This window comes from Chinchilla lanigera, unplaced genomic scaffold, assembly GCF_000276665.1.
Source record: "Chinchilla lanigera isolate Chin_1 unplaced genomic scaffold, ChiLan1.0 scaffold00015, whole genome shotgun sequence".
NCBI classification, from domain to species: Eukaryota; Metazoa; Chordata; class Mammalia; order Rodentia; family Chinchillidae; genus Chinchilla; species Chinchilla lanigera.
The window spans coordinates 12,214,418-12,286,506 of NW_004955416.1; the positions used below are offsets into that span (position 1 = coordinate 12,214,418).

The 72,089-nt window shown below is 39.6% G+C and overlaps 1 pseudogene; it reads right to left on the minus strand.

The window, feature by feature from the left end:
- Window positions 1-15,574: 15,574 nt before the first annotated feature.
- Window positions 15,575-27,052, minus strand: LOC102011002 (annotated as a pseudogene).
- Window positions 27,053-72,089: the final 45,037 nt, after the last annotated feature.

Consider the following 72,089-nt stretch of genomic DNA (forward strand, 5'->3'; position numbering starts at 1 on the left):
ACAAGAACATCGCTAACAAATGAAGACTGCTGAGGAATCAACAATAGATGACCTCTTTGTGCTCCAGCTGTGGGGACTGTTAGGTGTATCCGGGCACATGACCATATTTACCACGATGCAGGAGACTGAAGCTAAACTCAAAATTTTCTGCGCGGGACAGAAAACTAATACTAATAAGAAGAATTATTCAAAGATTAATTGTGGAGAAATATTCAGAAACAAGAAGTAACATTAATCTGTAGGTTCAAAATGCCAAACCAATCTGAGGCAGGTGAAGGAAAAGAAAGACGAAGTTAGGCACCACATAGAAAAGAAAACACAAAGACAGTTTACTTTCAGAGTTTCCAAAGGGAGAGTCACAGCCTGCTTCTTGACTGTCATAGTGGAAGCCAGAGACAGAGGAGCCATACATTTAACGACCCAAAGAAAACATCACCTCCAAGTCTAGGTGTATCCAGGGAACACACCCCTCAAGGAGGAGGGTAAAATAAATACATTGTATTGAAGTAGGAATCGAGACACTTTTCCACCAGCAGAGCTGCTTTATGAGTGTAATTAGGGTAGAGGAGATGCTCTGAGGGGAGCATCTGTCTGCATCCAGAATAGAATGAGCTCAGTGAGCCGGATGCTTAAATCCAAATATAACTAATTATTATACCTACAGGCCAAGAATAGTATTGCTTTGCAAGAGTTAAATTATACAAAGAATGAAAATACATGCCAACATATCAATACAGGAAAAGTGAAGTTAAAAGTTGCTTGCATTCATTATTAGGGAGGAGAGTATAAAATAGCAGTTAATGTTAAATTATAACAGGTAAAAATTATATTGTAACTTCTAAAAAATCACAAAATAAATAGGAAAAGAGAATATGTCTTCCAAATTAGTTGAGGAATATAATAAAATAATAAAAAATATTTACTCTAAGAGAAGGCAACAAAAGAACTTAAAGGGGACATAGAATAGGAGTGGATCACATGTACATATTCAAATGGCAGTTTTAATCTAAATATATCAGCATCAGACTAAAAAACTGAGGAAAACATTCCCCCACTGGACATTTGAGTGAGATGTCTTAAGCACAAGTTTTCAGAAGTATATCTAACACATAATGAATTAAAGTAATGGAAATGCAGTGAATGTTGCCCCTATAGTATGGCTTCCAGGAATGCTGCAATACATCATCACTAATCACTCAGCACCCTAACAAGAAAGGATGAGGCCAGAGGATGTATTCTACTGTCCAAAAATCTTCTGATGCACAGAGCTAACAACAAACATAAACAAGGTTTTAAACAGAGAAAGCCAGAGTTACCCTTAGAGAAAGAAATTTTTAGTCATTAGATGTGAACATAGAGCATTGGGTTCTCACCGACACCTAGCCCAGACAGAATCGTGAGGAGATAAGTTAATAAACAATTGTAAAGACACCAGGTACATTATTTTATTTTTGATGAGTATCCCTTGAAGTACAATTTGCCAGCACTCTTGTTTGTAGGGTATAACCATAATGTACCACATGCAATTAAGTGATCTGTGTGAAGGCATCTCAGTTTTTCTTAGGAATTAGACACTTCTTATCCTGAAGAGATTACAGGTTCCATGAAACATCCCTCAAAATTATATGATCTGAAGACACATGTCACTGTGTCAAACCCCCATACATATGCACGCCTCAATCTACACATGTGGTATTAGAGTAACATGGTTACACAAGTGTGTATATAGGTACAATGTGGCAGTCATTTTACAATGCATTGGACACATTATTTTGTATCCTCAATTTTATATTATTTTGGTGAAGTTAATAATTGTACCAGAATTTGACTATACTAGGAAAGAAGTAGCCCTTGGAAGGCAACTTTTTAAAATCACTTACAGAAGTTTCAAAAGGTCAAGAAGTTGCCTCATTATATCACAATGAAAACTAAAATTCAAAGTCAATGGTCAAAACCATAACAATAAGAGGAAGAGTTGTGATATTTAAGAAAATGTTCAGAATTAAAGAAGCAACAAAAAAGATTATAAAGATTAGGAGAACATTCCACACCAAATGAAAACAGAAGGAAGATGAGATACTAAATAAGAACACAATCTGTATGGTTAGCAAATCACACACAGTGCCATCCGCTAGTCCGTTTTCGTGAATTATCTGACTTCAGTAACTGATCTTCCATTACAGTCTGACACAATAAGCAGTAATTCAATCTAATCCTATTTAATTAAGCTTTAGCCATCATTTTTCAAAATTATGGTCCAATAGAGACTTCTATAATACCCAATCACAGTATACAAATGACAAAACATATTTTCTAACAGTTTGAAAAAGAAAATTTATTGATCTCATTGTTTCCAAGCTAGTTAAAACTTGCCTACATTATTTTGTTTCAAATCAGCTTTTAACATGACAGATGTTGATGATGAGATGTACTTTCAGGTTATTAAAATATATTGAAACCCTTGACAGAAATAGAATTTAAAATGGTGATATTTACTTGGAATGTGTGTAGATGAAGCAAAAATGAAATAGAGCAATGTCTGTAAGAGTGTGCACGTATTTTCAATGGCTGAGAACAGTGCCTGATGGTTACCAGCTCTTTACATGAAAGGAGCTAACCTTTCCAATGTCATGATAGGGTGGTGTTTTGAAATAATCGCTATTTGATTGCATTGTCCAACCAATTTCAGTGTTAGGACTCTGAGACATGTAAAATTTTTTAAAAATTATCTTTTTAACTAAACAATAAATTGATTGAAATAATTATTAGTTGATTGATTTAAGTAGTAGTCAATGGAATTATAAGAAGAGACACTAGGTACTCCTCATTCAAAGATTTTATACCAGCAGTGGCAAATAACCAATGTGCTTTTAGTTTGCATTTCTGTGATTGAGTTAGTTGGGAAACAAAACAGTTACTATAATAAAATACCTGCGGTAATGAGTTTACGGAGGGAAAAGATTTATTTTGGTTCACAGTTTGGAGATTTCAGTCATGATCAGTTGTCACTGTTGCTTCGGGCTTGTTGTGAGTGAGGGGGGACTATGTGGCAAAGTGAAATCACTCAACCCCTGGCCGGGAAAAAAAGAGTCTGGGTGCCACAGCCCCTCAAGACCACCCCCCTAGTGACCTCAGGACCCGTCACTAGGTCTCACCCTTGAAAGATCCCAACTCTTCCCAACAGCCTTCTGGGGACATTTAAAGTATGAATGATAGCAGTTTCAATGGAAAACTCTACAGGCAATTTTTAGTTTTTTCACCAGCTACAGACATCTATTTGAGAATTGATTCAACAAAGCAAAAATAAGTTGTGAGTGATTCTAACCTGCTGTTAAATGAAATTATTTTACTGACACACATGAAAAGTGATGGGGGCAACCTACTCTTAAAGCACCGGTAAGTGTTCAGAATAGACACAGGAAACTGGTTTAATGGGAACTGGACTGCCTTTCATTTCACTATTTTACAATAGTTATGCATTTTCTTTTCATGTTCTCTTTATAGATGGTACACTTTGCCAACTAAGATTTTTCTCTACAAGAGACCCAGGATATTAAGAATCTCTACCCATTGAAAAGCTGCCTAAGCCTTGTGCAGGATACAGTAGCATGTTTAGGAATCTAGAATAGTTTTGAAGACTCCTAAGAAAAGTCAGTCACATGTGAAATGCAAAACTTTTCTTTAAAAAGTTGATAAATTTCAGATATTCCTCACCCAGCAGCACCCTTCTGATCACTACAGATATAAAATAAAATAAAGGGGGCTGGGTATTTAGTTCAGCGGCACAGCGCCTGCCTGGCAAGTGTGAGGTTGTGAGTTTGATTCCTGGTACTAGAAAAAGAAACACAAAAAAATAAAATAAAATAAAGTAAAACAAAATAAGGAAAGTTAAAAACAACAAGAAGATCTGGCCTGCTTTTCTTTCTGGGTCACGAAATTGCATACCTCTCTTCTCCCAGCATGCTTTACTTTCCCTGCTCCTCACCTTAGGTTAGTCTGACGCGGTCTCCCCTTCCCACCATGGTCTTTTCCTGGGAAAACCTCAGGTAACCACAACTGCAAATACCATTGCTATTTTATTGACACATTGTTTCCCTCTTGAATGTTATTTTAAAATTTCTAGCTGTCTGCTGACTCTCCCTACAGGGACGCGGGGCTCTTTCTACTTCAAACACAACACTGCAAGCTCAACTCACCACATCCAGTCACTGGATACCCTTTTAATCCAGCATCTGGTCTATGGCAGGCTCTTTCATTCTCTGAGTACAGAGTAGGATGGTTCAGCTCCAGTCCTGGAAGAAGCTCCTGGTCTAGCCGGAGAGGAGGACCTGTGAGTCACCCTGGGATGTGCCCCAGAGGCCACAAAGAAAATCTCTGCAGCCCTGGGTCCTGACACAGGGCATATGCTCCTCCTGGCTCCTCGGACAGCATTGCCTTCAGCTTCTTCTTTCCTGTCTCTTCGGGTACAGGCAAACAAAGTCTTATTATTGCAGTTTGTGATCTCTTTTCAATCCCTTGACCACCTCTACCCTTGCTTGTACCCTGAGTGTGGGTACTTGACGTGAGCTTATCAGCCCTTTGATTCCCACTCATTTTGTACACAAAGCCAGAGTTAGCCTGTGGAAAACACTGCTCCAAGACTGTCGGCCCAGGCCCAGGCACTCCATGGCTCCCGAGGTCAACAGAACCAAGAGAATTCCAAATTTCCCACCTGATGCTGAAGGATGGCACCTTCTGTCCCGGTTCCCACAGCCTCCTGCACACGCACACACACCCTCTCCCATGTATCCTTGGGCTCAGGCACCAGGGGGCTGAGCAGTCCACCTCCCCTGCCAGAGCCTGCGTCTGGGGCCACAGGAGCGCACTGTGTGCCACGCTCCGGCTCTCCCTGCTCCTCCAGCCCAGGGTACAGGAGTTGTGAGAGGCTCAGTGCACTCAGCACATGCTTTTTGAATCGACCCAAGTGCGTCTGCAGTTTCCTCAGCTCGAAGCAGCGGAGGGAAAGCACCAGACGCCCTAAAGAGAAGGAGCGCCTGGAAACGGTCAGTGCCCTGCCTCAGCACAGAACGAGGTGCCCCTAAAGTGCCAAGGCCCAGAAACCTGGGGCAGCCCCACTGAGAAGTGGGGAAACTTGGAGAAAGAAGGAAGGATCGAGCCCCAGTGACAGGCTCTGCAGAGGCCAGGACTCATTGTCCCCATCACAGCATCAGGCCTCCAAGCTTGTCTCTTCTTGTGGCAACTCTTCCCAGGTTCCATCTGTTTGACTGTTTTGATGCACCGTGTATTTCCAAGCGAACGAACACTCAGGGCTCACGTACACAATCTGTATAAAAACCTGAAACTGTTAGCCGAGGGACACTCAGACACTGTGGAAGGCTGGGTGAAGAATCTAGAACAGAGGTTGTGAAGCTGGGATGTTGGGAAGGCCCATCCTGGCGGCCCTGCTCATGTTCCCCAGCAGAAAAACCTCAGTAGGGATTCCCTTGCTGAGGTGCTGGGGATTGAACCCAGGGCCTTCACACCAAGCTAAATCTCCTGTCTTTTTATTTTTTATTTTGAGATAGGATCTCTCTAAGTTGTTCAGGCTGGGCACAAATTTGTAATCCTGCCTCAGCCTCCCAGAGTGCTGGGATGACAGGCCTAGACCACCACCCTGGCTTTTACTTGCTTCTGCAGGAAGGGTCTCCAGTGGGTGAGAGGGTGTGGACCTGAATTATTGCCCTGTGACCCCCAGCATTTTACTTCTCTGGGCCTCAGATTCCTGGGTCAGAGTGGGCCGAGACTGTTCCGTGGATTCCAAGGCCTTCCTTTGTCCATCTATGAAGTTCTCTCGTCCTGAGGCTCTGTGACCATGACATCCCGAGGTTACGGCCCTGCTCAGGAGCTCCCTTGTCGGCCCCCTCTGAGCACACCCGCTGGGACTGGAAGTGGCTTCCACATGGTGTGCCGGGACACTCTCTGTCCCTCCCTGGGTGGGTTTGTCCATTAATCCTGGGGACAACTGGGTCTGTTCACCCTTGGCTGCCCCCAGGAAATGAGCTTTTCCCTGCAGAGGCCAGGGAGCTGCTTAATGACACCCCTTCACAAGTGCTGACCACTGACCAGGTGAGGCAGAAGCAGCACACGGCCTGCGGAGACCTGGGAGGTAAGGAGGAGACCCCTGCAGAGTTCTCTCCTGCCCTGGGAAGACCCCCTCCACACCAACACCAGTGCATTCTCAGGCTGTTTGCCAGGAAGCAGGTGACATGGCTGTCATGACCTTCCCACAGAGAGGTCCCAGAGCATGACCTCTGAATTCTGACCTCTGAACTCTGACCTCTGCAGGCCAGATCACCAAAGTGCTCCTGGCTGATGGAGTTTCTAGATTTCCTTGTTAAGAAATCCACACAAAGGAGGAGCCCCGGCTAAACTGCTTCCACCTGGAAACCTCGAAGCAGCACAGAGACCCTTCCCCTTCATGAGAAATAGTGCTTAAGTGTGTGTTCTGAGCTTAACTCCAAGGTGAGAACCACCTTTCAGACCCCATTCCCCAAGGGAGCACTTCCCTGGGAGACTGTCCTGCGTGAGTGATGAATGGGAGCTCCCAGCGATTACCTACCTGCCCCAGCACCGCCAGGGCCTTTGTGGCCTGCATCGGAGCTGACATCTCCTGCCACTGATCAAACACTAATCACTCCACTAGGTGCTCTGCGTGCACTCCAGCATTTAATCCTCAGGACGACTTAGGGATCAGCTCCATGTGAAGGTCTGCTCATACAGTGAGGAAGCCTCCAGTCAGTATAGGGATATGAAACTGAGCCCCAGTGAGCAGGAGCGGCTCACAAAAAAAATGCAAATGTGTGCAAAAGCCTGTGCTGCAAGAGCACAGGAAGCTGAGGCTCCAAGCAACCCAGGATGTAAGATTGAGGACAACACTAAGTGTTTTGGGTTTGTTTGTTTGTTTTTGGTACTGGGAATTGACCCAGGACCTGCACATTGAGCTGCATCCATTTATTTGCTTACTTACTAACTTATTTACATATTTATTTATTTGAGTTAGAGTCTTGCTAAATTGAGAAATTAATCAGGTTGATCTCAAACTTTTGACTCCTGCCTCAGTCTCCCAGAGTGCTGGGATTACAGGTGTGTGCCACCACACATGGCTTAGATAATCAATCCTACTATGAGTTGGTTCACAGCCCTGGGTTCCACTTCTTCTCTGTACAGTGGGTAATGGCACCAGCTCCTGCCACAATTGTGAGTACTGTGCTTCATGAGGAGCTGAGGTTTCTCCAGAGCTACAGGAGCTAGCAGCAGAGCCGGATGGAGCGGTGCCCCGGAAGTACAGGAAAGGAGTGCATCAAGAGTAGGATGAGCTTACCTGTTGATTGAGCCTGAAGCCGAGGGCTGGGCAAGGCGCAGGTGCTGAGAAGAACAGGAAGAGCACACGCTGGGCTAGGAAGATGGAGGAGAAGGTGACCTTAACCCCAAAGGTTTCTCCTTTCCCTTTCTCCCTCCATCCTTCCCTTGCTCCCTCCTGTCTTTCCTCCTTCTCTACCTCCTTTCTTTCCCCCCTCCCTTCCTCCCTTCCTTTCTTCCTTGCTTAGAAAAGAGGTGGAAAATCCTCTGTGAGTGGAATGAGTGATGCCAGGCAGTGGACAACTTGTGAAAAGATACAGACAATTAAACCAGCAGATGAGAAGGAGATGAAATCCGGGGCGCCAGTGGACTGTTTGATGTTTGAAGAGGGAGAGACTCTATCATGTTCAGATGCTGATAGGAAGCCTGAAGTGTCCTGGTCAGGTGTGGAGGGCATGGTCAAGACAGGACGACACGAGGGCGTCTCTCACAGAGTGGACGTGTCCTCAGGACACAGCATCAGGAGAACGCTCATCTGTATCCTCACAGGCTTTTCACTGATGAGGGAGTTGAAACAGCCTTTCGAGGTGCCCTGGCTCTGTTCTGGGTGACAGGGAACTGCTTCTCAGAAAAGCAAGTCAGGCATGGGCTGCCCTCACAAATACACTCTTGACACAGACCACGTGTTGTCTCCGGACAGACTGGGGACAGGTGGGAAGAAAGCGGGTGCTGTGGAAACAGGGACTGCAGGCCATGCAAGTTTGGCCCCACCTCCTCCATTCATAGCCTTGAACTTTGTACCCATCTCCTCGAGCACTGTCACAGGGGAGCAGTAATAACTCCTCCTCCTTAGGAGGCCCTGAGAATTAGAACACATGCGATACACATCACATATCACGGGTACCCTGCAAACATTACGTGGCACCTTAGAACATAACGTCTGCCACAGGGTCAGCCCTTGACCCTAAGCATGGACAGTGGGGCTGGACACCCCAGTGAGGGCAGAAGCCAGGTCATCATGTAAGGACCCATCCAGGAGGTGAATGATTTCCATGAGCTGCGACATGATGTCCAGAACAATTGGAGGAGCCGAAAAGTACTTTGTTATTTTTGAAGAGTCTCTGATCCACAGTTACATTGTGGTCATTAATCGTCCTGCTACATGATTCAGGGCTGTTTTAATTTTTCTACCACTCATCAACATTACTGGAAACTGAGGAAGTCCAGGGCAGAGAGAGATGAACCCAGTCTGGGCCTCATAGTTGGTCAGGCCAGGGGCTTCCAGAAGGGGATCGTAAGCCCTGTGTGCAAAGCCAAAGGGGCAGAGACCTTGCTAGTCCTACACTAAGAAGCTTCCGAAGGTGACTGCCAGCAGACACCTCGGGCCTCGCGGTTCACCAAGCTCAGAACAGCCAGCACAGTGTTAGCTAGCAGGTGTCTGAGAAAGAATGGCCCGAGGAGCAGCTTCTGGAGAGAGACAGCTCAGGGGCGACAGGAGTTGCATGTTCCCAGCAAGGTGACCCTGCAGGGATTAAGCATGAAGGAGTGGCGTGCTGCTCAGAGCCAATTCATTACAGATTCCCAGCAAAGACCTCTCAAAGATCCTAAGGATAAAAGCTTCACATTTATCAGGAAATTTTCCGCATGCCATCGAGCATGCTCTTTGCTTTACATAGATCTTGCTATTTCATTGTTTTCAAGCCTTGTGAGTCAGGTGATAGGATTATTCGGTCCGACAAGTGAGGAAACTGAGGTCAGATACTCGTGACCATTCCTCACACACCTGGGGCAGCTCCCACCGCACGGCCTCATGTCTGCTGTTCTGTTTGTCAGCCATCCTCCCAGATCTCCTCCTCGCTGACCTTTTGTATGGCTGACCTTCGACACAGCGGACATTTCACATGGCTGACCTTTGACACAGTAGACCTTCTGCAGGACTGACCTTCCAGTGCTCCAGCCTTGGGCTCCTTCAAACCTCACCTCTGCAGAAAGGACTTCCTGACACCCAAACTAAAGACATCGAGTTTTCTCTCCAGCCCCAACTCCTATTTGGATTCCTCTGTGGTGTTCATTACCCCATGGAATTCCATCACCCATCCCCATCCCTCCAACTAGAACACAAACTCCATCAGGGCAAGAAACTGACCTCTTTTGCCACGGTGTCCCCTGCCAAAAGCTGAGTGGGCACGTTTGCCTGAGGCAATACTCTTAGCAAGCAGTGGGACCCAGGCATCGTGGGCTGGCCCACAGCACCAGCTCCCTAACCCTATCCGACACTGCCCTTGCAGACTGGCATGAGCTCCCTGCAGAAGGCCCCTCTGCCTTATAGTGCCAGTACCTACAGGTCAGGGAGCAGAACCAGGGATGTTTATGCATTGTGAAAATCCACCTTTCACTGTCCATCCGTGGGCTAATTAACTAAACGTTAGAGGACACTTATCTAGAAATTAGATTCTGCCTGTTTCTATTTCTTTGAATATTTTTTCCTTTATTTCTGTTTCTGCCTATTCTTTCTTTTTTGGAACTTGCCTCAAGAAGATATCAAAACAGAAACTCTCAAACATACTTTCCATATACAGTGATACCTCTGTTCATGAACACCTCTGTTTGCAACAATCCGGTTCGCAAACAAAAGCACTGGGAAAATTTTGCTTCTGTTCATAAACTATATACATCAGATGACAAACATGACCCATGTAAACACCAACACAATCATCTTCCCCAAAATCATGAAACAAATTAAGTTCATAAAACAGGCACCACTGTAACTTTTATAACAGCTTCTTCCCATCTTGTTGTCCCCTTGTGTTGCATTTTGGGGCCTTTGTTTGGCTTAAACATCCATTTTATTAATTTGGCCTTTGGCTACTTTCTGTTCTGTAGCTCTGGCACTGAGTTTTCTGGTCGCTTTTCATGGATGTAATGTGCTGTTAACTCCTGAAGACCATTCACACATCTATTGTGGAGTCTGCTATTCCTGACCCTGAGTGGCAGGTTGCCCTGGTCTGGTCTGTCTCCACTGACTCCTACCCCCATCCTCTCCCACATGCTCCATCACCCAGTACCATGTGCTCCTGGCACTAGGTGTGCGCCTGCCTCTGGAGTCCAGGCTGTGTGTGACAGGCATGCCATTAGCATCCTGCCTCAGTGGTACTAGGTGGCCAGATGCCAGCTGGAGTCCCCATGTACTCAGGCCCTGCCTGCCTTTCTGGCCCTGGCCCCCACTCACTGCTCCTGCCTCAAAATGCCCCCCACTGCTATCCACCATTGGGCTCAAGGGCGTCCTGTCTGCTCTCTGGACACCATCCTCTGATGGTGCCGAGGATGCTTCCTGTTACTGGCAGCTTCCTGTCCCCAGTGCGGAGATCCCCACGCACTGTCCCCTGGCCATCCCCTGGGGATGCTCGGTGTTGTCTGAGCCCTGTTCTCTGCCCTCTCTCACAAGTCCTTGCATTGGACTGCTTTCTGGATTTAGAGGGAAATCTCTAGTGCTGAACTAGGAACAAAGCCTGGACAAGCAAACATCTCTCAATAATTTGCAAAATAAGTAATACTAACTTAAATGTCTCTGAGATATTTGGGTACCAAATGTCTGATCCTGGGCTTGACTCTCCAGAAGGGAGGGAGCACTCGCTTGGGGTACTTATCAACAGCTCAAGTGCCAGTCCCTCCCACCCAGAGGATGGCAGTGATCCTCAGACAGTGTTGCCTCAGTGATAGGAAGCCTTGTAAACAGCCCACCTCCCATCTGAGCAAACCTGGGAGAGTCTGGAAAGAGGCCACCTCTGGACATCTGGGCTGGGGCAGCAGGTCCTGCTCAGGAACCCTGGTGATACACCTTCCCAGAACGCATAGGATGATGAGCAGTGCTGAACCTCACAGGACTTCTCTGCTATTCTCTGGACTGATGGGTTCCTGGAGGACAACAAGCATGTCACACTGGTGAATATCCCCAGGGCATCTTGATCAACAACCTGTGCCTCCTCTTCTTTTGATGGGACTTGATGTTACTTTCTGAAACTCAATAATTCATCAATTATTTTTCAAAAGTCCAAGTCACATATGATTTACCAGATGTTCTTTGACCAATAAGTTATCTGCACTTAACAGGTTGATTGTAAGCTGAGAGGAGAAGATAGTTCATTTGATTGTTTTGGTTACAATGTAAATATATTTGTTACATTCTTTTTATATTAAAAAACTGCTATGCCCCTTGGTAAAGCCAAAAATCAATTTATGAATAGGAAGCACAACAAGGGGCAATCTCTCTGAGCCCATCAGTTACCAAAATGAAAGGAAGTTAGAAGAAATGCTCTGTTTGGACTAAAACTCATGAAGAACCATAAAGATAATACTAACAAGGAGTAAATGTAAGATTAGTAGTTAAAAAGAAAACAAAACTGGAGCAGATATTAAAATTATAGGGCTGATAAAATTATAGGGGAGATAGCTCAGCAGTTCAGCTACTGCCTTGTACTCAGTACAAGGTCCTGAGTTCTATTTCTGGTACCAAAAAGAACGATAGTATTGGATAATAATGAACATTTTTTGCAAACTTAGCATACTCTTTACACGTATGAACTTATTCAATCTTTGCATTGACATTATTAAGTATACATTTATTATCTCCATTTTACAAATGAGGCCCAGGGAGGTTAAGTAACTTGTCTAGAATCACATAGCTGATGCCCCCTTTCTCCAAAAATAAGCCTAGCTGGAAAAGAATCAGCCTTGAAAACCAGAGACCAAAAATGCCAGCCCCAAATGCTCATCTTGGCCTTCCAAGCTTTATAGAGCAGCCACTGAGCAAGAGGATAGTGAGGACATGAGCGGCCAGCATGGGCCGGTAGGGACTGGCTTCTTGATCTCTAGTTTTCAAAGCTGATTACTTTCTGGTGAGGCCTTATTTTTGAGGAACTATTAGAGGATAAAACTGAGCTACGGATCCACACCACCTGGTCTCAAGCTGCTGCCCTAAGCTCTGGGTGCTCAAGTGTGCGACTCAGCCAGCTGGACACTGCCCGGCTGCTCTGTGCTATGCTCTGCCACACTGCACCCTGCCCTAGCCCAGCCGGCCTGTGCACCAAGGCACTCCTGAGAATGACACTTCCTTTTCTTTTTCTCCAGTCCTCGCTCCTGCTTATTCTTCCTTGTCTTTCTGCACTGATTCGTACCTCAAGTTCACCGTTAAGTAGTATGGATGAGAATGGACATCTTTGGCCCCAGCCCTTGACTCTGAAGGGAATGTGTCCATTACTTCCCCTTGAAGAATCTGTTCACTGCACATTGTAGGAAAAGTCCTTTCCTCAGCGAACGTAGCTTCCTTCCTGGTCACGTATTCAGCAAATGCTTTTGTTTTGTTCTGATTATTAATGTGTGCTGAATTCAGCCAAATGATTTCCTGCACCTATTGAAGGGAACACTTTTGTTCTTTCAATCTTTAATATCTAAAGTAAGATTAGTCCTTGAGGATTTTTCTTGAAATTTATGTTAAAATCTGCCTAGATTTAGTTTTCACTTTAATTTTTAAAATGCCTGTTGAAACAGAATAGAAATATAGAAAAGTTTACAGTGATGTCCACAATATCTATGAATATCCATAAATTAGATGGACTCCCATTCTCAACACTATTACAATGAAAGGGAACACTGCTTGCACCCCAGAAAAATCCCATAGACTTTCCAATTATTGTGTCCCTCCTCCAACAGAAGCCACTATCCTAATTTTAAAGAGCCTAAGTTGGTTTGCCTCCCTTTCCTACTCCATATGCACTGGATGAGGTCAGAGGTCCTCTTTCTTTTGATTATCTGCAAAGTGCACTGAAATTGCTGGCAGGAAAATCACTCATTAATGTTTCTGTATAGTCTTCTTTTGTGTGTACAAAACTTACTTTTCCATTCTATTTTTTACAAACTGTAGACATAGTTATAGGCTTGGAGTTCTTACAAATAATATTATTTTTAATAGTCAAGTATACAGCCTGATCTTTTTTTTGAAGGAAGTTTGTTGGAGGAATGATTTTTTTTTTTTAGTATAGATTAAAATTTTCTAATGATTTCCTGTTCATTAAATTTTTCTGTTTTTCTTGGGCCAATTTGTTATTTCATATTTTTCTTTAAAATGATCCATTGTACCTAAGCTTTCACATATTTCTGAGTAAAGTTGTTCATAATATTTACATATGATAATTTTTGAATACATCTGTAAATTCTTAGCTTTAGTCTAAAGGTTCTTTTATTTTTTTCTGTATGTTGTTTTGTTTTTCTGTTTAAATTTTATGGACATTCATGTTTATAATTTTCTCTACTTTCTTTAGGTTTATATTATGGCTTGTAGATGTCCCTCGAAAGCCTCACGCATTCATATGTGGGGCTTTTTGGAGCTGGCTGGATCAAGAGTATGTGATGCTGGGATTAAGGCTGTGATCACTAAAGTAGTCCATCGATCAGTTTAGCACAGCTGTAGGTGTGGGTATGCAAAGCCCCGCTCTGGGTGTGAGGGGCACCACCCAAAAAGCTTGTAGCCTGAGTGGAGAGAAAAGGGAAAGGGAGGGTTGCTGCTTGGGCTTCCTGTTTCTTGCCTACCTTGCAGTGAACTATTTCTTCTCTGCCATGTCCCTCCGCCAGGCCATCCTTCCTTAGACCCAGCCAACTATGGACTGAAACCTCTACACACTGTCAGACAAATAAACCTCTCCTCCTTTAACTTGTAGGTGTCAGGTATTTTGACTTAGCGATGAGAAGGTAACTAAAACAGCTTATAGTGCCTTTCATTAGTGCTTAATTCTTTAACTCACATATTTTTAGCCTTTCAGAAGTGGGTTTTAATGAATGTAAGTAATGCTCTACACTTCCAGTACTGCTCTCAGTCCATACCACATGCCTTACCATGCTAGGGTTTTGTTCACAGTCTTGTCCATGTTGTATGTCTGTCACAGTTCTCTCACTGACTAGCAGTTATTACGTCCTGGGATTACAGTGGCTTGTATAAACCTTGGCCTTATCTTCCTGGGACATACTTGACCCTATGCCAGCATTGTAACCCAGGAAATGTGATTAGATCTGATGTGCACATCCACCTGGCCTGGTCCTTGAAAAACTCCCATCTTTGCTCTTCTGTGTCCGTTCAGCTTGAGACAGAGGAAGCCCAAGAGAGTACATGACCTGCTCATAGTCAGGAGCACCCTTTTGGGGATGTACCTAAGGGAAGCAGAAGACTGCCCTGCCACATTTGGGCCACAAAACATGAGCTGCTCGTTTGTCTCAGCAGTTAGAGAAGCCATAGCTGACACAGCTGCCTAGCATTGTGCTTTGTTAGTTTTATAACAATTGACTTATTGGAAATATTTTCTAATTTAATTGTTTTATAGTCAAAGTATTTTGTATGTTTGATATCAATTCTTTCACTTTGCTAAAACTTTTCTGTGGTTTAAGTGGTACAGTATTCTTATAAATGTTTCATGAGAGCTCTAAAAGTATGTATTTTGTGTATTTCCTTAATCATATCTTTGTGAGCAAGTCTGTTAATTCTGCCACTTAACTGTGCTGTGACCTCAGTAACTTCGGGCTGCTTGATTACCCGAGGGATATTTGCTTAATTTCTTTCCACCTTAATTATACAACTGCTTATTTGTCTTTTTAATCCTCACACCCATAAAAGCAGAAAGTAGGGTGGAGGTTGCTAGCGGCTGGAGGGTGGAGGAAATGGGAAGATTGATCAAACAGAAATTTCCAGCTCTAACTAAGACAAACAAGTCCTGGGGAGCTGAGGCACATCATGGGTGGCAGTGGATGTGTCCCTTTGTGAAGGTCATTCTGCAAGAGCTCACGTGTGTCAAATCACCACCTGGAATATACGCAATGTTTAATGCCTCAAAATAAAAAAAATCTGGCTACTAAAAATAATACTCAGGTTAAATCTGGATTGAAAGACTTTGAGGTTAAATTGTTAGATTTATTTATTTATTTATTTACAAAAACCCGTAGGCATTTATTTATAGGTCTTAATATAGCAAAGTGTAAATGAAAATTGAGAGCATTGCTCATTAGGCTAGTGACTTTAAATTTAGCTTGAAGTAAAAAATGGGGTTTCTCTAGACAACATATTTGTATAAAATTCACCTTACCTTACCTTATGCTTTATGCTCTAAGAGAACATGTTATAACATTCAGTAAGAGGGCTCCTTTTATATTTCAATTGAAATGAACATGATAAGTAGAAATGAATAACTTTCTTTTATGCAGTAGCAAAAAGAGTCAACAAGCCTTTCAAGAAAGAAACTACTTCATTTCCTCCCAGCTTGGATTCACCAGAAAGACGATCCACAAATGATACTGGAACCTCACCAATAGTGTAATTCAGTTGCCTTCCTCGAACAATCATCTCCATCTGGAAGACGTAGCCTTTAGAAACACATTTTGCTATTAACTTCTGTAGAACTTTATTTTTTGGTACAATCTGAAGCTTCCTGTTAAATCAGATGCTTCTGGTCTCAGCAAAATCTGAGTTATAAAATTGGCCCCAGGGCTGATTATTTTTCTTTTCAAATCCCAGCCATATATACCTCCATTTCCTTTGTAGTGAGTTCCAGAGACAATATCAAAATTACCCTCCTTTTGCTTTCTAATGAATTCAGGAATAAACTTTGGATGGTGTGAGAGATCAGCATCCATAATAATTATATAGTTTCTTATGGTGTGCTTCATTCCATGAATATACGCAGTTCTAAGTCCCAGCTTTTTCTCCCGCGGTTTTAGAAGTATTATGTCTGATCCATAGATCTTTTCCAACTGTTCATCAGCATCCCTTGTTCCATCTGGGCTTCCATCACCTGTAATTATAATTTCATAGTTGAGTCCACTCTCGGAGAAGCTTTTCACCAGCAGCCAGACGATGAGGGCAGGTTCTCGCTCTGCTTGTAGATGTGTAAAAGCACCGAGCACTAGTCCTGTGGCGGGGGAGTGCCCCTCCAGCTCCCGTCGAGAGCCGGCCGGCGTTCCCAGATACATTTATTTTTGCGATTGTTTCATTTTCATAACATTATGAATGCTTCCTTTATAGGCCTATCCGTGTTTTTGTTTCAGAATCTATTTCATCTGATATTCTCATTGTCAGGTTGGTACATCTTTTCCCATTTCACTATTTTGAAGCTTTGTCATTCTGCCCCAGGTTCATACATTGTTTTTAAACAGCATATTCTAAGTTGTGTTTCTTTCCATCTGATCTGGGGACCTGTGCCTTTTAAATTCAACCTGTTTATACTTACTGCGTTTGCTGACATAGCTGAGTTTATTTTTGCCATCTTGTTTTGTAATCATCACATTATATCTGTGCTTTTATTTTCTTTCATGACTCCCATTACTCTTTAGTATAAATTATGTGAATAAGTGACACATACACTTTAGAATAACATCTAGCACATAGTGTGATATAAATATTCTTACTATGAATTCAGTTTTCTGTATTCCATTTTCCCCCTTTACTTGTTTAGTATTTATTTTATCATTTTTAGCGGTTACCCTTAATTTGCACCATAACAACATCTAAAACTGATCAGTGGATCTCTTCTACTGATAAGCAGAAGCTTCAATTATAATTTTCCACTACTGTTTCCCTGTTACTACTGTCTGTATTTAATGTTCTCTTTTTCAAATAAGTTCTACAAAATTAGCACTTTCTATGACATTTGATTTCAATTTATTTAATTATTTAGATTTGTCAAAACATAAACCAATTCCTCAAATACATTATTTCTGACATCTCACTCCTTTTGAAGGAATTCTATTTTTGTTTTGCTGGAGAACATTCATTAGTATTTTTTTAAGAGATGATCATTGACTAGCAAAATCCCTCTGTTTTCCAAATCTGAAAGTAACTTCATATCACTCTCATTTAGTTTTTGAGAAATCACAAGTGATCTATGGTACACGTGTAAACTTCCAGTATACATATTAGTGAAATTATCTCATACATATGATTGTACAGATAGCTTAAACTGACTGTAAAGTTGGCACTTTTTAAGCCACTGTGAAAAAAATTACACCTTATGACAGTTTCAGATTTTACAGAAAAACTGTGAAGCTAGTACAGAGTTCCCACATAGCTCCTCACCCAGTTTCCACCTTACATGGTAAGTATGCAACTTTTCTCAAATGTAACTAACACTGACATACTGGAACTCACTCAAGTACAAACTCTGGTCTGATCTTGGTTCTTACTTTAAGTTCTGTTGTGGTATCCTTAGCTTTTACACCTTCTTAGGCTCTTTTTGGCTGTCAAGGTTTCCCACACTTCAATGTTTTTTGCTGACTTTGAGTGTTTGAGGTGCAGCCAATTGGGTATTTGGTAAAATTTCCTACCATTAGGATCAGCTCTATATTCTTTCACTATTAGACTGACATTGTGGGTCTGGGGAGGAGGACAGGGAGATAGAGTGCCTGGTCTCACTTTTACCATTTCATATCAAAATGGCTTCTCCTGTGGACATTCCTCCTGAACACCGGCAGATGCAGCGCTGGCCAGGGTCGCCTGCTCTTTCCTTTCAAAGGAGTCAACATGCACAGCAGGGTTCAGGTCTAAAATGCAAGTTCCCCTCCCCCAGGGTAGGGTGTCTACATACTTTATTCAGCAATCTTCTGCATGAAGAATTTGCCTTTCCTCACACATTTCCAATTTACTTGACTTATTTTATAAACTCATTAAAATACTCATTTTTGTATTTAAATGTTTTTATGAGGTATTTATTTTATACAGCAATTTTTCATCCAGTATTATTTTGTTTTATCTGCTATAAACTGCTGGAATCATCTTTTGCTCAAAGTTTTCCAGATTTGGCCACTGGGTGCTCCTTCAGTTGGCTCCTACATTCTTTAGCATAACCCCATCACTGGGGGCTGTTTTTTGTTTGTTTGGTGTTTTACTTCTTTTAAATTTTTCTATTTTAGGGGCTGGGGATTTAGCTCAGCGGCAAAAGCGCCTGCCTGGCATGCGCAAGGTCATGAGTTCAGTTCCCGGTACCGAAGAAAAACCAAAAAAAAAAAAAAAAAAAAACAAATAAATTTTTCTATTTTAAAGAGAATTTTAAAAAACCAATAACAAAATAAAAACAATATGGACAAAAACAAAACAAAGCAAAAACAATAAAAATGATACAGAGTTTCAAAACAAATGACAGGAATTAACAGTGGTTGTTATATTACATATTGTTATCTTTGATGAAATTGCTCAGATTACCAGATGTAAGAATGCAAGATTGATCAAACAATTAAAGAGAATAAAAAATAATAAAACACATTAGAAATGATACAGAGCTTTACTAAACAAGGTGGTAGAAATTCAGCAAGTGCTGTTAGATTGCATATTGTTGTCTTCAAATTAGCTGTTTAGATTACCAGATATAAGCATGCAAAACTGGTCAAAAAAATTAAGCATTAAGTGTTCTTTTCAATAAACCATTAGACATCAGCAGTACAATTATCCCAGCTATCTATGTATGTATCTATCTATTTTTTCCTTCCTTCTTTCTTTCTTTTTCTCCTTCCTTGAGAATTAAAAGCTTAGTACCACAGTGATATATGTGTACACATGTTTATAGCAGCACAATTTGTCATAACTAAATATTGAAAGCAACCCTAATCCCCATCAACTGAGGAATGGATCAAAAAGATGTGGTATTTCTATACAATGGAGTGTTACTCAGCTATAAAAAAGGTAAACTCGAGGCTTTTATAGGTAAGTGGATGCAACTAGAGACCATACTCATAAGTGAAATAAGTCGGGCCCATATGTGTAAACATCATATTGCCTCCCTAGTGAAAGAAGCTGAAAGAGTAAATAAAACCCAAAACGTATAATAGATATGAAAAGGAAAGAAATTGCTCAAAAAAGAACAACTGCCTTTAGTTTTATAGACTCCACTGATGTCCAAAGTTTCTTTGGTCAGAACCTCTTTCCCTCACTCTCTTCATGAAATTGTTCCCTGCTTTGGGAATACAGTTAGACTGTTTTGTTATGTTCGCATTCATCTGGGGTTACTGTTACACTAACCAAATTTGTTTGTTCACATTTGCATACATTAAGGTTCTTTTTGTGTTGTAAAATGCAATGGTTTCAGAAAATGTGGAGGGTCATTTACCCATATTTATTTTTATTTGTATTTTTTTGGTGGTTTTTTTTTTTTTTTTTTTCTTTTTTTTGGGATCAAACTCATGACCTTGCGCTTGGCAGGCAGGCACTGTGCTGCTAAGCTAAATCCTCAGCCCCTACCCATATTTATAGTATGGAACAGAATAGTTCTCCTGTCCCAGCCAAAAAAATAAATATGAAATGAAACTATGCTTTACCTATTAAATCCTGAATCCCTGGCAACAACCAACTTTGTTCTTGTCTATATTTTGCCATCCTAGAAGGTCAAATAATTGAATCATACTGTGTAGCCTTTTCAGACTGGCTTCCCTCACTTAGCAATACAGACTTGCTGTTGTCTAAATATTTTCCCATCTCCCCCATGTTTATGTGTTGAAATCCTAATCTTCAACATGACAGCATTGGGAGATAGTGTTTTGGGGCAGTAATTAGGACATAGGATTGAGCCTGTATGAGTGGAGTTAGTGCCCTTATAAAATAGATGCAGAGAGCAACTCCACCTTTGCTGACAACTGTGAAAGGAAGTGAGCCCTCACCAATCACTTTATTTACCTTGATCTGGGTCTCTCCAGTCTCAGAACCATGAGATAGAAAGCTTCTATCTTGTATAAGCCACCCAGATAATGATATTTTCTATAGCAGCCCAAATAGGCTAAGATCATATGTAAGGTTCCTCCATATATATTCATGGCTTGGCAGCTAATTCTCTGTTATTGTTGAATATTATTCCATTGTTTGGATTTAGGACAGCTTTGTGATCCATCCACCTATTGGACACATCTTAGTTGTTTCCACTTTTTGTAATTATGGATGAAGGTACGATATATACCAGCACATGGGTCTTTGGATGGACCTAAGCTTTCAAATAAACCCTTAGGAGTCAAATTGGTGCACTGTATGATAAGGCTGTATTTGGCTTAATGCAGACATGCCAGTGACCTTACCAAGTGGCTAAGCCACTGTGCCTTGTGTCAGCTCTGTGGGCCTCTCTGTTCTTCCCAGGAATAGGTGTCATCCGTTTTTTTCTTTTGCCTTTTGCCATTACAATACAGATATGTGAAGATCTCACCATTTTTTAAAATTTGAAATACCTTAAAAACATACAATGTTGAAAATGTTTTTATATTTTTACTTGTCATCTGTACATTGTCTTTGATAAGATGTTTAATAAGACCTTTCTCTATTTTTATGTTTTCTCATTTGTCAAGTTTAAAAATTCCTTTGTCCATTTTGAATCAAAATTATTCATCAGATAAGTACTTTGAAAATTCTTTTTGTAGGCTGTGGCTATTCTTTTTACTATATTAATAGTGTCTTTTGCAGAACAAGTACTTTAAATATTAATACAATAAAATTTTAATCCATAAACATAGAAAATTATTTCATTGACTTAGATCTTATTTGATGTCTTTCATTAAACTTTTATGGTTTTCTATATGTCAATCATATACGTACTTTATACTTTGATAGTATAGTAAATATTTTTTCTCAATTTCAAACTCTCATTGCTTATTGCTAGTGTATGGGAAAGCAATTTGTTTTTGTATATGCATTTGGTAACTTATTATGTTACTATATTTACTTACCAGTTCAGGACTTTTTGGTTCTTGCTACTGTTGTTACTGTTGCTTATGACTATGTATTTTTGGGATTTTCTATGTAGATAAATTGTTGCCTGTGAGCAAAGTTACTATTACTCCTTTCCTCTTTCCCTTCTGTATGCCTTTCATTTAACTTTCTTGCCTTGCTGCAATAGCTAAGATTTTTGCTATGATGCTGAGTAGGGGAAAAGCATCTCATTTTTCACCATTTGCCCCTCCTCTATCGAGAATTAATTCTAAGGTGATAGTTACTTTCATTAGTAGTCCTGAGACAACTAGCACTTAAGCATTAAGTGTTCCTTTCAGTAAACCATTGTTTTTAATGAGATATCTGCTCTAAGCTTTATCATCCCTTTCCAAGAGATAGTCCTTTTTTCTTGTTTCTCTTAAAATTTATTTTTGATATATTTTTGATATTTTTTTAGTTTGATATATTTTTGATATTTTTTTACAGATCTTAATACAAAAATGAAACACTTCTTCAGTGCATAAGTAACTCCAAATTCACAGCAAAGGGGCTGGGGATTTAGCTCAGCAGTTCAGTGCCTGCCTGGCAAATTTATTTATTTTATGGGAAAAAATTTATTTTTGATATTTGGAAGCTTTCCTGCAAAGCATCCGGGTGTGCATTCCCTTTATCACTGTTTACCAATGGATGCACTTTGTGCATCAGAAGAAACAGCGTATCTTTCATTTGAACAATTGTCTTTAAATCTCATCTTTATTATTTTCTCCCCCAGTTCTTTCTATGCTGGCCATCTCAAATTCACATTTAATGCGTGTTTGACATTTTTATTCATCCTTCGTGCCTTCAAATGTCACTTTTATATTTTAGTACCTTACGTCTGTTCATTCTGCATGATTGTTTTGAATTTAATGTTTTTCTGATTTTCTCATGGGTTCTGATAGGGCAAGAGAGACTCCATTTCTGTTTTTAACTCCATGTTAAGAGAAACCACTTAGTGTTCACTTAGGCTGTACTGACCCCCACTCTTCACTCCCTCCCCGGGTTAGTTTTAGTTATCAGCCCGTTCAGAGGAGAGCAAAGTCTTAAAATGAGAACAGAGTAAACAGGAGTTTTGTGTCTTTGCTATGAATTTGGTTTTTTTGGGGGTTTTTTTTTTCCAGTACTGGGAACCAAACTCACGACCTTGTGCTTGCCAGGCAGGCTCTGAACCACTGAGCTAAATCCCCAGCCCCCTTTGCTGTGAATTTGTAGGAGCTACTTATGCACTGAAGAAGTGTTTCATTTTTGTATTAAAATCTGTAATAATTAACTCATTTTTAGATATGCCTTGATTTTGCTTCTAGGGGCTACTGTGTAGAAATTTTGTATGTAGTAACATTTATCAGTACATTACAGTGTACGTGTTCTATAACATAGTTAAAATATTTCTCCTTATGAATTTATAAAATTACTCATATAATCTTTCCTATTGAATAAACAGTCTTTTATCCCAATCATTTTGGACTCTCCCATATGAAAGATTAAAATTTATCTTATTTTTTGTTCTATTTCTGAGCTTTTTTTGCTGCATCACTGACCTGTTTTTCCCTGTGCCAATATCACTGTATTTTATTGTTAGTCTAGTGATATGTTTTCATAGTTGAAACATAGTATTCATACACTATGTAGTATCAGTAGTTCCCAAACATATAAACGTGATCTCAATTGATGTTAGTGAGTTGAAATTATATTGATATATTGCAGTGTGATCCTACATTGGTATATTAGAGATCATAGTAGAACTACACAGTGAAAGCCTGAGAAGTGTTCCTGTCCTTTGATTCCTGAATAACAACACTCAGATATAGGAGTGTCTTCATTACTTTTCTCTCGTTGCTGAGACAAAATACCCAGTGCCCAAAATGAAGGAAGGAAAGGTCTATTTAGCTTACTTGACTGGCTCCAAGGCAGAGTGGCACATGGCAGAGGGCAACAGTTCACAGCAGTGAAACAGCAAAGCAACAAGAGCAAAAGGGGAGTGGCAGAGAAGAGCAAGCTTCTTCGCTCCCTTATATTGTAAGCAGGCTACCCCCACCCAAGGGGCATGTAGCACTCACGTCGTCTCCGTGCCCTCCTCTTGCACAGGCTCATGATGAATACAGAGTAAGCATCCTGGCTCCCTGCTGAGACACATAGTTAACCTTCTCAAATTGACACAATAAATAACATCCCAGAAGGTTAAGGGCATGTCCTTCTTACCCCAAAATGCAGAACTTCTGAGTCACTTAGGCAAACATCTAGACTCCCCAAGTTGACACAATGTATCAACTGTAACAAGGAGACATAATTCAAACAGATGAGTATTTATATCTGTGAACACATATGTACTCTGCTGCATTACTTATTGCGGACAAAAATTGTTAGGAGCCTAAATGGCCACTAAGAAGGAAATCAGTAGCTAATCTTGGAAAATGATCTAACTGGAATAAAATCTCTGAGGTATGATCAAAACAGACCATGAATATTTAAATTTAAAAAATAAATTTATTACAGTAAAAGACACATTGTCATTAATTCCTATCAAAATACTTCCCCTCACTTGAAATGTGCTTTTCCTGTTGTTCTTGACATTTTCCGAAACGGCTCTGGAAGTCCTCTTTTGTGAGTGTCTTTTGTTGTGGTGCCTTGGCTGCCTTAATGCCCTCAGTCAATTCAAAACGTTTACCTTTCATGGTCATTTTGACTTGGAGAAAGAACCAGCACTCGTGGTGCCAGATCAGGTGAATAAGGCGGATAAGGACTCACCAGAGTGTTTTTATTTGACAGAAACCACTTTACAGAATGATGTGTGACACAGAGTATTGTCCTGATGGAGGATGAACCCTTTGCCCATTTCTCAGACCCCTTTCCACACACATCATTTCTTACATGTTCTAATAAGCTCTTATCACATTTAGAGTCCATCATTGTACTTCTGGCTACAAACTCACGTCACATAAGGCCAAAAAGATTTTAAAAAAATCCACAATCAACATCACCTTGATATTGGATCTCGATGGATGTGCTTTTTTCTCAGGAGACAGTGATTTCCATGGAGAACGCTAAGCCTTTGGTCTCAGCATGGTAACTGTAATCCCAAGTTTCAACTCCCATGACACTTCTTAAAGAGTTGAAATCTGCAGCGACACAATGGCACAACTCCAGTGAAGTTGACATGATTTCATTTTAACGCATTGTTCTGGACCATGATTTGTAGCTCACTTTTAAACACAGCATCTCACAACCGACAGCACCAAACAAACTGAAACATGTAACACACTGTTACTGACGTCTGACATGCCACTTCTCACACTGAAGACCCTGCCTTTCCATTGGATGGGGCTTCGCAACAGCTTGTGTCATATGTTTTGATCACACCTTGTATACATTAAAATAATAATTACAAAACTATGTAGCATCCCAGAAAAAAAAATAGTACAGGTGTAATTAATCAACAAAAGGAAAATAAGACACTATAATAATGTGTATATAGAAAACACTTATCCGGGTAGGTATTTAACAGTGATTAATTTTAGTTCCTTTTTAAAAAATGACATCAGAAGCAAAATTTTAAACTTTTAAACAATGTGTATTAAACGATGTGCAAACAACGTCCATGCAATGAACTTAAGTAACTTTTATTTAGTAGCTTTCTAAGAGTTAATATTTTATCACATACCCATTATACATTATTGTCACTATTCTTCAGCCATGTGCCTGAAGCATTCAAAAGAAGAATGTTAATAATGTACCAATTATTTTCCTAAGCAATGGTTAATTCGGAGATTGCTACAGGAGAAGGACATTAAAATCTGAGCTATTTAAAGCCACCATTTAGAGCAGTCCTGTTGCCAAGCAGTTATAGAAATTGCACCACTATTACACAAATGTGAAGAAGGAGAAGGAAAAGAAAAGGGGGAGGGAAGGCTCACACCTCTCCTAGCTTCAGGTCTGTCTTTCCTCCACATTGGGTGAAAACATTTGTCCTGTGCACCTCACAGGATTGTTCCAAGACTCCGAAAACAGAGAGAGAAAGAGAGAGAGAGAGAAAACATAAGTGCAAGTTATTGTTAATAACTGCTAAGGTAGTAATTAATGTCATTTGCCTAAACATGCAGAGTTGCACCTGCCTTGGGGAAAGAATGCTACCACCCCCAAGCCCTGAACATGTTGAGGCTGCTAATATCTTGGTTTAAAGAGAGGCCAATTCTGTCCGGCTCCAGCTTTGCAAGTGCTGGGTTTTTTCTCCTCTTTTGGAAGAGCAGCGCTTCACAGATCTTGACCTCAGCACAGAGTGAATGAAAAACTGCAAGCTGACATTGACTTTGAAATATCTGACAGGACACAGGGCTGAAAGCATCTATCAATAATTCATTTCAGGTTACAGGGCAGAACGGGATCCCTGCTGGTTTTAAAGCCATTAATTGGTTGTTAGACTCCATTAAGTCACTACGGATGTGGAAAGCATGTCTGAAGTTTTAAAAGACACAGATAATAAAGGCAGCTTTTTTTCTCACACAACTGGGGTGACTTCTTTGCCAGTGGGAGAAAAGCCAGGTCAAAAAGGGCTGAAAACGGAGAGATGACATTTGTTTTTCTTTGGTCTTTGTCTCTAGGAGCCAAAAAGAATGGCAAGCGGTTCCCAAGCCTTTGCTCTCTCTCCCAAACGGAACACAATCTTTATCTTGAAAGTTCGTTGCCTGCTGTGTGCAGATATTTTATTAAGAACATATATTTTAAAGATAAAAAAGGGATATGTAGGGTCAACATCAATTGTTGAAAATTAATTTGTTTGCTTAAAACCACCTATTTGTTAAATATCAAGGTAGAGTCATTAAGCAAAATCAAGGACAGGTTATTGTAGCCATTTGACACTAAAAGCCAAAGCCACAGCAGAGGCTGGGGGCCCTGCAGGGACACGGGTGGGGAGGGAAACAGGGACAGCACAGGGCAGAGGGCAGTGGCAAGGGTGGGGTTTAAAACTTTGACAACGCATACTGAAGTTATTTGGTCATTCTGTGCATTTGTTTTTGACCAAGTCAGAATGTCATAAGCTGGCGTTTTGTCCTGCTTTCAAGTATTGGCCGTCAGTGAATGATATCTTCCATCTGGGCACCGGGGCACTTGTGTTAAAAGGAAAGAATTCTATGAGAAATCCTGAAAGAAGACTTTCCCAGTTTAAAATGTTTCTCAGTCTGTCTTCCGTCTTTCCCACATAACCACGAGTGAACCATGCAAACCAGCATTTCATACAAGGTTGTGGAATAGCAGGGGGTCACTGCTGCACATTGATCAGGAGAGCTTTTCTGATTGGAAAAATGAGCCAATTTTTGAGCCCTTTCAGGAGCAGCACATCCTCAGGAAAACTCAGGCGGTGGGGTGGAATCAATACTTGTGTTTCAATTTCTTAGATGCAAAAAATCAGACCCAGAAAGTCCAACTGAACCTCAAGGCAAAACAGACAGAAACACGTACACAATTTTGGAGCGGTTTTATCATGATGGCACTCCAGGGTTTCATTCTGTGAGGTCTTCTCCTGGTCCTCATGTTAAGGATATTAGCATGATGATCACAAAGTCCGCTGAGCCTATGCAATGCTTTCCTGAGTCAAATAACAGTAATCAAACATTAGGAGGGAACCCACTCTTGTTGATAAAGAGTGAACTAAAACCTTCCAGGCTTTTCCTCTTCTCAATTCAACTTAGGAGTGGTGCACATTTCTTCTTTCTTTTCCAAGACTGTGGCTAGGAAGAGGGACACGACTGTTAATTCTTTAAGTGGACATATAAATGGCCATCTTTAAAAACACCACCATACCTTCCAGTGTGCACGTGTCAGCAGTGTGCGAGGGCAGGGTCCCTGTCAGCAGCAGAAGCACTTGTCAGGAGCACTAGCCCGCACCATGCCATCACGCACCTACTGCTCACCGCCGCTGATCACTCTCTGGAGCAGGATGGGACTCAGGAACGGCAGCAGGGTCATGGTAGTGTTGCTGGGGTTCTTCTGACCCTGTGATTCTAGTTTTGCTGCCGCCGCTGCAGGACCTATGGTTCAAGTGACTTGAGAACTATGAAAACGTTCGCTGCGTCCTTCCATCTAAGAGATGAAGCGCATGAGCAGCCAATCACTGTGTTTACTTTACTTCTGCACTGTCATGGTTGTTTGTGTCAGGAAGGCACCAAATTCAAAGAGTTCTTAAATATATAGAACTTACCTGAATAACTGAGTTCTTGTCTATTCCTCTCAGTATGCGGTACTTGAGAAGGGGGTTTACTGTTGAATGCAATGGCTTTTAGAACATACTTTATATTGCTTCTTTTTTCACACTCGCCAGCTCCCAAATTATTATTTTAACCACAATTGTGAGTATAGAAATGGGTACCTGAACATGCAGCTAAAATAAAAGGATCCTTGACTTAGTACTTCAGCGACAAAACCCCAAGGACCGCCCCCGCCCAGGTCTGTCTTTTGTCTGTATGTTCTGTCTGTCTGGTCTCCTGAGCCTTCCTTACTTTGCAAGGCATAGTAGTCCCATCCCTGCTACTGTATTTAAAGGTCTCTTGTCTCTATGCACGTGTGTGAGTGTTTGTGTGTGTGTGTGTGTAAATTCCATTTTCCAAATTATCAACACTCTGCAAGAGAAAAACTTTGAACTTTATGGAACTATATGTCACATTATTAATGAGTTTTGTTTTGTTTTAAGATGAAGGTCTCACTATGCTACCCAGACTGGCCTGGACCCCCTGGGCTCGCGCGATCTTCCTGTTGCAGCCTCCACAGTAGCTGGGACTACAGATGCACACCGTCACACCCGGCACTATAACCACTTTCTATGTGTGAAATAACAGTCAAAACATGTCAGCCTTTGTATCTGTCTTCAAGAACAATGCAAGACAGAAAGCAATGTTGGGTCTGTTCTACCTATGACTGTGGTTTAGACTTTCTCTGGAGGAAAGGGTGGAGCCGGGTGAGCAAGGCATGGAAACCGAGGGGGGTTGAGAAGACAGGGACTCACTGCTCTCTGTGGAAAAAGAATGACCAGAATGTGAGGCAATCTCCCCACACTGAGGTCTGGCTTTGCAGTGGGCACTTTCAGCACAATGTTCCCACCCAACTGTCCTTCCCCTACCAAAAACTACAATGTTACACCAAAAGAGCAAGCCATAACTATTAACTAGGCCAAGCACGAAATTAGGTTAAAATGGACATTGCCCAAGTAGAGTACAAGGGTCCACTCTCCCTTGTGTGAATGCTTTGGCCAGGATCCACTGGCTCCACTGGATGTCTGATGCCAAGGAGGCTCTGAACCAGCTGGAAACTGGCCAGGGGCCGTTTGACACCGCCAAGTCTCTGCACGGGCCTTGGGCACCAGCTCCCAGCTCTGATATGACAGAATTGGGCAATGGAAGCAGGTCAGGTGAAAAGAAAAGTTTCCTGATTGGAAGAAAAGATTTTTTTTTTTTCAGAATCAGGAAGTTTTATGCAGCAGAAATGTTTATAATTTTCTTTTCCATCTTAAAGAACTAAGTGGAAGAGAACTGAGCTGGAAATCAAGAAGATACTTTCCGGTGCTCCAAAATGAACAGAGAGGCCAAGGAGCCAACTCTGAATGCATGGGTGTTGTGACTGCATCACGTTAGCAGACGGCATACTGAGCCAATGAAACTTAAACTTCCACTGTGTATATTTAAAAGCATCATAGAGTGAAAAAAAAAATGATAATTTTGCAAACTAATTGTATAATCCAGCTAATAACTCTATTTACTGCTATCTTCTTTCAGGAAAAACTATAATTCCAATGCTGATAATTCTAGCATGTGTATTGCTTTATTGTTGAAGTTTAATATAAACATTTGTCTATACCCTACTGTGAATTTTTCAGAATTTCCTTATAAAGAGTTTTAAGTACCAAATTGATCTAAAGTATCAGTCTCAGATACTTTAAGAATAAACTTGAGGCCTTTATATGTAAATGGATGCAACTAAAGACCATACTCATAAGTGAAATAAATCAGCCCTGAATGTATAAACATTGTATTGTCTCCCTAATATAAGGAACTGAAAGAGTAAATAAGATCCAAAAGGTACAATAGATATTGTAAAGGGAAAGAAACTGCTCAAAAGAAAAGAACAACTTGGTGGGGTAAAGGAGAAAAGAAGGAAGGAATATATATATTCCTTACATTATATATCCCTATATATTATATATATATATCATAGCTAAGATAATTATACTACTAATTTCTATTAGTTCATTGAAAGGAACAGTTAGTGCTTATATTGTTTGATCAATTTGGCATGTCTATATCTTGTAATCTAAGCAACTACTTTGAAGATAAAATATGCAATATAGTAACCATTATTAATTTCCTATCATCTTATTTTGAAATTCTGTACCATTTTTATTGTTTGTTTATCTCTCTTTAAAATAAGAAATAGTGCTTTATTCTTTGCTGACACCTGGTTCGGGATGATTTATGTTTCATTTCTTGCAAAAGAAAGTTTACTGGGTTATTAATTTCAACTCACATGTTTATCAAGTTATGTCATGATACAGACAACAAATTCTGTTTTGAAAATATAATGAATTGATAAACATATTAGTTTCATCAGTAAAATGTTGTAGAGATAACATTTGAATATATCACATCCTGTTCGTGGGCTCCATATGTGCGTCAGTTCTTTGTGCATCCCTCTTCCGCGCACACACCCACAGCCACATGACATATGCTATACATGTACACAGCCTGCTCCTGTCAGGTCATCTGTACACTGTACTGAAGCCTGCTCGTTTTTTACTTTAGACATATAAGCTTCTCCTATGCTATTAAATGTTCTACACTATATCATTATGTGGCTATACCCTTGTTCAGACAAACTGTTCTCCATTGTTAGGCATTTGGAGTTTTCCTGCTTCAGATCTAAAAATAATTGAGTTATGATTATTTTTGTCTACCAGTATCTCTGATTATTTTCTCAGGATAAACACCTGGATCCAAGCATCAGTGCCTTTCAAGTCTTTGGTTAATGCTTCCAAAAATGCCTCCCAGGGTGGCTTGATTAATGACTCTGTGTATGTTTCGGCCGGAAGTATAATAGTGACTTTTTCTCAGTTACTGAAAATTTTGAATGTTTAATTAAAAATAAAAACTTTAGCTGGGTGTGGTGGTGCAAGCTTGTCATTCTGGTATTCTGGAAGACTGAGGCAGGAGGGTCAAAAGTTTGATCACAACTGGGCAACTTACTGGCTTAGCAAGTCAAAAATATTTATGAAAAAAGGCTGGGAATGTAGTTTAGTGTGAAGGCCCTGGGATCAATCTTCTTGCATAAGGAAGTAATTTGATGATTGCTAAAACAGAGGGAAAAAATTCAACATTTAAAAAATGTGGGGGCCTTGGACTCGGGAAGCAGCAGTGATCTGCCTGGAGGCCCGGATCCTCCAGCCCCGACCCTGCAGCCACCGTGGGAGGAGCCTTGCACTTGGCAAACCTGGGTGAGCTATCTGGGTGCCTGGGTCCTCTGGCTCCGCCCCCTGCCATCATCTCAGGAATGAACCTGAATCCCTGGAAACCTAGAGAGATTTGAAAATGACTAAAAGAAGAAGCAAAATGCAATCTCAGCCAAACACCCCACCCAGAACAAATCATACTAAATGGCCAAAAATTGAAAACTATCACTTTAAAATCAGGAACAAGACAAAAATGTCCACTGTCACCACTCCTATTCAACCTAGTTCTGGAGACACTAGTGAGAGCAATTAGACAAGAGAGAGAAATAAAAGGAATAAAGATAGGAAAGGAAGAAGTGAAATTATCTTTATTCACATATGATGTGATACTCTACATGGAAAACCCCAAAAGCTCCACCAAAAGACTCCTAGAATTAATCAGCAAATTCCGTAGTATAGCTTTGATGCAAAATAACATTCAAAAATCAATACTATTCCTATACACAAACAACAAACATACTGAGAGAGAAATAAGGGAAACCATACCTTTCACAGTAGCATCCAAATACTGAAATACTTAGGCATTAATCAAACAAAAGAAGTAAAGGGCTATACAATGAAAATTGCACTACTCAAAAAAAAGAGATTGAAGAGGATTTTTAAAAATGGAAATATATTCCTTGCTCACAGATAGGAAGAACTAACATGTTGAAAATGGCCATACTCCCAAAACTGTTATACAGATTGAATGCAATTCCAATGAAAATACCATTGGTATACCTCACAGAGAAAACATTCCTAAAATTTATCTGGAACCAGAAGAGACCCAGAATAGCAAAAGCAATCCTGGGGAGCAAAGGTAAGGCAGGAGACATCACAATCCCTGATTTGAAATTATACTACAAAGCTACTGTGATAAAATCAACATGGCATTGGCAAAAAAACAGACTTGAAGATAAATGGAGCAGACTAGAAGATGCAGACACAACCACACAGACACTCAGCCATCTTTTCTTTTTTTTTTTTTTTTTTTTTTTTTTGGAGACAGGGTCTCACTATGCAGTTCAGGCTGCCTTGAGCTCACTTTGTAGCCCAGGCTGGTCTTGAACTCACAGTGATCCTCCTGCCTCAGCCTCCCAAGTGCTGGGATTACAGGCGTGTGCCACCATGCCCAGCTAGCCATGTTATCTTTGACAAAGGGGCCAAACATGTTCATTGGAAGAAAAATAGCCTCTTTAATAAATGGTGCTGGAAAAGCTGGCTGTCCACATGCCAAAGACTAAAACTAGACCCAGGTTTATCACCATGCACCAAAATAAAGTAAAAATGGCTTAAAGATCTAAAAATTAAAACAGAAACACTAGATCTGATGGAACAGAAAGTAAGTGGAAGTCTTGAAGACATAGGGGTAGGTAAAGAGTTCATGAATAAAAACCAAACTGTACAGTAAATACTTCAAAGAATCAACAACTGGAATCTCATCTCATTGAAAAGTTTTTGCACATCAAAAGAAATCACCAACAGGGTGAAAAGAAAACCCACGAACTGGGAAAAAATTTTAGCTAACTCTCCCTCACACAAAGGACTCCTGTCTAGAATATATAAAGAATTTAAAAAATATCACCCCCAAAATTCAGGCCCAATCCAAAAACGGGGGTCTGAGATGAACACACACTTCTCACATGAAGAAATACAAATGGCAAATAAATACATGAAAAAATGTTCAACATCATTAGTCATTCAAGAAATGAAAATTAAAACAGTGCTGAGCTTCCATATCACCCTAGAAAGAATGGCTATCATCAAGAATCAACCAATAACAAATGCTAGAGGGGCTGTAGGGAAAAAGGAACCCTTCTCCACTGTTGGTGGGAGTGTAGACTGGTGTAACCACTATGGAAATCAGTCTGGGGATTCCTCTGTAAACTAGGATTAGAGGTCCCATTCAACCCAGCTATTCCCCCCCTGGGTATTTTCCCAGAACTGAAAACACCATACCACAGCAATATATGTGCACCCATGTTTATAGCAGTGCAATGTGTAGTAGTTAAATCTTGGAAACAACTCAAATGTCCATCAGCTGAGGAATGGATAAAAAAGATGTGGTATTTTTATACAGTGGATTATTACTCAGCTATAAAGAAAGGTAAACTAGAGGTTTTTAAAGGTAAATGTATGCAACTAGAGACCATACTCATAAGTGAAATAAATCTGATTCACGTGTCTAAACATCATATTTCCTTCCTATTATAAGCACGTGAAAGAGTAAATAATATCTGAAAGGTACAATGGATATTGTGAAAGGGAAAAGAAACTGCTCAAATAGGAAGAAGCACTGGGATGAAGGAAGGGAAAGGAGAAAGAAAGAAGGAAGAGGGGGAAAATGTATATATATACACACAACAGGATAGCTAGGGTAACTGTACTACTAATATCTGTTGCTTTATTGAAAGGAACTGTTAATGTGTAGTTGTTTGATCAATCTTGCATGCCTATATCTGGTTATATGTGCAACCACTTTGAAGATGACATTAGGTAATATAACAACCATTGTTAACATCCTATCACCATGTTTTGAAATTCTGTACCATTTTTATTGCTCTGTATGCTGTTTTGTTTATGTATTTGTTTTTGTCATTTTCTTTTTTTTTAAATGAAAAACAAAATTTATATGTATATAAAAGGAGAGCTGAAATAGGTGTATTGTTGATGTCTGGGGTTTATTGAAAGGAACAGTCAATATTTAAAATTTTCTTTTTGCTTGACCAAATTTGCAAGTTTGAATTTGGTAATCAGAGTGACTGATCTGAAAACAATATGCAGTGTAAGAACCATTGTTGAGCCCTACCATCTTGTATGGTGAAGTTCTGCATCATTTCCAATGCTGTTTTTTTTTTTTTTTTTTTTTTTCTTACTATCTTTGATTGTTTGATCCATCTTACATTCTTATGTCTGGTGGACTGAGCAAATTTTTTTGAAGATAACAGCATGTAATGTAGCAACCATTGTAAATTCCTATTTTTTTTTTTTTGAGGTCATGTCTTATTTTTGTTGTTTTCATATTGTTTTGATTTTGTCTTCATTGTTGTTTTGTCAGCTTGTTAATTTTTAAAATAAAAATAAAAAATGTAAATACTTGTGAGTTTGAAAATTGTATGATATCCCTCATACTTCATCTCTCTTTTCATATCCTACAGGACCTAAATTCCCTAGGCATTTCTATGTTCTTTTAAATGTTAATATTTTATTATATACATGTAGTGGTCGGAATGATAGCCCCTCCCAAAAAAATACGGCTGATTCCTAATTCTTAGATTACTTTATTGGTTGAAGAGTAACTATGATTGAAGTGTAACAGTGTGATTCAGTTAAGAATTCTGACATGGAGAATTTATCCAAAATTATCTGAGTGGGTCAGAAATTAAATGACAAGTGTTCCTACAAGAAATTGGCAGGACACAATGGAGACAGCAATGTGAAGTCAGGGGCAGAGAGGGGGCTGATTGGACCAGAGGCCAGGAGTGTTGTCCTACAGCCACCAGAGGCTGCAAATACCAGGGAACAGGTCCTCCCTGGGCTCTTCCAGGAAGCACAGCCCTGCTATCTTAAACTTCTGGTCTCCAGAACTGTGAAGGGGTGAATGTCTATTTTAAGCCATAAAGTTTGTGGAACTTTTCCCTGCAGCCTTTAGAAATGAACAGAATGGATTAACATCTAGGCATGGAAATCTCCTCTCATTCTTCACTCTTAATGTCTTCTCTACCTCTGAATAATTTTAGAATTATTTTGTAAAAGTACCATGAAAAATAAAATATCTTAGTCTGAAGCTACTTAGAATAATGTTAAATGTTTAAAGTAATTTGCAGTCTTTTTACAACTTTGATCCTTATACCTAGGAACATAATAGGACACTTTAGTCACCTTTATATTGCTTTATTTAATAAAGCTTTGACTTTTTGCACATGGGCTTTGCAGTTGAGTTTATTCTTATGTTTTTTAAAGTTTCATAAGTACATCGCAATGTGTGACTAATATATTGAGTGTGATTTGTTTTCACTGTTGTAAATCAGGTCTCTCTAGTGGGGCTCCCTGAGACCAATGAATTCTCCAGAACTGCACTGACCAGTACAGCCACCACTTGCCACACACGGCTACTACACATTTACAGTGGGGTCCAGCATCATTAAAGAACTGAATTTTTATGGTTATTTGGATTAATGCAAATTTAAATGTCCATACAAGGCTAGCAACTACAACACAGGGCCATATAAGTTTACAGGATTATTGCTGCTTTATCAGTAGACTAAGGTAGTATAATAAGATATCCAATATTTTATACTTTTGTTCCACTGAACCTAGCTTGGAGGCCTTGTTCTAGAAAATTATCCTAAGTGCTGGTCTGGAGGCTGGCAGGGGAGTGAAGGGGTCCAAAGGAAAATAAGTGTCCTCTTATGGGGTGCCTGCGTTATTTGAAGATATGTCATGCCTTCAAGGAAGGGGTAGGGAGAGGCAAAATACCTTTTTGTCCATGCAAAGATGCAGACAATCTGCATTCCAAGGATGCCATGTGCACCTATCCAAACAGCCCTGCCCCAAATCTCTAGATCCCACTCCTTTCTCTTAGGGTCCTGACATCAGTGCTGGGAATTTCTCCAGACTAAGAATCCACTGTTCTCTGATGTTTTCTTCCTCTTGCAAGGGTTCTATCTTCAACCCAGCTACTGGAAAAGAGATTGCTTGAAAAGGGCCCAAGAGGTCCCAAAGGAAAGCCCAGAGAAGAGTTATGCCTGGCTTTGAACTGATGATTGATTGCACCGAGCTTGCCTTCTTTCTTCAAAGCTTCAATAGAGCTCAACAGTAGCTTCCAAATTCAGAAAACCTTATAATTACTGTTTTCCTTATACCATTCAGAAGCTAGAAGTTGCTCAAGCTAGGGGTTTAGGCTCATGTTGCTTTCTGGGAAAATTACTACAGGAAAACACAAGAGAGGCCAAAGAATGGGAATAAAGAAAGATGTGGTCTCAACTGGAGCGTAGCTCAAGCCTGGTGTGAACCCTACTGCAGAGTCAGCCCCCAGCAAGCCAGGATGTTCGATCTCTGCATCCTGTATCTGGATGCCCATCACTGGTTGCAAGCTATGTACCTGGGTGAGGCATTTTCTGTGCTGCAGAGAGCTGTTTTCTGGAGAAATGGTGGTTGTGAGCTTTTAGAAGTTAACACATCAACTGCAGGGAGTTGTTATTGTCTCGGCCAACAAATCTAAGTAGGCACCTGGGGAAAACGTAGGTGGGATGTAGGGAGCTGGAGTGTCCACTACCTCATTTAACAAAGAAAAGTATTAAGCTTTTACTCAGAAGACTTTACTCGAAAACTTTTCAGATCATCATGTGACTTTTTCTAATGTTAATCTCTCATGTGATGTATTATTTCAGTAGTTATTGATTATTTATATTTTTAGTAATTGATCTGCTACTGGATAATTCTATGCTATCTTAGCCAGGAGAGGTTAGTTTGTTCTATATTATTGCTAAAATCAAAGCACAAACATTTTATTTGGGACTTTTTTCTTGTTACTTATAAGCGCATAAACTATAATGTAAGTGCCTTGGAACAGTGATAATAATTTATTTACTCAGAACAGAGGAATATAAACACGGTGTAGTGAGGGTCACTTCAGAAAGTCAGTTTGCTACATTCCACCCTAACAATTCATTCTGTTCCCAACCTCCCAAGGCCCTCAGAAGATCATGGCACATACCAGGCTCAGACCCCAAATCCACTCAGTTCAGTTCGAGTGAGGATGGCATTCCTTGCAGAGGGTTCACTTAGTTTGAGTGCCTGTGGGTGAGGCAGGTTACATTTTCTGTGCATCCCAAACCCAGCCTAGCATGATTGGCAGGACAGGAAAACTGCAATATGATGGTAACATCTATTAAAATAAGAGAAACAGGAGGCAACAGCAGTTTCAGCCACTGAGCATTTCTGAACACCAGCCAGGTTCAGATTTCAGCATCCAGTCCTCTCCCCTGGGAGAGAGTTCCCAGGGATTTTATTCTCTGCTCCTTTGGCTTTTGGTTCTCACTTCTGAGTCATCGTTCTTTTTCCATAAAAAGGCTTGTTTTGGCAGCGAGGTAGCTTTCCTAGCCCGCTCCCTACCCATGATGAGCATCTCTGTTCCTTTTAATCCGAATTGACAATGCCTATGGTGGTAAAACTCTATTTTTAAAAACTGAGGTTCTTAATGAATCTTGACTCAGTAAAGTTTGTTCCACAAGATAAAAGTCATTGTCCAAAACCTCCTCAGGACAAGTTCCTGTCTGCATTGAGCTACAAGTAAGGGATCAGTTGGACAACAGGTATAACCATTTGGATGGGCAAAGATTCATAAGGCATTCCTCTAAGACTCTTAGAAGTCCTGCTGTCCAGATAAGAAGGTTTATGAAGAATCACCTGAAATGATTCTAAGTCTTTAGAAAAGAGGCTTAAGAGCTACATACATTTTCCATTTTGAGAATCTCTTATCAGGATGAAATAGAGAAAATGAACCAAAGCCTATTACTGGGAACGTATCCTAAACATAAATTCATTAATGAGCGAGAAACTAAGAAACTGAAAATTTTACTTAAAAATTACATTATTTTCTTCCAACTAGCTCACTCTCAACCCAAATTTTGGGAACATTGCAAAGTTTTCTTTTTGAAAGCAGCAAGATATGGATGGTCTTTATACTTCTAAATTATTCCTAATACCTGCTGAAATTTTGTTTGTTAATTTATTATAAGCATATTTCCTCCATATCCCTGAGTACAATTGTAATATCTACTCTAAGATTTTCTTCTGATCATTTGGCCCAGTATGTATTGATGGCTTCTCCAGTATGGGCTGTTTCTGTTTCTTTATGCGTCTAGTAATTTTGTGTGGTACATTCGATAGTGTGAATGATACATTTTTGACATTCTATTCTGCTATATTCCTCCAAATACCTTTTTTGTTGTTGTTGTTTCAGCAGACATTCAATTTGCAATTTTTTCCTCTGGGTGAAAGACAATTAAAAATCTCTCTTTTGAATTTTTACTCTCAGTTTCTTGGAGTCATTTGCATATTTGTGTTTCAAAGATTTATAAGAAAATTGTTACTCTTCCTTTCCAGCTCTCTCCTTTTTAGGATAATAACTCTGACTTTCTGTGTTCTCCCTCTCATTCCTCCCACCATTAACACTGAGTTTCTGGGCTGGGTATGGTGGCGTACGCCTGTAATCCCAGTACTCGGGAGGCTGAGGCAGGAGGATCATTGCGAGTTCGAGGCCAACCTGGGCTACAAAGTGAGCTCAAGCCCAGCCTGAAGTGCATAGCGAGACTCTGTCTCAAAATCTGTTCCAGGATGGTAGCTTGCATCCAAGTTGGAGCAGCCTTGCCTGGTGCCAGCTGGAGTCTGTCTGAGGGCAAGCAGCAATGAAAAGAGCACACCTAGGACTGCTCCCTGCCTCTAAGCACCCACCCTCCTAGTTTCTACCTGTTCGGGTACCTTTACAGGACCCTCGAAAAGTTGTACTTAAAACCTGCACAGTGGTACACATTTGTTACTCTGGCACCGTGGGAGGGTAGGCAGGGGAGTTTCAACATGGAGCCCAGCCTGGGTAGTTTAGGAATTTAGCAAGATCTTGTTTCAAAGAAAAAAAAGTGTGAGCGGGGGAAGGCTGGAAATGTAGCTCAATGCAAAGGCTTTGACTTCAGTCCCTGTTGTATTTAAAATTTTTTCTGGAGCTTATGGGTGCTATCTGTAGGAAGCTTTGCCCGATAGGGGGATGGAATCTTTGCCCCTTGAGTGGAAAGATAGTTTATACAGGAAAACATCTAGTTCCAAAGTCTAGATCAGAAGTAAGTTCATTGAGAAAAGAAAGGGTTTTGGCAGAGAGTATAATTTTTAAATAAATATTTCAATTGCTCTTCCTTTGATCAATGAAGACTTTTTTGTGCTTCAATTTTTGATGAATTATATAGTTTCAGTCATAGATTTTTAACTAAATTAATGATTCTTTGGTTAATAATTTAACATCTCTGAGCTCCACCTGCTTCATATTTGTACCAGGACTGATCGCGTCCCTGCAACGAGAAGACAGAGGTAGTAATGTACATTTCTTCTGTTACACTCATTACAACATGAAGTTACTCGAGTTATCCTTTATTCACCTCTGAATACATGGATCTAGTTATGTTTGGCTACAGTACAAATGTTTATATAATAAATAGGTTCATTCGCACATGGAGGCTATTAAGATAAAACTTACATTAATCTATTATTTCTTTTTTTTTTTTTTTTTGGTCTTTTTCAGACAGGGTCTTGCTATGCAGTTCAGGCTGGCCTTGAGCTCACTTTGTAGCCCAGGCTGACCTCGAACTCGCAACGATCCTTCTGCCTCAGCCTTTCGAGTGCTGGGATTACAAGCATGTGCCACCATGCCTGGCTAAGCTGTTATTTCTATGCTGGGATTTTTTTCACTTTCATTCACAAACTTAAACTTACTCTACTGATGTTCATTTTCATTGTGATGGAATGATAAAGCTATCTGCTTAATTTTGATAGTGATCTGTTTAGAATCTGTACCTCTGTTTTTATGATCTTTGCATACTCTTTTTTACTATGTATATGAATATGATTGTATATGCCTATTAAAATAGTTTTATGAAAATGTTCTGTAGAAAGATCTTGCTCTAAAATCAGGTTTCTTTGCTAGGTAATAAAAATATTTTCCCTGAAGCCAGTTCTGGGAAAGTACTATAACATTCCAAAAGTATACCATTGAAGTGAATAATATTATAATAAAAGATTTTGTAACTGTGACTCCTTGTGAATTATACTCAGTATTGTCGAGAACATTTTTCTTGGGACACTAAAACCCTTTATGTAGCTAGGACCTCACCAATGAGATGGCCGTGCTGGTCTGAACTCATCCCAGCAGGTCAGAACACAACTACATTCTTAACTACTAGTGGCATGAATTTTATGCATTATACTGGGTTTTTATCATGTTTATCTAAATAATTTAAATATGACTTTGGAACCCCCACCAGCCCAAATGACAGAAAATTATTACAGTCTTATGCAGAACGGGGACTTCTTTCCCAATTCCATTTCAGTATAAAAAGTGTCCCGGCTGGATCTTACCCACCCTGACCTGTCTCAGGGTACTCGTTTCGGTAGACATTGCCTCGGGGGTCCTGTTCCCAGGAGGTAAAGTGCCTACTATGTGCTATGGTCTGCTCTTGATACTGTGGCCATTTGATTTTAAAAAATGGGGCATAACTTTGGTCTTCATTAAAGTTCAAGAAAAACATCTAAGTTAAAAAATATAAAATCTATTGGTTTCCGGACATAGATGTTACTTTGAATTTAGCCCCTCCAATATCACATGGGAATCTGGCTGTAGAAACAAGACCTGGAGAACGTTTAGAGAAGAGTAATGAAAATAGCAGAAAACTTAGTTCTCAGCAGAATTCTGTCAATGGGAGAAATTCTTCTTCCACAAACTCCTGAGTAGAGAAAGGCTTGCAGCAAGCTTCCCAGTCCATCGACAAGACATAAAACTAGAGAGCAGGTGAAGAAAAGTTTTTCTTTGCTTTGTGATTTAGCCTTAACTTGTGGCTTATATAAAAGGAAAAAATGGACTAAGCTCGTCTTGGGGCCATGACAAGGCCCTGCAGCTCTGTGATCGAAGGGACATGGTTTATTTCAGCACATCTGCGCCATAATCTTCAGTCATGCCTGTGGAACACATGAGGTCATCTCTCTGCATGTTTATGTAGCTAAGGAAGAACTGTAGCCAGTGCACCAGGGCCAGGGCCCCTGTCCCAGATGTTAAAGCACTTCTGCCTTTCCCACCACCTCCTAAGTCTGTTCAGCCCAGCACCTTGGACACAGGATAGTCTTGGCCACACGGCTGTTGAAATATCACTGAATATAATGTCTCAACTTCTGCCGTTCTCACTCCTCCTCCACCAGCACACACACAGAGTGCAAACATAAAGAAAAGATAAGTGCTACGGGGCGAGACTCAGCCGAGTTCGCATGTTGGCTCTGTTTTTAACTTCTGCAACCTTAGGAGGCAAGTTTAGTCCTCCATTTGTCAGCAGGGTGTGTTCTCTCCCTTGCTCTTCTCCTTGAAGTCCTTTGACTTCCTGTCATACACAGGGTGATGTCTGCGAGGCTCGTCTTGTAACACTACCTGCCTTTCTAGATACATCTTTCATAGTTCCACTCCCTGCAGGCCTTAGATATGGCATATTCTTGTTCTCTCGCCTTCTGGCTTGGTTCACACCAGTTTGGCCATTGCCATTTTCTCAGTCCATGCTTCCTCTTCTCCAGCACCACCAGCTCCTCCTCATTTACCCAGGGAACTGCAGCTGCAGCAGCCCCAAGCAACTTGGAGTCTGGAAGAGAAGAAAATGCCAGGTGCTGGAGTAAGTGACCATGGCGTCCTGCAGACTGGGTGGGGCTTTGCTTTGGAAGGGATGACAGCAATGTGCATCTCTGAACATCAGGAGCCAGATAGTTTCTCCTCCCTGGCATCTCCATCCTTTAGACATCTTCCAGCTCTTTTTCTACTTTCAGGTTTTATGACTGCTCATTTGTTGTTTACAGTCATGTTGTCCAGGACCAGCACAAGTGGGAGTTCCCACCACCCCCGTCAGTGGGTGGCATGTGCTTGTGATATGTCCAGGCACTTCCTGTCCCCAACACCTGGCTTGACTGTCAGTCTCCTTCTGGAAGAGCATGCCCTAAGGAAAACCATTCTTCAAACACCTTCTCTGCAACCATCCCTTTTTACTCTGCTTCTCTAGAAGCCTCCCTCTGGGAACCCCCCGCCCCAAAGAGAAAACACCCGCAGCAGCTCGGAGATGGTGCAAGAGGCCCACTGCAACCTCTAGCCCAGAGGAGCAGCTGCTGTCTGCAGTGGACGAGGGTCATTTATATCTCTTCTCCAGATCGCAAGGCAGAGCAGAGGGACTTTGGGAGCATTTCATTAGCAGCTATGATTAGAAAGAGATGAGCATTCTGGGGTAACATGAGGGGCAACCTGATTTCCAGAAGGACCAGTGATGTTACTGCTGAGTTCTCAAAGAATAAAGACCCTCAGGAGTCTGAGGTGGCCCAGCTTTCCAGGGACAATAGAGTGGTTACCTAAGGTGACTCAACAGCCCTTCTCTCCTGGTGGACATAGTCATGCCTTGTGTTTGGAAGAGGACTAAGAGCCAGGTGAGGAAGTGACTTCAACCCAGGAGGTCCAACAAACCAGAGGAGGAAACTGGAAAAGGTGACACTGCCCACTCACATGCTCTTAACCCCGACTTCACACCCCTCAGGGGTGTGTGCCTGAGCTGGTGATGCTGTTCACGCCTGCAGGCTTTGACCTTAAGTCCAGAGTTAGAATCTGATATAACTAGTAAAATCTCAAGGGCATCTACCCATGCTATTTTGCAGGACATAGTGAGTGAGGACAGGCGTGTGTGAGTTGGAGAACAGTGGCACTGTGGTCAGAGGCAACCCCACACCATCCATCACAGATTAATACAAAGATGGGATTTAGCAGCCCTGCTGGGAGGACCAGTCTCCTCTCTCAAATACAGAGACAGAAAAAATATAAACAGGGTCTACAAATAATTCACTAGCATGAAATGAGAGACAGCTGTTGCCCAAAAGAAGTAGATTCGAAGCATTTTGAAACAGATTTAGCACAGGTAGCTTGTTAAATTTTTATTGTGCAAACAATTATTCTTTCTAAAAAATAGTTTGAAGATTTCTGTGCAAAAGAAAAACTGCCATAAGTGAAATAGCCTTTTAAACCTTTTCCCATCACTTATTTATATATTCTATTGGAAAGAACTTTCCATCCTGTGATAGTCTAGCTTTCACTATTCATTTACTTACTTTTCTTGTCCTGGGCTCTTTGTTATTTTATCCTCCTGGGTTATAAAGTACTACAGTTATCATACTATGTGTGGTCACTAGGAGCCCATAGTCACCTCCTCTGAAAGATCCTTGCTGCTTCAGCCCAGCAGGAGGCGTCAGCTCCCTCTGGTCCTTCCCCAGCCCAGCCTACAGTGAGCAGTCTCTCGACAAAGTGCTCTTGTCAACTTTTCCATGTGTGTCTTCCTAGCCATTTTTCCCTCGGAGTGTTTATAGGGTCCTGGCTTGAATTTAAAGAAGCTTCAGACATTGCCTAGACTGTCAGGTGTGCTCGGGGCCAGGTGTTCCTAAGGAACTGCTAGATGCAAAAGCCATTCTGAGGGGAGAAGCCAACAGCTGTCTGAGCCAGTGAGAAGTCACAGAGGAGGGACAGTGGGAACAAACAAGAGTTTGTCATAGACCCATCCCTCTTTTGGTCGAAGCTCCTTGGGACTCTGGAGAATGAGACTGTGAATGAAGCTGGCGAGCAGAAGAGTCCAAACAGCACAGAGAGGGGACCCCACCGGCAGCCTGACCTCATGTTGGAGTCATTACAAACTTCCAAGGAGCTCTGGGACCCTGCAGCCTCACAGATTCTGGCTCCAAGTTCTGACTGGACACGCCGTGTGTTGGAAAGGACACAGTGTCCCATAACAGCACCTGCTAGGAGCCAGAGAAGGACCACAATCATGGAGGCAGCACTGCAGCGGGGACCCCCAGGTGTGGGCCAGCAGGTACACCCGTGACCCGGTTCTGAACTTGTCTTTCACCTTGGGAAGGTATTTGCAGAGCATGCACTTCCTGTCTGGATAGTAGGGGGCAAGAAGTGACAAAATCTTAATTCTTATGATTGATGTAACCACTTTAACACCCACAGAATCACGACCCTTGGGTAAACTTGGAAGACAGATGGGGGTATCCTTTTTTTTTAAGAGTTACCATCCCCGCCTTACCCTGCCAATCCCACCTCAAAGAAAAAGCATGAAAGTTTCCTTGTGGACCAGCAACTCCTCACTAGGAGAGGTTTTAGCTACCAGGAGAGATTTTAATACCTGGCGACAGCTGGAGACGTTTTCCTGGTGACAATGCGCGTGATGCTCTTGGTGACTCCTGGACAGGAGCCGAGGGTGCTGCTGTGGTGCACAGCACAAACACTCACCACATAGTAGGTCCACAGTGCCCATGGCCAAGGCCCCGGCTTCTCAATGTGCGCATTCCATTTGATCTAGAAAACCTGTTTCTATACTAAAATATTAACATGTGATTGGCTATTATATATTGCCAGTTTTTTCTCAGCTTATTTTTTTGCCCTTAATTGTATTTAGACCCGCCAAAATAGAACTTTGATATATTCAAGTGTATGATTGGTGGCAGTATGTCATAAAAATATTATTTGTCTCTGATATTATAGTTCATGCTATCCCCAAGCTGTGTAAATCTTCTCTATCTCCTTGATACTTTTGAAGTTTTATCTGTAACTTTAAGCCACCTGAAATTTATCTTTTTAGTCAGGTAGGATGTAGAGTTTAATGTTTTCTTAAGTGGCCAATTGCCCAAGCAACATACACTGAAAAAGCCCCATCCTTATTCCAGCTTTTCGAAATGGCAAATTTATCATACTCCTAATCCAAATACCTGAGAGCTGTGTTGAGACTTCTGTGCTTCGTTGGCATACACATCCTTCACTGTGCCTTTGTGGGTACAGATGGTACATGTGGGACAGCAGAGAAAAACCATGTTGAAATTCTGATTAGAAAAGGACTTTCCATGTTAAGTGGGGAAAACTGGTGCTTTGGTAACAATAATTCTTGTCATCCAGAAACACTGTGTGTTCTTTATCCTTTTATGCCAATAGTACAGTTTAATAATGTTTTTAAGTACATCCTATAGATATTTTATTTTTCAGTGTTATTAATTTATTTCTCCCTCATATGTTGACAAAGTTTATTTTATAAGAAAAGTATTACTTCTTTTTTAATGCTTCATTTTGTAACTGGTCTTGTCACTGTTAATAGTCTTTTTTTTTGTTTGTTTGTTTTTTTTTTTGTTTTGTTTTTCTCCGGTACCGGGAACCGAACTCATGACCTTGCGCTTGCCAGGCAGGCACTTTGCCACTGAGCTAAATCCCCAGCCCCCACTGTTAATAGTCTTTCAATGAATTTTGGTTTGCTTTACAGGAACTGTGTCAAATCACTACCGTAGTGCCCTTTTCTTTCCTGTTCATGTGCTGAGAATCATCCTCAGTCTTAGGCATTAAAACTTTAAAATCCTGACATAGGCCAGCCAATTCAGAGGTAGACTGGTCTGGTCACATCTTCAGACTGTGTAATGACCTTAGGATCCTGTTGTCATTAAATGGAATTATGTAGTATGTGGTGTTATGGTATATTCGTAGATGTCTCCCCAAAGCCTCATTGCTCATAGGTGAGGCTTTTGATAGTGAGGGGATCACGGGGGTGTGATTCTCGATTAGTCCACTGATTGGCTTAGCACAGCTCTGGAGGTGGCTGATGGACTTACTGAAGAGAGAAGACCCACCCTGGGTGTGAACAGCACCAACCAATAGGCTTGTAGCTTGGATGGAATGAAAAGGGAAAGAAGGAAATCATGCTGCTTCCTGCTTTCCCTGCCACAGACACTTGCTCCCCTGTATGCCCCTCTGCCCTGCTGCCCTGCCCTGGAGCCAGCTGACCATGGACTGAAACCTCTACACACTGTGAAGTAAAATAAACCTTTCCTCTTTTAACTTGTAGGTGTTGGATATTTTGTCCTAGCTACAAAAAAGTAACTAAGACATATGATCTTTTGTTTGGCTTGTTTTTTCAAAACATGGGGGTTTTGAGATTCAACCGCCTTGTCTCCCATAACAGTAGTTCATTCTTTTTTATTGCCAAGTAGCATTCCAGTGCACAAATAAACTAGTATGTTTATTCATTCTTCTGTTTGTCAACATTTGGGCTTTTTCTATTTTTTATTGATATAAATATAGTTACAGTGAGTATCACTGTACAAGTCTTTCCGTGAACATATTTCCATCTCCCTTAGGTTAATATCTAAGAGTAGAACATAATGTAAGTATATATTTAACTTCATTTAAGATTCCAGTGTAGCCAGTCTTGGATTTGGTTAAAGTTTCACCACAAATGGAGTCATATTTGGGTTTGATAGGACTATCACAGAAGTTATGATGTGTCTTCTGGTACCTCTTGTCAGTGGGCCTACAACATGGCTCGTCCCAGGATTGATTATAATAACTGGAACCTTCCAGATTTTCTCTTCATGAAATTACCAATTTATTTTCTGTAACAAATAAAATTTACTTTGAAAATATATCATCCATTATCGTGTTTTCACCCATCACATTGGTGATTTTCTGACTCCCTCATTCCTTCTTCTTCTTCTTTTTGTTTTATTTTTTTGAGACAGGGTTTTGCTACGCAAAAGAGGTATGACCATGTGGTGATTTTTGAACATCACTCAGGCTGGCCTTGAGCTCACTTTGTAGCCTAGGCTGGCCTCAAACTCACAGTGATCCTCCTGCCTCAGCCTCCCGAGTGCTGGGATTTCAGGTGTGAGCCACCACGGCCTTCATTCTTCCTGTGCACATCAATCCACCCTCAGTCTATGTTCAAGATAGAGCAGATTCCAACAACCAGCACCACCACCTGTTCCTCTTCCCAGCCACTCTCTGCAGGGGCAATAATTCTGTTCCCTATTTTCACTACAGAGACTTTTTCCTCCATTCATTTGTCTGTTGGAACAAACTTGTGGAAATTTTGTTTAATTGAGTTATTGCACTTGTTTGTTTTGATACTCAAGCTTCTGAACTGAGAAAGTCCTTCAAGTGAGTGTCCATAGCCTTGTGACATGTTCCCCTGATCCTTTGAGTATTTTTTATTTTTCGTATTATAACATTTCAGGTTCAAGATGTGCTTTTTGTGCTCATCTCTGGAGTCAGCCTGTTCTCCAGCTTGCCCTAGTAACTACCCTAGAGAATAATATTTAGAAATTCAGGTTCAGCGCTAGGCATGACCACTGATTCTGTGTTGTATTACTTCCATGCCCTTTCAGAGAGCAAAGTTAGGGAGCATATATATACCCAGCCTCAATCACATTGTTTACATTATAAAAAGTCTGTTCCTTTATGTCTTTATTGAAAGCCATCAACCCATGTCTAAGTAAACAGAAAGGTTTACCATGTGTATGAATTGAAATATACCATATGGTCTCCCAGCATTGACATATAGATTCAGTTATATCTCTTTCAAAATCCTTCAGCACATTTATAACAGCTGCTCTAAAGTCTTTCCAGCTGATTCCAACATCTGTGTCATCTTAGGTCAATTCATGTTGGCTCCTCCATGTGTGCGTTATGATTCACGATTTCTTATACCTTACAATATCTAGTAATTCTATGCTTGTATAGAAATTGTGGATGAAGTGTGATAAACATTTGGGGTTCTGTATCTGGTTATTTCTCTGGCAGACAAACTACTATCTCTTCATCTTGAATTTGAGGGGTCTTATTGTTTCACTTTGATAGGCTAGGTCTATGGGAAGCCTTAGTACTTTAAGGAGGCTCTCAACTTTGACAGCCACAAATGCCAAACTGTTGTGTACAGTAGATAAAAATCTCTGCTCAATTTTTCCAGGCTCCAGTTGTTACTGCTTCTGGGCTCCTGAAAGTTTCTGCCATGCTCGTACAGTTTAGCATGGGGCAAGACTTAGAGGTATGTCCATGTGGTGATTTTTGGACATCACTCAGGCCCTTTTTTTCTAGGAGTCTGCTCTTTATTTCTAACCAGTCTGGCAGCCTTTAACTTCATCTTTTGACACCTGAAGTTAACAGTACTGTTTGAGATGCCACATGATCCAGGAAGTACCCTCAGGGAATAGCCAGCTGAAAATGGTCTTATCCAGACAGTGGGTGTCATTTATTTCTAGCTTCTTCCCGCTTTTTGTCACACTGTAGAATCTTCAAATAATTGTTTTTAAAATATATTTTGTCCAGAGTCTAGCACTATTATCTTTGGGAAGGAGAATTGGTCTGGAAGAGCTTTAGTACCATTTCAAGTACTTAAAGCAAAACTTGACTCAAATGTTCTTGGCCAATCCTTATTGAAAGTAACAAAAGAAATCCGCTCTCAAGGAAATGCCATTAACAACCTTTCTCTATCATTATAAAACCAGACCATATGATATAAACAAAAAAAATTTTCTAACTACCTTAAAGCGCACATACTTTACCAAAAGTTGAGACATTTGAACCCAGCAAACTCAACCAAAAATTCTTACTTCTTCATTTGGTGGGGGGTGGGTCTCACAATTTTGTGGCAATGGCATAAAAATACTTCCAGTTAAATCTAGGATGTCTCAGAATCTTAGAATCATTGATATTTGTAGAATAATATAAAATAATTATGAGTATAAGGTGTAGTCTGTGTTGAACAATCTTATAGTACAAAATCATCTTTAAATTTATGTAGTGAAACATAATTAGTCACCATGTATTATTCTTTTAATTTAGTGCTTGAGGCCAAGTAATATTTTTTTCTTTAGAGTATGTGTTTACATTCATATATTATACCAGCCTATAGTTTTCTTCTTTGGATTGTCTGTGTCAGATTTCTGCATGAGGCTAGAGTTAGCTTCATAAAATGGTGATGCTTATTTTCCTATTCTCCGTTGGAGTTCAAATAGCAGGAAAATCATTTATTCTTTTCTTTTCATTTATTCTTTGAAGAGCTGAAACATGGTGCCCATGAAACTGTCTGCATTTGGCTATTTTTAAAAGGTATCCATGATTAAGTTTTCAAATTTTCAAGGTCCATTCATCTATTCAGGTTTTCTTACTCTTCATAAATAAACTTTAATGACAAAAATCCTTGAAAATCATATACTTCACTGGTTCGTCAAATAAATTAGCATAGATTTCCTCATGGTTGTCTCATAATGTTGTAATACCATATGCATATTGGCTGTATGCACCTTACTAATGTATATGTAAAGTAAAATTTTTTTAAAATTAGAACTTAGAATATAAAATGGTTCTTCAAATTTTCATTTGGGTTTTGGTTTGGTTCCTTTGTTTTGCTTTTCACAAATTCAGCTCTTGAGTCTATACATTCTAAATTAGCTAGTTTTCAGTTTATTAATGTCTGTGATGCTATTAATTCCTTGCTTTTTCCATAAATTTATTTGATTATGCATTATCCAACTTCTTGTACACAGTACTGATTTCAATTATGTTAATTTCTTTTTATTTTATAAAAATGTAGTTAATGCTCTAAATTTCCCAATGACTCCAGCTCTAATATATTTTGATTTAACTGTGCTATTCTTTTCAAAATGGACCTAATTGTGTATTATATGTTCTGTTAAATCCTTGTTGAAACATTGTGGGTGAAATTATTAAGTTGAATAGTGCTAAAGAGACTTTATTTTAAATAAAAATAGTAGGTAACAATCTGGCATCTACACAATCAACCTAATTTTATTCATTTATTCAGCAAGCATTTACTATTATCCAGTATGCTCATATAGTAATCCTGTTAAGAATAAGTTTTTGTGGGTAGATACACACAAATATAGGTCTGAAGTATATGAATAGTAATGTATAAGAAAATAATATTAGATGTATTTATATACATATGCAAATAAAAGGTATGGAAAAATAATTAACCCACACATTGTTATATGCACCTGATAGAATTATTATAACTATTTTCAATATTTTTCTTTTTGGCTACTACTATTTGTTAACTTCCTACCACTAAAAGTTATTGTTTTGAGTATTGCTGATTTTTTAAAAACGTGTTTCCTTTTTGACATAGGATGTTTATGTTTATATTTGAAGGAATTTTGCCTGAGGAAATAACTCAAGGGGTAGCAAAAACTTGGGAATAAAGTTGTTTATAAAGAGATCAAAAATGCACAATCTGTAAATCCAACTGAAAGCAATGAATAAAAAGAAATGAATAGTGAGATGTTTTCACACTGTATTTATTATGTTTCCAATAACATTATAAGATATACTTATGTACATTCATAAATTTTTGTAATAAGACCTATACTTAAGTGATAAAAGTAGTTTACAAAACACAGAACTAGCTATACTTAAAAATCGAACACATGATTAGACACTCATAAAAATTTGGAATCTATACAATATAACATTAACTGTTTATTTCTGAATTATAGCATTGTGGATTGCTTCTACTCTTTTACATGCTTAGCTTTTTTACAATAAACTGAAATTCTTCCTGTTATTTTTAAAGAATTGCAAGGGATAAATAAGTGGTAACAATAAGGGGCCACAGGAGTTTACTTTTGCAAGTATATTCCTCATTTAGTTGCCACTTTGGAGAAACTTAAATTTTTCCTTAGAAACTACTACAGTTTAGAGAAAATGGCAATATATATCAAAAGGGAGCCTCATGAAGTTTTATTGTAAGTTCTAAAATAAAGAGTGTACATGCATGCCCAAGATCATTCTTATTAATGGATTATGACAATTTTAATGTACAAGAGAACTTCAACTACTAAATCCAGTGGATACAAAACATGCATCTGCATTTTATTCAGGACCAAGTATCTAAGGTCTTGCTGCTGACTAACCCACAGATACAAACCCAGTCTTCTTGGTAATATACATATTACACATGATATAACCACCAAGAGGGAAACAATAGTAACAAATGAATCTTTCAGTACATCTATTGTGAGAAAACTGTGGATCTGTAACATTTATACATAATGCCCTACACTTCCAAATTATTAATTATTTCAGAAAGTTATTTAACAAAGTGCATCAGATAATTGTATCATTAGAAATAATATCTACCCAAACAAACCTTGTTTATTTGAACCAAAAGATTCACTGCATTATTTACAAAGAAAAAGAATTACAAATAAGGCAAAAATCTCACCATTGGGATATGAATTGTTTAAGTTGCCATTTGTGTGTTCAGTGGGTGATTAACTAGCTTTATAATGGTGGGTCTCTACACCTCGCCGTCACAAGAAGATCAAGTAGACAAAAAGTCAACAAAGAAATGTCAGAGTTGAATCATACCTTTAAATAGTGTGGTTCAGATGGTTTTAATAGATATCTACAAAATGTCGCACCAAAGAACAAAAGTATACACTTTCTCCTCAGCAGCACATGGAACTTTTTCCAAAATAGACCACACACTAGCCCATAAAGAATGCTTAAGATAGAACTTCAATACTCTTCAAATTCTTGAATGAAATTTAAAGGAGAGGATATTGCCAAACTCATATCAGGAAGCTAGCATTAACCCAATTCCAAAATCAGGAGAGGAATCAACTAAAAAAGAAAAGCATAGACCAATCACTTTAATGAATATCGATGCCAAGATCCTCAACAAGATTCTGGCAAATAGAATGCAGCAAATCATTCAAAAGATCATATATCATGAACAAATAAACTTCATCTCAGAGACTCAAGAATGGTTCAACCTATGCAAATCAATAAGTGTAATGTAGTTCATAATTAGAACCAAGGACAAAAATCACATGCTCATCTTAATAGATGCAGAAAAAGCTTTTAACAAAACCCAATATCTGCTCAAGATAAAAATCCTGAAAATAAATATAGAAGGGCATATCTCAATCTGATTAAAAAAGATTCATGAAAAATCTATTGCCAACATCGTATTAAATGGGGAAAAGCTGAAAACTCTTCCTCTAAAATCAGAAACAAGACAAAGAAGTCCACTATTGCCAGTCCTGTTCAATACAGTATTCAAAGTTTTAACTAGAGCCATTAGGCAAGAGAAATAAAGAAAACATATAGGAATGGAAGAAGTGAAAATACTCTTATTTGCAGACAAACTTTTCTGTTACACAGAAGATCAAAAAAATTCCACCAAAAGATTCCTAGAATTAATAAATTCAGCAAGGTATCAAGATACAAAATCAACTTACAAAAATCAGTGGTGTTTCTGTACTTCAATAATGAACCCACTCAAAAAAAAAACTGTAGGAAAAAATATTCATGGTGGCTTCAAGAAAAATTAAATATTAGGAATTAACCTAACAAAGGAAGTGAAAGACCTCTATAATGAAAATCGTAATACTCAGAAAGAGGAGATTGAAGAGGACACAAAAAAATGGAAATATATAGACTGTTCTTTGATAAGCAGGCCCAATATTGCCAAATGGCCATATTTCCAAAACGGTATAGATTTCATGCAACCCCAATCAAAACACCAACAGTATTCCTCACAGAACTAGAGAAAACAATCCTAAAACTCATATGGAACTAGAAGAGACCTAGAATCAACAAACCAATCCTGGGCAACAAGACCACAGCAGGAACAAAATAATTCCAGACTTCAAGTTATATTACAAAGCAACAGGGAATTTTTAGAAAAACTGGCAGACATGCAGACCACTAGAACAGAATAGAGGATGTAGAAACAACCTGAGGCACATTCAGCTATCTGATCTTTGACAAGGGGGTCACAAACAAACACTGGAGGAAAAGTAACTTCTTTGATAAACGGTACTGGGAAAACTATCCACACGCAGAAGATTGAATTTACACCCATATCACTCACTATGTACTAAATTAGAATCAAGATAGATAAAAGATCTAAATGTTAAAACAGAAGCAATATTCTGGAAGATAAAATAGTTAAAACTCTTAAAGGCATAGGCATAGGCAAGAGGTAAGAGAACCCCAGCTGCACAAGAAATAAAACCAAGAATCAACAAGTGGGATCATATCAAATTAAAAAGCTTCTGCTCAGCAAAGAGAAAAACCCAACACAGTAAAGAGACAACCCACAAAATGGTAAAAAATTTGTGCCTGCTACTTTTGGACAGAGGACTAATATATAGAATACATAAAGTATTAAAAATAACTCTACCTCCCAAATAAAAGATTCAATCAAAAAATGGGCAAATGAGATAAATAGACAATTCTCAGAAGAAGTAGAAATGACCAATAAATGCATAAAGAATTGGTCAGCATTGCTGGCCATTACTGAAATGCAAAACGAAACCATCAGCTTACACCAGAAAGAATAGCTATCATCACAAACTCAAATAATAACAAATGCAGGTAGGGCTGTGGGTGAAAAGGAGCCCTTCTATATCGTTGGTGAGTATGTAAACCAGTACAATCACTACAGAAATCAGTGTGGAGATTCCTTAAAAAACTCAAATGCAATTCTACTTGACCCAGCTATTTCTGTCTTAGATAACTTCACAAAAGGATTAAAGAAATCATATTGTAGTGATACACGCGTATCCACGCTTATAGCAGTACAACTCATAATACCTGAATCTTGGAAACAGCCTATATGTCCATCAGTAGATGCATGGATAAGGAAAATGTGGTCATTGCATACAATGTAGTACTGTACTCCCTCCTAGAAAGAAGGATAAATTAAACTCATTTGTAGGAAAATGGTTGCAGCTTGAGATCATAATGTTGTAAAATAAATCAGATACACATGATTAAGTATCTCATAATTTCTTATCTATGAGAAAACCAAAATAAAAATAAAAGAGTTAAATAAAGATAAATAACAGGAAACAAGGAGACACACCTTTTGCAAATGGAAAAAGACCAAGAGACAGAGTGAAATAAGAAGGAATGAAGGGGAAGGGAATGATGAAAAAGGAATGATATGTTATGTATATGTACCAACTTCCCCTGATGAGCGTAGTCATTATATACAGCAAACCTGTATTTATAAAAAATAAATACTTAGAACAAGGTAATTGTCAAACATAAAATTAAAGGGGGAAACTAGGTATAACATATTATGTATAATATTACCACAAACAAAATATGCAAAAATAAAACTACCTAGAAATAAAACTATAAATAAATATGACCTATTAACTAATTTTTGTAGATTGGATATAAATGACTTCTTTTTCTGTATTCTTTTCTAAATTTTGTATAATAGACATGTACTATTTTATAATGAGAAAGATAAAAAAGTAAAATTTATATTTTGAAAGATTTCTGGAATATTTAAAACTTGTAAGTTTCAGAGAGCTACTGTCTTTGCAGGAAACAGTGAGATTATAGAAAATTGGATCTGCTGGTTTTTAAAATTTTATTTTCTACTTTTTTATTGGCCTAAAGTTTACTCCTATTAAATTTTAAGTATGCACCTTAAATCTTTCATGGGTTGAGGTGAGATTTGAAGAAATAAGTAGTATCTTAGAAAATGGTAGAAAGAAAGCACAGGTCTCCATGAACTTGAAGTAACAGCTGGGGATAGACAAAGACAACCCTGGTCAGGCTGTTGCAGTCGCCCTCCTGTCCTCTGCTACTCACACTCCCTGGCCAGGTGGGACGAAGCAGCTGCTGGAAAGTCACTTTCTTTCTGCTAGTGCTTTTAAGTGGCTGTTTTCACTAAATTTGCCGTCTACATTGTCTGATAGTATATTGTATGATGCGGAGAATAACACATGATGAAAACAGACACAGGGTAGAAGACTGGAATTTAAGTCCCAATTCTACAACTTTCCAATTCTGAGACTCTGAACTGGTCAGTATCCAAAATTAACTGTCATGATAGGACTGATTCTCAGGGTCATTGTGGGGACTAAATTAAGCAATATATATTGTCTTAGTTACATTCTCATTAATGGGACAAAACACCCAAAACCTACAAGTTAAAGGAGGAGAGGTTTATTTTGGCTCTTAGTTTGTAGAGGTTTCAGTGAGTAGTTGGCTGGCTCCAAGGCAGGGCAGCCTGGCAGAGGGGCATTGCAGAAGAGAAACAGTCCATGGCAGGGCAGGCAGAAGGCAGCAAGCAGCAAGCCTTCCAGACGTTACCCCATCTTGGCTACAGGTCTGTTTGATGGTGCCACCCACACGCAGAGTGGGCCTTCCCATTATTCACACCCAGAACTATGATAAACCAATCAGTGGACTAATTTAACTTCTATACACCCCTAATCCATATACACTCACCATGGATCTAGCCACCTCCAAAAAGCCCCACCTATGAGTACATGAGGCTTTGGGGGTACACTTAGATCCAAGCCATAACACATATCAAATTAAATGTTCATTCCAAGGGAAGTACTATGCATCCTGTTTAGATAACTCAGTCCAAGCCTTAATAATTCCCAATTCTAGTTTATTCCTTAAAGGGCACTGAGAGTTCTAATGAAAGTCTCTTTCCATGGCATCACGATCTTTATAGTTTCATCTTGTTAACTTGTGATTCTTACTAGCTCTGCTTATTTTGGAAGCTCTGTCAAATTTTTAAAAACTGATGTGAGGCCTCAGAAGGATGAATTTTAATATTTTACACCTTAGTAAGTTAGTATTTATTGGCTATTCACGCTACTATGCTCCTTAAGTGTATTTTATTTTCTGACTCATGCAATGATAGAGTTACTGTAGGTAGATGCTCAGGTCTCTTTTATTAAGAGCAGTTCCCAACCTTGAAAACACAGAGTCCAACTCAGGAGGACCAGAGAGAGGCCTGTTATGTAGCAACTGTAACCAGCCCTAGGAGATGCCAGTAATGTGGGTCTGTAGACCATACTTGCAGTAGCAGGATCTACAAGATGGCCTTCCTTTCTTATATGTAATAAGGCTGTGATAGCCAAACTCCTCACAATTACCTTAAATGATATGTAACCTTTCTCATCTAAAATTTTACTTACATGAGAAATGAAGATAGCAACCGCCCTCTAAGAATGTTGTAAGGATCCACTCAGATGATGTCTTTGAGTTTTTGACAGTGACAGCAGGTACACTGTAGGGGCTGTGCAGATGTCACATCTCCTGTCTTTGTTAGACAATGCAATGCAGTCTGTGTCTTGGACAATGACCTAAGTCAAGCATCACCTTTGTATTGTTTGATGATATAGATCACTAGGTATCTGAGATCAGCAGGAGGTGTGCAGAACATTACTTGATCTTAGAGGCCAGGATGTCCATACAGTGCCCCCTGCTTATCCATAGTTTCAGTTTCTATCATTTCAATTAGCTGTGGTCAATAGCATTCCAAATAGATTAAATGGAAAATTTCAGAAGTGAATAATTCATGTATTTTAAATAACTCTTATTATAGCTTCTTGCTGTAATTGTTCTCTTTTATTATTAGTCACTGGTGTTAACCTCTTATTGTGCCTAATTTATAAATAATAAATAAAGTATTAAATAAATAAAATATGACTTTGTCATAGGTATATACAAGAAAAACATAGCAGACATAGAGTTCTGGTCTAGGAAATGTTTCAGGTTTCCCCTGGGGTCTTGGCTTGTATGATTTTTCTTAGGACCAGGTTGGGCTATTGGAATAGCTTACATTTGTTGAATAATAGCTCTGAACTAGATCTGACTGATTTGGATCCCCTAACTCTTAATCCTTGTATCTCTTCTCTTGGCTCAGTTTTTAAAAGAAACATCTTTTGCAAACTTTTTTGGTCACATGGTTTTTCACATTTGAGTTCTATCCTATACCCACATTTCAGCCCTTTGAGTGCATGAAGAAGACCCATTAAACTTTGTTGGAAGGGAATTTGTTTTTAATACAATAATAGAATAAGGAAAAGCATAAGTATTGATGTTTCAGAAATAGCCCTCTAAACTTGATCAGTAATTTGCTGCTATCGCGAAAAAAAGAGAAAAAAAAAAAAAACAGTGAAAAAAACATACAGTGGAAAAGAAAATTACTAAAAAAAAATGAAGCTGAAGCAGCTTAGTGAGCTTATGCTGTTGTCTGGGGAGAAGTAAGAGGTGATCCACTTCCTCCCCTGGTTTAATCTTACCTACTTCATATCAGGACCATGAGGGGTAAGTGAGATAACCTTAGGCATTGTTGTTACTATAAAAATGTTCTTTCCACTTACATTGGCTATTGGAGGTCATGCTTCTCAGTGAAAAAGTTTTTAAAACACTACGAACAAGTAGAGTTATGATGGAATTATAGAGAGATTTGCCTCTTAAATGGTTTTTCCCTTTATGTTACAAAATGAAAATCTGAATTCTACATTTCCAACCATGTAGTGATGAGTTTAGCATAAAGGGTTCACCAGGTAGGAGGTGGTCTCTTGTGCCCAGAGGCTGTATTTTCGTGGAAAATGAGAAACAAATGCTTATTTTTAGCCATGAGAATGCAGTCATCTCTGTTTGAATGTGCTTTACATTCCCTGGGCAGGAGTTCACTGGCACTGGGTCTGTTGTGTAACTCAGGAAACCATCGTGTGCTATGAAAACACAGTAATGTAAAAGCCAGTTAATGCTGCAACAGGCTGGCGGGAGAACCAGGTGGCAGAGCAGAGGAAAACGGTACCCAGGGTCCACAGGAAAGTAAAGGGAGGCCGTCAAGACAGGCAGGCCCCAATCCAGACATTGTTCAGTCACTTGGGAAAAGGAATTCAAAGTTGGACAAACGATCACATTCACAGAAGAGGAGAATATTTTGCCTGTTTAAACAAAAATAAAGTTTTGTTCCCTGTTTAAAATGACATGAGCCTTTGAGGTCTCATATTTCTGGTCTTTTCAGTGTCTTTGTTGGGGCAGATTCCCAAATTTTGAGATTTACAGAATGGAGAACATGCTCACAGCAATTCTTGGAGAGAGAAATAGGCACTTTGAGAGTGAATTAACTATGGCTAGTCTTCAGTGAGGGTCTAAAGGGAAAACGGGTCACACTTGACTGAGCACAGAGCCCTTGATACTCAGAATGACTCGCTTGATCCCTTGGATCTCTAGTTCTCATATCTGCAACTTGTAGATACTTTTTCTTTTGATACGAAACCACTACTAGTAAACCTCCTTATAATAATTGAAATCATCAGTACTAAGACAGCTCTGGAGAGCTCGGAGGCAGAAAAGTCTTAACATATAAGCCACGAATAGTCTTATCCCCAGTGGAAGGGCAGCCAGCAGGGTTCTGCAGAGCTGGGAATCTCAGGACATGCCCCGCCCTCTTCAGGCAGCTCCTCCAAGGCAGTATGGAGCCTGGGTTCTCCCTGTGCCCCTCCTTCTTGTTTCTAGAAAAAGTCTCCAGCTGTGTCTTCTCTTGCAGGAGTCATATCCTTTTCTCCTTCATCCTCAGGATGTTTTATTAACCATGTGTTCTGCTGTCTCGAGCCAATGCACAGGCAATGTGAGAAGAGGAAACCCAAATAGCTCATTAGTGGGCTTAGAAATGGAAGAAAATAAACCCCAAGAAATTCAAAAGAAGGAAATGCTGCAATAAACACTGAAATAATGAAAGAGATTCCCCTGAAACCTGAGAAGTGATTGGAACAGCAAAACCAAACTTTGTTCCCTGAAATGATTAAACAGGTGTAGGTGAAGAGGATCAACAAGGATAAGGCACACAGAACATTACATTTTTTTTTTTTTTTTTACAGACCCTGACACCTGGGTAAATGGCATATTTGAAAATCGCAAAAGCTCATTATGAAAATCTCAGATTTGAAAATATAGTTGCAATAGACATTGTTTTTCCAGGAAATAAAAAACCAAATGCACAGGGCTGGAAAATAACCATCATGTTTATAATTCCAGTTCTTCCCCTCTGGATCTCATCCTGCCTCCTGTGAAAACTCCACCACACGCCTGCTAGCTGGGATCCTTCACTGGTTTCCTTTCTCCACAGGCTTTTCTCACTGTCACAAATATTGCGGAGAGAGCAGGAGACGCACGAGCCAGCCAGCATCATTAGCCCTTCCACACCTCTGTCAGATTCCCTGTCACCAGCCTCATGCATTTTCCACGCTCCAACACTAGGAACACTTAGCAATTACGTCCCTATTGTTCTTTGCTTCTCCACCAGGTGTCAGCGATCCGTGCACGTCCCCCTGACTTGCCAGAGTTCAGGGATTTTATTTTTTCTACATATATTCACTAGCACTATATGATTTTAACCTCCAAGTTAAGGAATTCTACTGCAGATCAACACCTCCTACTCAACCTGCATCTGTATAGATATGCCGCAGAAGGCAACCTTGGTTATCTCAGTATAGTAGCATTATAGTTTTGCTTGCCGTTTCCTGTGTGGTTTTCTGTTCATCTCAGGTTCCTATCTTGAACCTGTATTACATTTTAAAATTATTTATTTTTAATCCAAAAAGAAAGACCATAGTACATCCTCCTTTTTCAATGTATATCCTTTGACATCATTCAAAATGAAGCCCCTTTCTAGAGATCGCTCTTGCACATTTTAGTGTGTATCCAAACATGTCTTTCCTTTAAATTTTGGAAGTCCTCTTTACTGAGTGTCTTTTTGTGCTGTCCTGGTTACCTCAGTGTCCTGAAGCAATTCAAAGCATTGACCTTTCACGGTTATTTTGACTTCTGGGAATAGCCAGAAATCAGCCAGCACCAGATCCACTGAATAAGGTGGATAAGGACACGTGATAATGATTTTCTGAAAATGACTTTCCAATGCATCACACTTGGCAGCAGCATTCACTGCATTTCTGATCACACCTTCTAAAGACACTCAGGGAAGAGAACTTCTAGAACAACTTCAGAAAGTGGCAAAAGGTAGAAACTGAGAAATGGAATTGCTGAGTGACAGAGTGTGCATTTTCCTTCTAATCTACACTGCCAAAAGTGTACTGGGGAGTATAACAACGACCATTAAGGGTATTAGTTTCTTTACAACATCAATATTTACTACAATAAACACATTTCCCTCCAATGAATGAAAGTTACTTTTCTTCCAACTCACGTTCCCTCATTATTGGTGATCTTGGTTATCTCCTCTTGCACTTGCTAGTTGCTTGTATTTCATCTTTTAGGACTGAACTACCTGTTTACAGCTTGGGCTCACTTTTCCATTAGGATTGTTTCTTCGTGAAACCAGAATGTGGTTATATGTTGTGAATATTAATTTTGCTCTGCTGTACACCCTTTCATCATTTACTTGGAGAGGACCTGAGGCTGTGTAACTTTCTAAGTCTGTATATATCCAAAGTGTTTGTTATGTGGCACTTCTGTGTGTGGGATGCATTACAGTGGTGGTGTTTTTGGGTTCCTGGGTTGTACAATCCTCTCTCAGTATTGGTTCCAGTTTATCTGCAGATGCTTGAGTCTCTTCTATAGCATGGTACAGTATTTGAATATAACCCATGTACATTCTCCCACCTGCTTGAAGCCATCTCTAGATTATTTATAACACCGAATACAATGTAAGTACTAGGGAAATAGCTTTTATACTGTTCTCTTTGGGGAATACAGACCTGAAGAAGATGTCTCCACTTGTTCGGTACAGCTGCAGTTCTTTCCAGAATATTTCCCATTGGCCACCAGCATCTGCACATGTGCAGACCAGACCACTGATGCAGAGGCCCAGTTGTACATTGTCTCCTTTCTCCAATGCCAGTGCTCTGCTGTACGCTGCTTTGCCCAACATGTTGAAACAGAGGACATATAACCTGTGCTGCCCTCTGCGGTGCCCTAGATAGGTACCTGGTGGTGGCCGAGAGCAGCCCTCCATGCTGTCTGCCAGCTGTCGTCCACAAGCAGCCCATCTTTCTCACTTATCTTCCCTGCATGCACTTGGACATTGGTTTCCTTCTCCAGGCTGATCCTTTATTCTTTCACCCTTTCAGAAGTTCTTCTACCACAGAGGTCTTCCTTTCCATTGCATGTGTGGCTGGTGTCAATTGCTTACACAGATTTTCCTCGCAGTGATTAGGCAGATGGATCATACAGTGTGTGCTTCTTCTGACACCCATTATCACCCAAAATTCTATTGTGGTTTTAAAATGTCATTGACAATAAGAAAGCACAGGCAAAGGTATAAACCACAAATAGTTATGTTATTCCCTTAAAATAAAGATATTTTGTCCAGAAAGTCTATCTGTCCTGCGACAGCCTGTATTTTGAGCTCAACTCAGTTCCGAGGTGAGGGGGAGAAGTGAATCTGATAGATCCCATCTCTAAAGGCGCAGAGACCACATGGGAACAGGAAAAAAGAGTTATCAACTAAGTATGGTTAAAGTCTATTACGTCAGGTATCAGCCAGAGAAAGGTGCTGCCTAAAACTCTTGTCTAATTAGTCATTTTAATCAGGTACCTTCCATCATAACAACTAGAGCTATATTCTATAATGAGCAAATTCATATTCATCATTCTATTTATTCTGCAAAATAACCCTGTAAGATAAGGACTATTTTTATCACACTTTGCATAGGAGAACTATTTTAATACTCTAAGCACACAGTACTTATCCCTCCCCTGTGTACAGTCAGCCACCGGAAACGCACAGTTGGTTGAATTTTCATGTGGCCTCCCCAGCAGGTGAGTCAGGGGTCCTGAATGACTTTGGAAACAGAAGCCAGGCTCAGACTATCCTCCCAAATCTATTGGTATGAGCAAAGGCCAGCATTTTGTTAATTATATCATTGCTTTCCTGAATATTTCATCCGTGTGAAATCACCAACCACACAAGACCTGGTGAAGGGGGCCTACAGTAACCCCTACTTTATCAAGATCCAGAAAAGCCAAGATTGGAAGACAGGAAGCCCAGCTTCAGAGTCTGTACTCTACGCCACAGGTAAAGTACAGCTGCTTATGTATGGCTTCAAGGTGTGTGTGTGTGTGTGTGTGTGTGTGTGCACGTGCGTGTGTGTGTGTGGTGCAGGGAATGGAACCTCAACCCAACATTCGTGCATGCTAGGCAAATGTTCTTCCCCTGAGCTGGTTTTTGATATTTTTAAAGCTTTGTAAAAACAAACAGAAAACAAAAATTTATCAAGGTAAAGCTTATACATGGCCCACCAATCTAAATATTAACTATCTGGCTCTTCATAGAAGACAGTTCTGCTGCCCACTCTGAATCTCTGTGCTACACAGATCATCAGAGGAGGGCTGATTTCTGACCACCTCTGTTTAAAGCACAGCCTCCCAGTCATGTTGGATGGGAATAGGAGCAGGAAGTACTGAACACTTCTACATAACAATCCTGGTGAGAGAAGAGACTTGCATCTGGATCACTGACTTGGATCCACACATTACTTTATGCCTTTGAATCTCAGGTTCAAAGAACTTTTTAAATTTACTTGGGACTTTTACAGAGATTTGGACCTATTTGATTTTCAGGTAGTGTCTCCTAGGATTATCTGGGGGTTTTGTCCTGAATAGAGGGCAGAGCAGTGTAGATTAATATTCATCATCCCTAGTCACATAAAGACTGTGTGGCGCCAAAGTTTTTCTCAGGGGAGAGTGTGGTAGGAAGAATTAACATCTTGATGTGTTTTTTAAGTTTGGTCTCTGCAAAACCCTTAACTCACTGAGCTGGTGTCATGTGAGTGATGGGTGTGTGAGGGCAAGGCCTATAGAAAAGGAAGAGGATCTGTCTGCACATCATCTCCTCTGTTCCTAAGCCTTTCCTCTCCCATTCCCTAGAACAGCTCACATCTGCACACCATTACAGCCTGGGACTCAGGGAAGACTTGGAGCACATATGTGCAAAACTTGGCATAAAGCAGCATGTATGGGAATGGGGTCATTTTTGACAGATTGGTAAATATATTGTGAGATAGAAATACAGATAGATAGATCTCCCTTGGACTGCATATATATAGAATATATATTAGCAGTATAGTAATATGTATTATATATAATATTGTAATATATAATACATATTATATAATACTATATTATGTATTACTAATATTAGTGCACTAATACTATATTAGTATACTATATTATAAATTAGTGTACACTAATATTACTAATATTCCTGGTACACTAATAATACTAATATTAGCTCAGACTAATATTACTATTATTACTAATATTAGTAATAATATATATTGTATACTAGTATATTATATGCTATATATGATATTATAGATAATATATGCTATCTTATATATTACTATATGCAATTAAATATTATATTCTATTATAATACTATATTATGTATTATATATACTATAATAATATATATTAATGATATATTATATATTATTATATTCCTCAGGTCATGATTAACTTGTTCTGCAAGTGTTCTGCAAGATGAGTGAGGATTTCTAACAAATTTTACCTTGATAAATGACCAATGTCTTGCAACTGCATGTCATGACACTGTCACATGATCATAGCTGAGCCACTGGTTGTCTCTCTCTCTGCCATTTCTCCGTGTCTCTGTCTCTGTCTTTGTCTCTGTCTCTCTGTCTCTCCCTCCCTCTCTCTTCCTGGGATTGTGGGTAAATCTCTCAAAAGTAGGAGCTTATGGAGGAGATCTTATCCGCAGAGGAAGAGGAAAGAAAGGCAGAGGAATCCCTCACTTCAAAGGAGATAAGGGAGATGTGTAAAATGTCTGAAACAGTGCAAAATTTGGTAGAAAAGCACCACCCAAACAAGGCTGTTGCTGTGAATCCGATTAAGGACAATGCAGTATCACATATCTGCAAAATCCTCAGGAGGAGACGAAAGCAAATGTCACTGGATAGGTTCCTTATCAAATTTGCAGGAAAAGAAAAAGATTCCATTGAGCCAACAGACAGCAGGTATCCCACTAGTGACAGGAAAAGTTGCCCTACACAATAGCTCTTCTCTCCTGTCTCCCTCACACCAGCCACAACGGTTTTCAAGGGTAAGTGCCGGTTAATTTATTTTAATTTTGTATTTTCTTGATTATTTTGTATTATATTACAGTATTGTAATCATTTTATATGAATATTTTTTGGTTGGAGAATGAATCAGGAATTTCCCTTATTTCTTATGGGGGACTTCACTTTGCTATATAGGTGCTTTGGAGTACAAGCTTGTTTCCAGAACAAATTACGCTCGCAAACCAAGGTTTCTATGCATACACACACATGTCAGGATGATTAAGAACTATGAGTTGTGCTAGGGAAGCAGATCCATGACCTTACAGTAGCTATGTTCGAAGAAGATGACCAGTGAGTTCAGTTTGCAGGTGTGGGTATTTCCATCCTTCCCCCTATGTTTATTGTCTTAAATGACCACCACACTAATGGCATTTCCAGGCTGTATCAGAGGACCTGTGGGTTATCATGGTGTCCCAAGAAGCTGAAAAAGAACAGCAGAGGAGGAACCCTCTTGTGACTAGGATCTTTTAGGGAGCACAACCTGTGTCTCCACGAGGGCAGGGTTCCAGCCCCCAGGACAGAGGAAGAAACAGGGAGTACTTGGTGGAAACCAGTTCCTCAGAACAGGAAGGCTCATCTTTCTGCCACTAAATATACAGTTTTTTAAAAAAATTATACTAATGGATTTTCTCAGTTATACATTTACTATAAATTAAAACTAAAAAATCAGAAATCACCGTACTGTCATCATAGCACATATCCTTTAACTATATTTTTCTAAATTTTTGATTATATAACATATGTAATTTTCTATTCTTTATTTCACTAAATATAACAATGTTATTTAACATTTATTACAAAATGTCTTTTAGTGAGTGTATTATATTCTAAGGCAAAATCTAGCATCACTTAGTAACCTATTTAGTTACTGTTGCAGATAAAAGTTGTTTGAAGTGTTTATGATCTTTTTGTTTGTTTGTTTGTTGTTTTCCAGTACTGGGAGTCAAACTCATGACCTTGAGCTTGCCAGGCAGACTCTGTGCCGCTGAGCTAAATCCCAGCCCCAGTGTTTATGACTTTCAATAAGGCTTCTATGAATACTTCTATGCATCAAGGTCATAGGATTACTTTCTCATGCTACAGTTCTAAAAATAGGCATACTGTATGAACCTTTCCTAAGGTTTTTGCTTTATATGGTTGAAATATCTCCCATAAAAGTAAAGCTCATTTCATTTATTCTCATCATGGGGTTTGCTTGTTTTATCATTTCATGCTTATTACTAGTACATTTGTAAACTTTATCAGATTTTTTAAAATGCAGTTTTTCTGGAGAAAGTCTACATACGATACAGAGCACAGAGGGTGTGCTCAGGAGCCAGAGACCGAGGTGGGAAGCCTGACTCTGGTACTCAGTAGGTGACTGATGTCCAGACAGGTCATTCAGGGTTCCCCATCCCTTAGTTTCCCCACCAATGCATTTGGGGTGGTGGTGTGCACTTCGCAGGGTTGTTACAAAACTCACAGTGAACACATGGGGTTGAGGGAAAGGATGGACGCCAGGGTGCCAGCAAACATGCTCATGCTGTCACCTGTTTGGGCTCTGTGTCTCTCCTGTTCTGATTCCCTACTCGTATCCATCTCCCCCGCGCCTGCAGGTGCTTTCTGCTGAGTTTATCAATTTCTTATTTTGAATGTCGAGACCATCGTTCTGTGGGCCATTTCTATCTGGTGGAATCCAGGGCACACAGAGGGAAAGATGCTGGGTTCCCCGGCTGCTGCCTCTAATGATGTGTGGCCACAGGCACTGAGATGGAAACCAGGCCTGTCCCAAGATGCAGGGCAGCTCGGCACCACCATGGGTCATGCTGAACCATAGTTCAGTTAAGGCAGATGCAGGTGAGCCACTGAAGTAGATGAAGAAAAGCAGTAGAATGCTACTTTACATTGATGTTTAATCAATGGAAATTAAAAAAAAAAAACTAGGCTGGACTAATATTTAAACACAGATCTGGGCACCCTCAATTTGCCATGCAACCATCGTGTGTGTGGAAAACTGGGCATCCCGGCAGGCAGAAAGCTGCGCAGGGCCCACTCCCCCAGCAGATGTTCGCTGTTGCCAAGCAAGTGGGTGATCATAGCATCCCAAGCGGTGCATGTGCCACATTCACACAAAGGAGGGCTAGGATTTAGCACAGGAGTGTGTTACGCACAGGCGTATGCGCGTATAGATGCTTGTCTGTCCTGTTAAACAAAGAGCTGTATACATCTAGAGCAGTATACATGCACACATAAATATTGATGGATGTTCAGCTGTACACAGTTATGCCCAACATTTTCCTGCGATTTCCTATATAATTTTGATTATAATAAGATTATAAAATATCTGTAAATTATATTTTCATGTTCATGTTTGGTTTTGGACATATGTGTCTTTTATGAATACTCATAAAATATATGGGTCTATATATAAGTATAGATAGCTGCTTTGCATATTAAGGATGTTTTCTAGGGAAATGTTATGAATATAATCAAACATATACATATGAAAATCCCGTACATGTGTATACATCTGTTTACATGTGTGTCCCATGTATTTTGTAACCACAAGGTGGTTTTTCAGTTGCCTCATAGCAACGTACTTAGAGAAGTTCCAAAACTAAAGATGCATGAACATTTTTACTTTTAAGTAGATGAATATTACAAATTTGTCAACTTCTCTGAGACAATAAGTGATTCTTAGAACATCTCCTGGTATTATAAAACACATACTCTTTTTATCTGCTCTTTCAAGGTGAAAGCAAGGTTTTAGCAGCAAATTAAAAGGTAACCACTTTTGGAGGAGTCTTATATAATGGAAAGAACATTTTAAGATTTGACGTTTGGAAACATTTCATTATTATGTAATTTTGTTCCTAAATACAACATAAAAATATTGCCCATAGGTACATTCAGATCTGAAAACTTTGAAAACATAGAAATGAAATTTTTTCAGTTTGGGTACTACACTAAGCAGAATTTAAGTGGGCTCAAGTCATTTTATTACAGCGACAACAACACAAGTGATGAGTTTAACACAGCAGCTACTGATGGCCCTCAGAAAAGATGGTAACATACTGGTCAACCTTGAAAATAAGAGAACACACTCACAAGTAAAATAAATCAGACTCATAGGCTATAAACATAGCCTCTTTCGTGTAAGAAACTGAAAGAATAAATAAGATCCAAAAGGTACAATAGATATTGTGAAAAGGAAAGAAACTGCTCAAAAGGAAAAAATAATTGAGATGGAAGAAAGGAGAAAAGAAGGAAGGGAAAAAAAATATATATATATACACATAAGATAGCTAAGGCAATTATATTATTAATTTCTATTAGTTCATTGAAAGAAACAGTGTTTATACTGCTTGATCAATTATGCATGCCTGTACCAGGTTATCTGAGTAACTACTTTGAAGATAACAATATGCAATATGATAACCATTGTTAATTTCCTATCTTCTTGCTTTGAAATTCTGTATAATTTGTATTAAAAATTCTCACTAAAAGAAAAAAAGTAACAGTGTACTTTGTAAGGAATATTGAAAAGAAGAAACTTAATTAGGTAAGCTGAGTGAAACAAAGCACAGTTTCCTTTTGGATGAGTCCTGGGAAGCAGCTTTTGAGTCCCAAGAGGCATTAAAATATCACATTAAACTGGACTTAAAACCATTATTAAACGCATTATTTTTAAATAACAGTAACAAAATTATTAAATAATCCTCAAAAATGCATCATTTTATAAAACATTAATATCTAATAATGATGGATATTATTAATAATTATTAATATTATTATTAATATATTAATACTTAATAATGATCAATAATAGTAAGTAAGAATAAAATAAGTTTTACAACTGAAAAATACTTTTAATAATTTAAGTCTTTTCTTATCCTTAAAGGTTTTTTATTGACATATCTTTGTAATATGTGTAATTTATAGATAGATATATTTACTTAGATGTAAAATTATATACAATAAAATCCTAGTTATATGTACAGTAAATTACATATATGTATAATATAACATATAATATCTGTTACATAGTCACCCTTCTGTACCCATAGGTTCCACATGTGCTGATTTGACCAACCAGGGATCAAAACTATTCACCACTGCAGTACTCAGCAGCAGGATCATAGCAGCTTCGAATTGGCCAGGTGAAAGGATTTACACCATAGAAACTGGCAACTGCTACGAATCAGGGATTTGTTTTGGAAACGGTCATAAAACTTACCAGCACAGTTGGTAACTTGCACCACTACTGAACATGTGCAGAACTTTTCCTTGTTGTTATTCCTTAAACAAGACACTACAATGATTTACATAGCACTACACTGTATTATATGTTCTAATTACTTTAGAGATGATTTAAAATCTATGGAAGGATACTCATTAAGGGAGGATATGTTGTGTAGGTTATATGCAAATACTATGGCATTCTGTGCATGTGCAGCATCCTGGAATCTACCACTCATAAATATAGGGACAGATCAAGGGTGTGTCTGGAAATCACTGCTTTAAGTAGAGTGAGTCATGAGGGGCCTGGTCTTTCCCTGAATGTAGGCTGATAATTTAAAACCAACACACACACACACACACACACACACACACACACACACATGCACGCGCACACACACACACAGTAAGTCGCAGGAACCATTCCACATCATTTGACAGTCTTGAGAAGTAGTGATCACTTATTGTTGGAGTGCCAAAGTAAAGGCAAGACCAAAATGTTCTTCCTCTCACCTTTATCCTGGCCTTAATAAGATGCTGACTTGATTTTCAGCCTAGATTCTTAGCAAAGATGAGGAATTGAAGGGTTCCAATGTGAAAAGGTATGGAAATTCTAAAATGCATTACAATAGTGCTGTGCTGGTAAGTTTTATGACCGTTTCCAAAACAAATCCCTGATTCGTAGCAGTTGCCAGTTTCTATGGTGTAAATCCTTTCACCTGGCCAATTCGAAGCTGCTATGATCCTGCTGCTGAGTACTGCAGCTGGAAGGGAGGTACAAGTTGGCGCTTACAGGAAAGAATGAACCTCCTATGGAACACATCACTGGGAAAAAATCAAAATGAATGCAATATTGAAATAAAGGGTGCCGTACGGCTGACTAGATCCTCAATTTCAGAACCAAAGAATAGAGGGAATATGGACGTGGAGTCAGAAGACTTAGATTGTGCCCCAAGTCAAGCACATATTGATTCTAAGACAGTGTATCAATCATGGCACCATGCTGGCCCTCAGTGTCCCCATCTGTACAGTGAGCATCATGATAGTCATCCCATCTGTTCTCCAGGACCATCCTAAGCACCAGGTGCAATCACTCATGCCTGTGCTGTACACATTTAAGAATGAGCTTCTCATAGTCTCCCTACCCATCAGGCAGCCAGTCTCAGATCTGAACATCATGATGTTGTCATTCTGACAGGTAAGTACTCAAGTGCATGAAATGTGCAACAAGGAAAGCATAAGTGATGAATCATCTACCAAAGGAACGCCGGGCCCAGTGCCTCCTGCAATTAAGGCTCCCAGCACATTTTACTTTTCTTGATTTCTGTAATCATAGTCAGGTCTATAATGAACAGCCTAACGCTTTTGAATGAGTAAAAAAAACTATTTGCTGAAGGCAAAGACTTGATAATATGCACACAAATATGTATGCTCCTCTGATATATGCCATCCTTCAGAACGGCTGCTGCTTGTGAACATCCCAAACATCAAACCCCGCTGCAGGAAACGCTGAAGAGTCGCCCACTCACTGTCTGTCGATCACCTTGTGGGATGTGTATTATTAATGGCAGTAATTGCTTTCTGACCTCCTTGCGGTGATCCATTTCCATCCATTAAGGCACTGCATCATCCACTTTAGCAAAACATGAATCATAAATGAAATATTGATTTAAAAAATCACAAACTGCTTCACATTAAAAAAACAATTCCTATAAAGCAAAATTTCTAAACTGAAATAAGAATTCATGCAATTCCAAAGCCACAATGCAGTTCCGAGACATGTAGTGATTGAGTAAGTGTGTTCATATGTAGTTCCTTTCTATGAGAAACCTACTTTTTGGAATTTAACACTATGTGTTATTTGAATGGTGCCCTATTGCATTCACCTGGGGAAATTTTCATATTTTTATTCAAATAAACAAATGTATGTTTTACAAACCATGAACCTCCTTTCTCAGTAATCAGTTGGGGAATATAGTCTCAGTTTCAGAAAGGAAAGTGAAGGCCATTGAGCCAAAGAGTGACACTAGGAAAATATAACCAAATAAGATGAAGTGTCCTTCAATAATGTGAGATTTCTTTATAGTTTAATAAGAGAAATTTGACCTGTGACAAATAAAACACTGGATATTTATACACATACAAACACATCTCTTTAAATATGATTGTGTGAGGTAAGTGGTTAAATCCATTGTGATAGAGGATCATCTCTTTTGGACAAGACTTCACCCGCACCATCTGGGAAGGATTATAGTTTATGTGGGGGCAGTCAGCTCTGTCTTTATAACAGGGAAGCCCAGTGCTAAGAAGCTGCATCTGCCAAGTAAGCAATAGACTGCAAGGATGCTGACTGAAGATCAAATTGCTGAACTCTATCAAAGCTGAGCTCAGCTTTAGAGCAAGAAGGGGCCTCACACATCTGGAAGGAATCTACTCCCTCAAACTGAGACAGTTTCATGGAAAACTGGCCTATGCCTATATCTCTACCAACCACTCAGGGAGGAAACACATCTGATAGCACAGGAGCTTGTTTACATGCTAGGATAGCCAAGCAAGTGAAATACTGGTGCAGATGGTCGTGTCCTATTTACTGAAGCCTCAGGAAATACAAAATAAATGAATTCATTAATTCATGGGCCACATCCCAGGAAGGGCCTCTATGCAACTGGCACATCATCCTCTATGTTTTCTAAGCATCTTATTTTCTACATAAGAGGTCAGCTTGAGATGTGAGTACCAAAACTGCATGGGCAAAGTTCTGGTTCCCTTGTGCAAGATACACCAATCTAGAAAAAAAGATTATATAAGCTACTTTTAGAGTATTCTCTGGTCTAATAATTCTGACAATTCTCCCCTCTTCCTGGTCAATTATAACCCTTAAGAAATATCTCTGTGACTACATGACATCAAGATTATGATAAAAGACAAGGAGGTGGAAAGAGAGATAGTAAAATGGGAGGAGAAGAATAAATACAGAAAAGGGGAAGAAGAGCAACAGTGAAACATGCACCTATTTGGAATGACAACATCCACAACACCAACATCACCAGCTGCTAGAGAGGCTGTGGAGCAACAGGAGCTCCGCTGCCTTGCCACTGGGTTGCAGCATGGTGTGGCCACTTTAGAAAAGTTTGGCAGTTTTTTATAACACTAAACATACTTGTACCATGAGATCCATCAAATACACTTCTTGCCATCTATCCAAAGGAACTGAAAACTTATTTCCATACAAAGACATGCACCCAGATGTTAATGGCAGCTTTTTCAAAATCACCAAAACTTGGAAGCAACCAGGAAGCCTTTCAATAAGCAAATGGATAAATAAGTTGTGGTATATCCAGACAATGAAATATTACTGAGCACTCACAGGGAATGAGCTATCAAAATATAAAAAGACATGGAGGGAGCTTGGATGCATATTACTAAGTAAAAGAAGCAATCTGGAAAAGTTACATACTGTAAGATTCAAATCATATGACATTCTAGAGAAGGTATGACCATGGGAACAGTGAAAATATCAGTGATTTCTGGAGACTGCATGGGTTTGAGGGGATGAACTGGCAGAACACAGAGAATTTTAAGGCTGAAAAATACTCTGTGTGATACAATAGCAGTGATCACAGGTTGATACACATTTTTCCACATCCATAGAAAGCACAGCATCAATAATGAACACCAATGTAATCAATCTGTGGACTCTGGATAATAATGATATCTATGTGGGTTCATTAGTTGTAAAAAAAAATGCACCAGCCTGAAGGGGTGCTGATAGTGGCAGAGGTTGTACATGTGAGGGAGGAAATCTCTGTACCTCTTCAATTTTGCTCTGAACCTAAAAGTGCTCTAAATACGATGCCTTAGAAAGAAAGAAAGAAAGAAAGAAAGAAACAAACAAACAAACAAAAAGAAAGAAAGAGAAACAAGGTTAAGGGTAGAGAGGAAATTTTTAAAAGAGAAGGAATCACAAGAGAGCTCAGAAGGGGACAAATGCAAAGAGCTGAAAGAATGTGAGCGGTAACAGGGCACCAGGAACTCCTGCAGGGGCGAAGAAGCACTGATGAGGTGCCAGGCTGTAGAAGGAGGCTTTGACTGTTCATGGAGAAGGAGTTTTAACAAAGGAGGGTTCCTAGGTTTCTCACTCTGCCAGAGGACCAAGAGCTAGGTCCAAAACTGAAATCATCCTGAACGCAGAGGAGAACACATTCACAGAGCTGCATGGGCTCTGGCTTTGAGCAACACCTTTGTTAGGGCTGAATGTTTATGTGTGTTCAAAATTCACATGTTGAAATTTCTATTTCCAATGTGAAGGAATTAGGAGATAGGGCTTTTGGAGATACATAGATCGTGAAGTCAGAGCCCTCACAAATAGGAGACACACCCTTGTGAAGGAAACCCCTGAGTGCTCTTTTGTTCCTTCCTCCGTTTGATGATGCAGCCAGCAGGTGGTTTCCTAAAATGTAGAAGCAGCTGCTCACCAGGACTTAACCATGCTGGCATCCTGATTTAAGACTTCCAGCCTCCAGATCCATAAGAAATAAGCTCCTCTGGTTTGTAAGACACCCAGCCTTTGTTACTTCGTTAAAGCAGCTCATACCAAGCCTATCCTCCTAGTGCAGAGCCTGAGCTCTGCCCATTTCATCCTAACTTTGCTCCATCTAACCAGACCTGAGCTCCAGGCATTCTGCCCTTGATGTGCCAATGGCCGTGCTCCAAATACCTCATTAAAATGACGCACCACCATGAAAAGTGCAAGAAAAAAAGAACTAGAAAATGTCATGGTCTTACAAGAAGCCTGGGGAGTCTGATGACAATCTTAAT